This window comes from Silene latifolia, chromosome 11 (assembly GCF_048544455.1).
Source record: "Silene latifolia isolate original U9 population chromosome 11, ASM4854445v1, whole genome shotgun sequence".
NCBI lineage: Eukaryota > Viridiplantae > Streptophyta > Magnoliopsida > Caryophyllales > Caryophyllaceae > Silene > Silene latifolia.
Genome location: NC_133536.1, coordinates 3,894,513 through 3,966,601, shown reverse-complemented (window position 1 = coordinate 3,966,601; position 72,089 = coordinate 3,894,513). Strand labels below are relative to the sequence as shown.

The 72,089-nt window shown below is 40.0% G+C and overlaps 3 protein-coding genes and 2 long non-coding RNA genes across 9 annotated transcripts; 2 read left to right on the top strand and 3 right to left on the bottom strand.

Moving 5' to 3' along the window:
* Window positions 1-8,160: 8,160 nt before the first annotated feature.
* Window positions 8,161-8,997, bottom strand: LOC141612605 (antiviral protein alpha-like). Its single transcript, XM_074431417.1, has one exon. It carries the CDS (start codon window positions 8,995-8,997, stop codon window positions 8,161-8,163), a length of 837 nt encoding a protein of 278 aa, XP_074287518.1.
* Window positions 8,998-13,340: 4,343 nt separating this feature from the next.
* On the bottom strand, window positions 13,341-16,048 carry LOC141610689 (putative protease Do-like 14). 2 transcript variants are annotated; one of them, XM_074428906.1, is made up of 9 exons: window positions 15,832-16,048; window positions 15,240-15,472; window positions 14,843-15,138; window positions 14,672-14,735; window positions 14,452-14,573; window positions 14,256-14,376; window positions 14,003-14,095; window positions 13,794-13,915; window positions 13,341-13,705 (listed from the first exon to the last, which is right to left on the bottom strand). In XM_074428906.1, exons 1-9 carry the CDS (start codon window positions 15,947-15,949, stop codon window positions 13,621-13,623), a joined length of 1,254 nt encoding a protein of 417 aa, XP_074285007.1. In that variant the 5' UTR covers window positions 15,950-16,048; the 3' UTR covers window positions 13,341-13,620. The 2 variants fall into 2 exon arrangements, with proteins under 2 accessions (XP_074285007.1, XP_074285006.1); XM_074428905.1 differs by having other exon boundaries at window positions 13,788-13,915; window positions 15,832-16,045.
* Window positions 16,049-16,518: 470 nt separating this feature from the next.
* Window positions 16,519-65,443, bottom strand: LOC141610690 (putative protease Do-like 14). Of its 4 annotated transcripts, none has more exons than XM_074428908.1 (9): window positions 65,232-65,439; window positions 21,561-21,790; window positions 21,163-21,458; window positions 21,003-21,066; window positions 20,770-20,891; window positions 19,633-19,753; window positions 17,893-17,985; window positions 17,408-17,535; window positions 16,519-16,891 (listed from the first exon to the last, which is right to left on the bottom strand). In XM_074428908.1, the coding sequence occupies exons 1-9, from the start codon at window positions 65,347-65,349 to the stop codon at window positions 16,831-16,833; spliced, it is 1,233 nt and encodes a 410-aa protein (XP_074285009.1). In that variant the 5' UTR covers window positions 65,350-65,439; the 3' UTR covers window positions 16,519-16,830. The 4 variants fall into 4 exon arrangements, with proteins under 4 accessions (XP_074285009.1, XP_074285008.1, XP_074285010.1 ...); XM_074428907.1 differs by lacking the exon at window positions 65,232-65,439 and adding an exon at window positions 22,350-22,536; XM_074428909.1 differs by lacking the exons at window positions 16,519-16,891; window positions 17,408-17,535; window positions 17,893-17,985; ... (3 more) ...; window positions 21,163-21,458; window positions 21,561-21,790 and adding exons at window positions 58,541-58,944; window positions 59,461-59,588; window positions 59,948-60,040; ... (3 more) ...; window positions 63,291-63,586; window positions 63,690-63,919 and having other exon boundaries at window positions 65,232-65,443.
* Window positions 55,633-57,936, top strand: LOC141610686 (uncharacterized). Its single transcript, XR_012528379.1, has 3 exons — window positions 55,633-55,791; window positions 56,252-57,158; window positions 57,656-57,936. It is a non-coding gene; the product is annotated as an uncharacterized LOC141610686 (long non-coding RNA).
* A 3,745-nt stretch (window positions 65,444-69,188) lies between the features above and the next one.
* Window positions 69,189-70,715, top strand: LOC141612637 (uncharacterized). Its single transcript, XR_012529123.1, has 2 exons — window positions 69,189-69,336; window positions 69,697-70,715. It is a non-coding gene; the product is annotated as an uncharacterized LOC141612637 (long non-coding RNA).
* Window positions 70,716-72,089: the final 1,374 nt, after the last annotated feature.

Sequence of the window (72,089 nt, the reverse complement as noted above, 5' to 3'; positions counted from 1 at the left end):
CTATTTATAGGAATTCTTCACTCTACAATTTACAGTAAAATATCTTCTAACAAACTCCTAACTACCTCCCTGATTTTACGGAAGCACCTAACAGATTTCTAACAACCTAGAGAGCTGTCTAGACTAATCCAGAATCTTCTAGACTAATCTAGAAACATTTGTGATCATCTCAGTCCACTGAGTCACTCATCTGTTGCCTCTGCAGTCTTTGTTTTCGTCTGGCTTGACTGTCAGGAACTTGATCAACTGCTGTGCTTCCTTTGGAAGCACCATCTAACTCACACCCCCCCTTCAAGTTGGAGGTGCTGTGAAGAGGAACGAAATGCAAACCCAACTTGGAACAGAGGAAAAAATGTTGTTGTTGTCCAAGAGGTTTTGTCATAAGATCAGCCAATTGCATGCTTGAAGATACATGAGCAGTTGAAATAAAACCATCTTGAATGCGTTCACGAACAAAATGACAATCGATATTTAAGTGCTTGGTTCGCTCGTGGAAAACGGGATTGGCTGCAATGTGTTGGGCCGCCTTATTATCACAATTGAGCTGTATAGGTAGACAAGAAGGAACCTGGAAATCTGCTAATAGTGAATGTAACCAAACTAATTCGCCAGCAGTGTAAGACATGGCACGATATTCACTTTCAGCAGAGGATTTAGAAACCGTCTTCTGTTTCTTGGTTTTCCAACAAACCAAAGAATTTCCCAAGAAAACACAATGACCGGTGAGGGATCGACAGCTATACTGGCACGTTCCCCAGTCCGCATCACAATAAGCACGTAAAGTAAGGTCATTATCAGAAGGATAAAACAAAGCGGCATCAAGAGTTCCCTTCAAGTAACGAACCACATGAAGGGCTGCTTGCAAATGAGGACGTCGAGGAGTACTTAAGAACTGGCTTAAATGTTGTACACAATAGGAAAGATCAGGCCTTGTTAAATTGAGATAAAGCAATTTACCAACAAGTCTGCGGTAAATTTCAGGTTCTGTAAGCACTTCACCTACATCAGTAGAGAGCCTTAAACCTCGAGGAAGGGGAAACAATGCAGGATGAGAATCTTCCATACAAGTGTCTTTAATAATGTCCAAAGCATACTTGCGTTGATTAACCAAGAGTCCTTGAGAGGACCGAACTATTTCAAGACCTAAGAAGTAACGAATAAGGCCAAGATCCTTGATGGTAAAGGCACTGTCTAAAGAAGTCTTAAGATGCTGAATAAGGATAGGATCATTGCCCGTAATTAGTAAATCATCCACATATGCTAATACAACAACTATGGAGGTATGCACTGTTTTGGTAAAAAGTGAATAATCATTCTTTGAACGAACAAAACCTTCAGAAAGTAATAACTTGGTCAACTCAATATTCCATTGGCGTGATGCTTGTTTTAAGCCATAAAGAGATCGTTTAAGTTTGCAAAATTCCCCGGGTTTGGCTTTGGAATAACCAGCAGGAGGATGCATATAAATTTCTTCGTCAAGGAATCCATGAAGAAAGGCGTTATTGATATCAAGTTGGTGAATAGGCCATTGTCTAGATGCTGCAACGGAAAGAAGAATGCGAACAGTGCTGAACTTGGCAACGGGAGAAAAAGTAGATTTATAGTCCTTGCCTTCAATCTGTGTAAAACCTTTGGCTACTAAGCGTGCTTTGTACCTTTCAACAGAGCCATCAGGATGAAACTTAATTTTGAAGACCCATTTGGACCCAATTGGTTTAAAACCAGAGGGTAGAGTAGTTAATTCCCAAGTACCATTGCTGTCAAGTGCTTGGAGCTCCTTATCCATGGCAGCTATCCACCTGGGATCAGAACTGGCTTGGGCATATGTGGAAGGCTCAGCAGTATGGAGAACAGAATTAATAGATGCTTGATAGTGCTCAGGATAAGTAGCAGTATCAAAAACGTTAAATGAAGTAGAAGTACAATCATTTGCAGAAGAATTAAGAGTGGGACAGACATAATCCCGCAGGTTAGCAGGTGTATGCCTTACTCTAGTAGACTTCCTGGCAGGAACATTACCAGGTATAGAAGAAACATCTGAATTAGGAATGTCAGTTGGTTCAATAGGCTGAATAGGAGAATCAGTAATAGAAATAGGAGTGGCTGCAGGTATGGATGAATCTGAAGTAGTAGCAGAAATAGGGGAGAAACTCCTAGAGAATGGAGTAACAGCAGGAATAGAATCATCAAGATTAACAGAAAACTCTTCAGGAAATAAAGAAGAATCCTGAACTGATACAGGAGAATGCTTGAAAGGAAGAATATGCTCATGAAAAATAACATTCCTGCTGACAAATATACGACGAGTTGCTAAATCATAAACCTTGTAGGCCTTCTGTCCATAAGGATAGCCAATGAACAAGCATTTAATACCTTTTGCAGCAAATTTATCCTTAGGAATAGAGGTGTTTAAAGCATAACATAAACATCCCAATACTTTTAATTCATCATATGAAGGAGGTTTTCCTAAGAGAATTTCGAAAGGAGTTTTCCAATTGAGAACAACCGAGGGCAACTTGTTAATAATGTGAGTTGCAGCTAAGAGACATTCTCCCCAAAATTTCTTAGGAAAACCAGCAAATAACATCAAGGCTCTAGAGGTCTTAATTAGATGGCGATGTTTCCTTTCAACCCGTCCATTCTGTTGAGGGGTATAAGGAGCACTTCGCTGATGAATAATGCCTCTAGATAAGAACAATTGAGAACAAGTTTCCTGAAATATTTCAGTCCCATTATCACTCCTAATAACCTTCACCAATTTGCCAAACTGGGTAGAAACTTGAGTGAAGAAATTTGTAAGAATAGTAGCAACTTCAGTTTTGAATTTTAGTAAAAATGTCCAAGTAGTACGAGAATGATCATCAACAAGGGTCAAAAAATAGTGAGCGCCTGTAAGGGAGGCCGTCTTATAAGGCCCCCACAAATCAACATGAACTAAATCAAAAGTACTTAAAGCTCGAGAAGAACTACGAGGAAAAGGTAATGTATGCATTTTTGCAAGAATGCAAGTTTCACATTGATAATTCTGTAAACCATTACAACTGAGATCCTTAATGTGCTGCATTTTAGCAAGAGAAGTATGCCCTAAACGTGCATGATACAAATCAAGCTTAGCACAAGTTTTATTTGCGTGAGTATTACAAGGAAAAGACTGAAAAGAATTGACAACAGAATGATCATGATGCAGGAGACCAGATTGCAATTTATAGAGGCCAGCAGCTCTTTGACCAACTGCAACTGTTCTCTTAGAAGCATGGTCCTGAATAATGCAACGATCCACATAGAAATGAATTAGCAGATGTGAAGTAGATAATAATTTCCCGACTGAAAGCAGGTTATGCTTAAAATCAGGAACAAACAACACATCGTGCAGGATAATAGAAGTATTTAACTTGATATCTCCAGTATAATGCACCAATTTTGTTGATCCATCAGGAAGACCAACAATAATAGGTTTATGAAGACGTTTCAAAGAAGTAAAATAGGATTTGTGTGCTGTCATATGATCACTAGCACCAGAGTCGATTATCCATTCAGAATCATTGATAAAACAAGCACAAGCAATAGCATTGGTAACTAGTGCTGTACCTGCAAAATTTATTGAAGCTGTATTGACAGGTTCTGATGAACTGGTACTGGCACCTTGCTGTGCACCTTGCTGAGACTGAAGCATTTGCATGACCTGCTGAAAGACAACTTGAGCCAGATCAGAAGGCACCATAGGATGCTCTTTGTGCTCAGAATGAGAATGAGAAGAACTAGCTTGAATATTCTGTGGTTCAAGCTGTGAGGGGAAAGAACAAAGAGGATGTTCTTCATCATCACTGGTAGCATGAGCATTACCAGAAAACCGTGCAAGATACTTCGCCTTTTGCTCAGGATGCAAGATAAAACAAGTATCCCTGGTGTGTCCAGACTTATTGCACGCAGTACACCACCTCTGATTCTTAGGCTTTTTGGCCGTATTCTGCTGATTTGAATGACCTGCTTGCTGTACATAGCGTCCTCCTGGCTTATTACTGTATAAAGCACTGGTGTCATGGACTGAATTCATGATACTAGAAACCTTCTTCTGAGATTCAATCTGCTGTACAATTGAATATGCTTTGTTGATGGGCGGCATTGGCTCCATAGACAAAATCTGAGACTTCAAAGTGTCATAGGAGTCACTTAATCCCATCAAAAAAGTTAGAACTTTTTCCCTGGAAGCTAACTCCAGGACTTTCTTCATTAAGTTGCAGGTACATTTAGCAAGCACTCCACATGTACAATCAGGAAAATCCTCGATTTCTTCAATCTCATCCCAATATCTCTTGAGTCTGCAAAAATACTCTGCAACTGAACTATTTTCTTGCGTGATATTCCTCAAGTCTTTCTTGAGTTGAAAAAGAAGAGGACCATTTGTTTCTCCATATCTCTCAGAAACTTCATCCCAAAGCTGTTTTGCAGTCTTACATGTCATGAAGCTTTCTCTGAACTCAGGCTCCATTGAATTGACGAGCCAACAACGCACCATAGAATCACATCTCCACCAAAGACTGTAGGTAGAAGAAGTAATTGCTGGCATGGATGTCAATCCAGTGAGAAAACCGTCTTTGTTCTTCGTTGCTAAGGCTAAAAGCATGCTTTTCTTCCAATGGCGAAAATTTCTGCCATTAAAGAGTATTCCAGTAAGCTTTAATCCTGAATAATCAGAATTTGGCAAGAAGAGTGGATTATCATAAGGATTGCTCAAATCAACAGTATTATCATTGCTATCAGTTGCTGATGTCGCCATTTGATGATTTTAATGTGATTTTGAATGTAGAGTAAACAACGTTTTTTGTGATTTTCTAAGAATTTGAAAATTTTGGAATTGAAAGAAGATGAAATTGAAAATTTAGGTGAAGAAAATAAAATTGCGGAAGTGTGATGTGTATACAGAGTCAGGTAAAGACCTGCTCTGATACCATGTTAAAAGTATGGACACCATTGAAATGAGCTTGAAGATCCATTGATGAAGATAAAACTGATTGATGATGATAGTTTGTTGTGAGAGAAAGACGAAATTAAATTGTAGTTGTATTAACTTAATCAAATGAATCTGAGTACAAGCTATTTATAGGAATTCTTCACTCTACAATTTACAGTAAAATATCTTCTAACAAACTCCTAACTACCTCCCTGATTTTACGGAAGCACCTAACAGATTTCTAACAACCTAGAGAGCTGTCTAGACTAATCCAGAATCTTCTAGACTAATCTAGAAACATTTGTGATCATCTCAGTCCACTGAGTCACTCATCTGTTGCCTCTGCAGTCTTTGTTTTCGTCTGGCTTGACTGTCAGGAACTTGATCAACTGCTGTGCTTCCTTTGGAAGCACCATCTAACTCACAATAAAGAATGAATGATGAATAAATAATAGATAAAGTCATGAGAGTTGTTGATTTTTTAGGAGAGAAAAATTAATAAAAAAATGAATGAAACTTACCAAAAAAGGAAAGAGGGAAGATAATCAAACTTGTGTGAAAAAGCAAAGAGGGAAGATAATAGGAAATTGGAGGGAGTATATACCTTCCGTCATTCTTATCATTTCTTTGCATTTAGGTCGTATTTGATAATCGGCGGATTACTTTTAACGTAAGCAGCTTATAAAAGCTTATTGTAAATGATATAAGATGACGACATATTTGACCAGCATATTATAGTCAGTTGAATTTATTAGAGTGTTTGATAATCAGCAGATCGATTAACATTAATCGATCATTCTCTTTATTTGTAAAATTACGTAAATTTTTATTTTTTAGAATATATCAACAAATATGTTGGTAAAGCAACATGTTGTAAATAGCATATTGACCTCAAAATATGTTCTTTCATTATGTAAATTACCAAACAACCAAAATGACATACTCAGTATTAATTAGTCAGTCAAACATGTCAAAAATCTTGATTATGCATTTATGCCGAAAATCTGGGGAAAAAGATCATACATTGGATGTATTACCTCGGATTTTATTTGTTTTTTAGCATTTGTGTTTTTTTTTAAGCTTATTACCTCAAACTTTATTTGTTTTTAAGCATATGTGTATTTTTTCTAGAGCTTATTCAAGTTTATAAGTTAGATTTTAATTTTTTTTTTCATTTAGGCTCAAATTTAACTAAGCTTATATGTAATACTTTTGAGTTTTATTACAAAAAAATTAAGCTTAATGTTTAAATGAATGAACTCAGAAACTTTATAGTAAACTCATAATTTTTAAAACAAAACTCATAAATTTTATTTTAATGCTCAAAAATTATACAACTGGTGGTAGACGGGTAGTACATCAAATGTATAATCTACTTACCGCAAAAATCTTCCAACATGTCGTTTATCAAACAATACTGTACACGAAATTTGATACAAAGACAAAAGAGATGAGACGGATATGTTATAAGAAACCCAAATTTGTCAGCTGACATGCAAAATTTCGATTATTATTTATTTATTTTATGTACCTAGCAACAACTTCACATCTATTAACAAATATAAAAAACCGTTTTACATGCAATTATTGCAAATATAACTTCACAAATCACAAGACATTTTGCGTTTCAAATAATAAAGACCAACTACGGCCCGAAGAACTGAAGAAGCATGGAAGGCTGTATATTAACCTTGGGCTTAGTTGCACATCAAGCCCAATTGTAATTAGTTGGGGCCTAGCCCATGATCAACTCATATAAATCAAGCACAAATAGTTTTATAAGACCTATTTTTGTGTAAAAATAACCCGATAACATTAGACCCAATAAAATTACTTAATAAAAATATAAAATAATATTTTTATTTTAATGATCTAATATTTTAAATAAAGCGATTTTACTTTATTGTAAAAGTGCATTTATTTTCTATATAGCCATATATTTGTGTAAAGCTAATTGGTATATACACTCATATAAGGGTAGTTAAGTGAAACAATCGATTTTAACAAGTCTGTGTGTAAAACGAATTGAGAGTATTGGGACAAGATGGGTTAGTTTATCAACCCTCAACATATATATGGATAGGCTATGGCCCAGGGGTGAGCAAATTTAGCTCCGGACCGAAAAAATGGACCGGATTGGATCATTTGGTCTGGATCAAACCCGGACCGAATTATTTTGGTCCGGTCCTCGGTCCTCATTTTCTCAAGGTTTGGTCTTCGGTCCGGTCCGGTCCAAGACCGGTTAATTTAGGTCCGGATCGAATGGACCAAATTTCATGCTTTTAATGACGCAACATTAAAATATTATGAATCAAATTAATATTATATCTTCAAAAGACATTATATATTAGTATTGTCAATGATTTTCATAAAAACAGTCGTCTAATAATTTAAATGCATTTTATATAGCGGAATTAAAATGTAATTATCGTATACGAAATAGTGAAAAAACTAATTTTAGGTCCATTTCGGTCCAAGACCGGACCGGGCCAAATATTTCGGGTTCGGTCTGGTCCAAGACCGAAAGTTTTAGGTCCGATCTTTGGTCCACTAAATTTTTGTTTTCGGTTCGGTCCTGTTTGGTCCGGTTCGGTCCGGTCTTGGACCGATTTTCAGCCCTATATGGCCCTATTTGGTACTTAGCAGATTGATCAAGCAGATTGTAAATAACAGATTAGATTGACAGATTTGACTAAAGTGTTTGGTAGTTAACGGATTTTGGTTAATAGATTGTTGTATCTATGTATAAAGGTTGACGGATTCATATTTCACAATCTACTAATGTGAATATGTTGGGTGGTGCAGCATATTGGAAAAGAGTAGATTTAGCTACAATTTACTCTTTCAATATGTCATTTACCAAACATTCAAAATATTAGATTGATGATTCAAACATGTTAAACGCCTTAAATATGCTGAAAATTTACCAATCCGCCGTTTACCAATCATCCCACTTATCGTAAAATAGAAATCTTTTACTTTTTCCAATACATTTATTCATACTATTTCACAAGTAAATATATACAAAGATACAATACAACCAAGTGATGTTAGTCCAGTGGTAGCCAGGTTAAAGCTTGCAGAAATACAAGAGTTGAGAGATCCCAGCTTACATGGTCCATGTGGTGGTGCGGGAATGCATGGGCCCGGGGGAATTCAACCACCTCGTCATCAAAAAAAAAAAAATAACTGTTGGCACTTAAGAAAGCTTAAGAGACTTGCACTCTAGGGGAACTGTGTTTAAGTATGCCCATATCAGCAGAAATCTCATCAACTCGTCTAACAATCCATTGATTATTATGTTCATCAAACAACTCCACCGGCTTCATCAACTCGCCACAGTGATCCGACCCTATAATAGCCTCCGAGAGTGGACCCCACTTGTTCTCCAACCTCGAAACCTTAGGATTCGGTAAAACAGACTCATACGGTTGAATAGACCGTATCTGTTTAGCAATGTACTTAAATCGCGCTGCTTCAGAAATCATCTGTACCGCAATGATTAAAAAACCCGCCTCATCTTTAGGTTTCGGCTTGTCTACGCCATACACAGACTTAGCCGCGGCTTTTAACCTAAATAGTCCTAAAGGAAGCGTATCTCGATCGACACCTTGTTTTTCCAATTGAGGATAATCCCCTGAAAACGGAATATGTCGCCGAATTTGCGCTTCTTCGAATAAGTCCGTCATAGCTATTTCCGGTATCCCTTTAAGTAAATTAGCGCGATATGATGTACCGTGTTTGTCAAGGTAACCAACTACGTAGACGTTAAGAACGTCTATTGCGAGTGTTACTTTGATTGTAGTAGTGATTTCGAGTTCTACTAACACGAACCGATCCTCTGCTCTTGCGGTTTTCCGTAGCACGGGTAAACCGCAAGTGACTTGGTCCCCTCTTAGGGCGGCTCGAAGGGCAACCACCAACGCTAAATAATTTTCCGTGGTTGGATCGTCAAGGTCTAAGGTTAAGGTAGGGTAGCTTGAAACTTGCATAAGACACCACCATATAGTCAAAGCCCGTATCGATATCCGTAATAAGGCCTTCATGTTTCGACCACCTTCAAAATAACACAAATGCTTGTTTAAGACTGTCTTTAACTTAACTTGCAGTCACAACCAATATTAGGATAAAATGTAACAAGAGGTATAAGAGGTTTTAAAATTAATCGGTTAATGTATTATACAACTGGTTGTATATATAACTTGTTTAATGTAGTTGAGCTTTGTTATAAAGTTATCGAGCTCTACTAACAAAATAATCGAGTTATGATATAAAGTTATCGAGCTTAACACAATAATTATTAAACTCAATAACTTCATAAAATAGCTCAACAACTTTTAAAATAGCTCAATACCATTGTGTAAGAGTTTAATAATTTTTTAGACGTTTGTACAATGCTACTATATTTGTGAAAATTAAAATGGTCTTAAGACAAACTGCCAAAATAATACCAAGATTGTTGTCACATGAAATGGGCTATTGTGATATTTTAAGGTTACCGTAAATGGTGAGTAAAACAAATCGGAGTATATATCGATTGTAAGTAACTCTCGCGATAAACCGTTTAAGAACTGTCGAAGGGTTGTTTTCAAATGGTTCATGATGAAAATCCGGTAAAAAATAGCTCAAACTAAATAATATAATTTCTAGCTAAAAAAATATAGTATTTAAGTAAAAGGGTATTGGCTGAAAGACGATTTTACAATAAATTTATAATGAAACCGTCCCTCAGCGGCACCTTAATAGCATACAACAAAATACGACATATATCAAGTTTACCTGTTGTGAGTGTGAAACTTGCTTGAGTAAAGATCTTTAAGAGGGAGAGTTGGAGAAGTATGCAAAGGGCCAGCAGCTATAAATAAGACAAATTTTTGATTAAGACAGAGATATTCGTCGTAAACTTTTAATACAGACAAATACATATTAAATCACATGATCATATGATAAGTTGTTTAAAAAATGCCAAAAAGTTATATCCTTGTTAGATTATGTGATACTCCGTAGTATTTAAGTCCGTTTTAAATATAAAACGAAAATTTCGTCCTAAACAAGACTTACTGATAAGGACTTTAAGCACAAAATCTCCCTAATAGGATAAGTAACAAATGGAGTGATGGGGGCTAAAAATGTCACCACTTTCAAGCTATTTAACCCATTTTAATTATAGATAGCAAGATTAGCTTTTTTTTTTTTTTTTGGTCTCACGAAGCGCGCACATAGTCGCATTACAATAAGGGGGAGGGGGATTCGAACCTGGGACCTATTGTCCACAATACCTCCGTCTTAACCGATTCGCCGCCTACCACTTGCGCAGTTGATATGCTTACAAAATGGATCGAGAAAGCAAAGTTAATCTAGTGCTCTTTAAAATACTACGGAATAAAGTCAATAAAGCTTTATTAAATCCCAAGTAGTATTTTATTTTTATTGTTATTAATTAATGGTGGAAAGCATAATTAGAGTTGTCCAACGGTACGGGCTAACTCGGCTCAGCATGGCCCACCTTGCACCTCTTGGACACTTTTTTCCGGTCTGGGGGCCAGCCTAGCCCAGCACAGGCCCCCTCCCTATCTGGGCCAGGCTAATGATAGGTTTCCGGCCCAGCCTGCAGTAAAAAGTAGACACTATGTGAGCCGGGGCCGAGCCAAACAATGGGGACCCAGCCCGGTCACAACTTCTAAACGTGTTTGTGCTGCAACCCTCCAACCCAGCCCGCTCCCAACCTAGCTCTATCCTAGCCCATGAGGAGCTCTAAGCATAATCGGTATATAATTACTTTCGGTATCACTATTTTACATTTAGGCTCTATTTGATAAAATTAACTGAAACTTGAAAAGGTAGATGATAAAGTTGCTGAAAATTTAAAGTAAAAGAGGTAGCTGATTTTTGAAAAAATGACGTAAAATGAAATAATTATTGAATATAATAAATTGTAGGGCAAAAAAGGAAGATAAGATAGAATCGGGTAGGTTATTTTTCAAATGCTACCTTATTACCTAACAAAAGAAGATATATGTCAAACATTAGCAAAAAAAACAAGGTAGCTTTTGGTCAATTCAAATAATTTACTTTGGCCAAATAAACCATCTAAATAATTTGGCAAACAAAAACTTAATTCACCTAGTAAACTGGTCAATCAAAGTCGGATGCGACTCATTTCTTTACATTAAGGTCGTGTTTGATAATCGGTAGATTACTTTTAGTATAAATAGTTTGTAAAAGCATGTGTAAATAAAGGGCATACTAGTTTTTAACCCGCGCAATTTTGCGCGGGGTTAATTTTAAAACATTGTTATTATAAAAATCGTTAAAAATATATGTAATGTACGTTATATATGTCATGTTTGGCCCGTTTATATAGAGGGATATTCCCCGTCTATAATGAGAATTTGTAATTTTATAAATGTCATGTTTATAATTTATATATTTAATTGATTATAGGATGTTTGGATTACTTTTTTCCAAGAATAAAATAGACAAATTTAAACCGCTAATTTCTGATGTACCTCTTATTATTAATATGTCTTGTACTCTAGATGGATACTCACTTCTTAAACATCATACTATCATTTAAACTGTGTTGTTAAATGATCGTGTTTACATTATATCACCAATCACCCGTCTTGTTTGTTTACTCGAATCAACTATAATTATCAGAGTTGAACTGAATTTTTTATCTTTAATATTTTTATTTATTAGTAAATTGATAGTTATATTTAGTATTTCATATTTAATAATGTTTATTAATAAAAATATGATTTTTATCAATTGTTGTAATATTATTTACTTTAACCAATTGTTGTAATTTGTTGTAATTATATTTAATTTTGTCAATTGTTGTAATTAAACTTTGGACTGTATATTATTTTGTATTGCATAATTTCATAATCGTATTATTTAGGTACAAATTTTTTGTTTATAAAAACTAAGGTGAGCAAATAATAAATAACATAAATCACAAAGAAATTAATTGAGATGTGAAGTAGTGGGGTCCACCATCATTGCTTTTTTGGAAAAAAAAAAATTAAAAAGTACTTCTCCGACCTGCATCAGCCGAAAGTACGATTCTAAAATGAATAACCATACCAAAGGTAACATACTATAAATGACATATTTTTGGACAATATAATCCTTATACCCTCCTCATATTTACACAAATGCCATCATGTGGCCCACCCACTAACTCCTTATTTAACTCATCTACACCAATTTAATAATACCCACTACCCATGTGGCCCACTCCCCAATCTTTCCATCTTTGCCCTTCCTTTTTACCTCTTTTCTTAAATAACTCATTTTTCACCATGTTACCTTTCGTCTGGGTCGGAGGGAGTATATAATTGTGTATGATGAGGTGGATGCATGAGGATGCTTTAAATGTTTTGGTATTTATAAAGATAAGAATATAATGGCAAATTTAACTAGCATATTTTAGTTCACTGATTTTGTTAGGGTGTTTCGTAATCAGAGTATTAAAATTAATCGATCGTTCTCTTTATTTGTAAAATAATGTAATTTTTCTTGTAGAATATATCAACAAATATGCTTATAAAGATGTTGTTGTAAAAAAAATTCTCTCTCAAAAAACTCTCTCTAAAAAACAATAACCTCCATCAAATTATACAGAAGCTCCCATCGATTATCAATCGATCGATGGTAACTGGTAAGCCCCAAAATTGTTTCAAATTTTAATCAATAGCATGCATATCTATCTTTTATTCAATAAAAGTCTCCCTTTTGGAGAGAATCGTTTTTCCGTCCCTTATTTCGGGGGTTTTCCATTTATTCGTGGGTTTAGTTTCATCAGTAATATAGTCAAGAGTAGTTCGTTGATGGTTTGCAGCGTGTTTTTTCAAAGGGTAAAAGTGATTCGTCAACGATCTTTGGAACCAGTTAGAGATAAGTTTTATCTCATAAATCAAACGAATGATCCCCTCAAAAGCTACATGAAGATAGCGATAATAGGACGAGCCGAATTGTCAGATGTTGTTTTGAGATCCCTAGTTTATAAGAAAATTATTTTTCTTTGGTTTTCATTAGATTTGTTTTCGATTATACTTATTCTTTGTAAGTGTCGTATGACTTTCTATTAATGAATTGTTCTTTTCTCTCAAAAAAAAAAAAGTTGTTGTAAACAACATATATTGGTCTTAAATATGATATTTCATATGAAATTTACCAAACAATTAAAATGAAACACTTCGTATTCGTAATTGCTAAATCACGGGCACAATTTTACTAAATCCCGCGCACTTTACTTATTTTTTTCCCTCCACACCCTTCATCGTTATTAAAGATAAAGAAAAAAAAATTAAAATAGATTTTGAGAAAAGTCTTTGGTAAGTCTGGAGACAAGACTCACTCAAGACTGCCAATAATCTATCGGTAGTCTTGAATTTAGGAAATCTAAAACTCAACTTTGAAGGGACATTATCCAATGAGTGGATCTCACGTGTCATTTCATTTTGTAAAAAAAAAAAAGAAGTAAAGGGAGAAAGTAAAGTCTCTGATGAGTCTCACGAATAATGTCCTAACTCCTAACCTAAATCCCAGGACTGACCGCGGCCGAAAGACGTTAGATGTTACTCATAGATATAGGTAACCAGGGCGAGACAAGCCACCAAAATTAATTCTTCAAAAGAACAAACTACTCTTAAACCCCAAGATTATTGGGGAATAAGCTTTCTCAACCATTCAGCATCACGCACAGGCTCAAACGGGTTATGTATAGTCCAAGGAGTTACCGCCCACCTGGAAAAAACACCCACAAAATATCAGGGAGTGAATGGCAGTACACAGTATAATTTCAGGTGCTTGAAAAGAAAGAACTTACTGATACATTTTATTCGGGGGAGTCTGTTCGACCTTCAGACTTAGCGACAGATTTTCAGCATTACTCGCTCTCAAAACATCAAGCTCAACATATTCTATTCCAACATTGTTCCATACTATCTCAAATAACTGGAAAGAAATAAAGCAGTTAGTTAGTGATGTTAACATCATCAACGACACGTCATTTAATTCAACAAAAGAGGCGGGGAAATATACCTCTAACGAACTGCGGACTAATTTGCCATTACATTTTATTATGACATCTTCAGGGCATATCCCGGAACAATACGTTGGTGAATCCTCCGCAACCTGTTTAAGAGACAAACAAGGGATGATTAAATATAAAAAGAATATCAGCCTAAGCACAACCTACGATTATCATTGATTATAATTAGTTGGATTCCAAACCGGAGGCATCCAAGGAAAATAAGTTGTCGACTGTTGATGTTGCAATACGAGAAGAACATACCTCTGTGACAACAGCACCTCCAGTAACATTTGGGAACACAGCCAAAAACTCACTCAAATACTTAGAACCAGACGAATGAAGATTGGCAATTTTCACACCAAGGCAAGGCCGATGATATTGCCTACGCCAAAAAAAATGAGCAACAGATGTAAAAACAATTGTCATGTTGATACTTGGAAATGGAATAGCAACTTACCGGCAACTTTTAAAATTCTTCCACCAAATTGAAACTAAGTTAATCGGTAAGAAAGAGAATTTGTAGAAGACGAGTCCAATAACTTCTCCTGAATAGTTGATGACAAATGCCCCTTTCTTCTCCTATTAAAAGAAAATATTTTAGTTACATTAGGGATCTTAGAAACAAAATTATGTATAAGCAAGAGTAAAAAAAGGGGGAGAAATTAAAGGGCAATAACTGGATGGTTGTTGTTCCAGACACAATAAAGCTCGCTGCATTCCTCTTTCCTGAGCGGCCTTGGACTTAACAAAGAGACATATATAAACTTATTTAGTGAATAGCAACAGAAAACAGAAAACTGAAAACGGAAGAGGCCAGCATAGAAGCAATAGGGAGAGAGGAGTAGTACCTGAAAACACCGGAACCAAGAATAGGAGCATTAAGGAGTCTCATAGAGCGGGCAATAGTGATTAAGGGAGTCCCAGGAGAAATTTTAAACTTAGTAGAATGAGGACGCAATCGAGGTGGTTGGTGGTAGTACTGAATGGGGGTGAGATTTATTGGAACGAAATCATCCAAATCCCTAAGAGTGGCAGTTGGCAATTGGCAGGGGGTTTGAATCCGAATGGCAGCAAGATTGTAGTGGAAATCACAAGCAATAACTCGACCTTGATGTATTTGACCATCCCATAAATACACATCAACCTTCACCGCGAAACAAACAAACAAACTTTAATTCTCGCTGAATTGGGTTTGGCAGGGTTGTACAATGATAACGATAATGAACAAAAACATAAGTTACTAGCCTGAATATCACTAGGTTCGACACCATTAGTACGAACGAACAGAGTAGCTGGACAAATAATGATACTAGTGAAATTAGTAACTGTCATTTCATCATCACCATCACCATCGTCATCAACTCGGTGAGATTCATAGATAATACCAGTACCCCAAAATACAAGTTCACCTCGCCTTTTGATATCATTTCCGGTCAATCTCCAGATTTGGCCGAGTTGAGTGAAATGAGCCATATCATCTAAACACATACATACATACAGTGTACTTGTTGAGTGTAATGAGCCATATCATCTCAACACATACATACATACAGTGTACTTATTTATATAGTTGGCAGTTACTTCCTCCGTTCCATTTGATCGTTTACGTTTGCTTTTTAGGCACTATTCATATGTGCGGAAATCTTTAATACGTGTATAAAGCAAACGTAAAAAAATCAAATGGAACGGAGCAAATATTAGCTATAATTATATAAATACATGAAATAACATCAATTTTAATATAATAGGAACACAATAAACAATCTCCAGGTTCGGCCGCGTATAGCTGATATTAATAATTCAATAATTCTAGTGTAAGACGGTGTTGAGTACATACCAGGAAGATGATGAGAAAGGATACCGGCAAGCGAAGGAGAAGCTTTAGAAGCAGCAAACTTTATACTCTCATCCACAACTACTTCTTCTTCTCTATGAATCCTCCTTAATCTACTCATTTTTTTTTTCTTTTTTTTTTTTTTTTACTTCTCTCTCTGTGGAAATGGAATTCGCTCGGCGGCACTCGGCAGCTTAATGCATATGTCATACATCTACTCCATATTTAGCGGGTCGGATCTCAATCGTAATAATTATAGGCCCAATAGATTCTTTAGATTTTACTCATCGGTTCCATTTTTTTTTTCAGCTCTATTTATTTACGTAATTGCTAAATCCTACGCACACCTTACTTAATCCTACACAATATTATCAACTTTTTCCTTTTTTGCCCTTCTCATTTCATAGGCCAGCAGCGACAAAACCCCGATGAATTAATTTGACGGTAAAGCCATTGTTGAGTTGCTCAGACAATTGCCATTGAAGTTGGTCAACTTTTTTATGCTTATGCCAAAGTTCCTTTTGTAGGAAATCGTATATTTTAGTTTAAAGTTTTAGTCATAAAAACTTAAGAATCTTATGCATGCAAAATAAAATACAAGAGTGAAGGAAAACCAGTTCCTTACGTTGGATATTTCGGCTATTAGGGCACTAGTAAGGTCTCCTACCTTAGTTCTTGAGCTTTTCCAAATGGATGAACAAGATTCAATATAGAATCTCTCCCCAAGGATTGTACCAAGAAAACCTCCTTAATACAAATATTAATTTAAATACAAACCAAGTGTTCTAACCTAAATCCCGGGGCGGACTGCAGCCGAAAGACGTTACACATAATATAAACCAGCAACTAAAAATTCTTGGAATTCATTACATACATTAAGCAAGATGTTACTCATAGATATAACTTATAAGTAACCCGGGCGAGACAAGCCACCAAAATTAATTCTTCAAAAGAACAAACTACTCTTGAACCCCAAGATTATTGCAGAATAGGCTTTCTGAATCATTCAGCATCACGCACAGGCTCAAACGGGTTATGTATAGTCCAAGAAGTTAGCGCCCACCTGGAAAAAACACCCACAAAATTAGAGATCAGGAGCAGCACACCATGGTATACTACTGCATGCATATACCCTGAAATATTTAGTCATCGTTTGACTGCCACTAGAAATGTTGGGGAATTCGAAAATCCCCTGAATTGGAAAAAAGATGTTTGGTTACCCAAAATCCTACTTCAATTCTTAGTGGAGGAGTTTGGTTAGGGGTAGTTTGAAATTCATGTGTCCATTCAATTCTTACATGTCAACCAAACGTCTTTTTAGTAATTCACATGAATTACCCAATTCACTTGTTGAAATTAACAGGAGGTTAATTCCTTTTTAGTAATTCACATGAATTACTCAATTCACTTATTGAAATTAACAGGAGGTTAATTCCGCCATGACAACCAAATGACACCTTAGTAAAAGACTTTTTTTCAGAGCCGAAATGGCAGTACACAGTAAAATTTCCAAAATATCAGGGAGCGGGGTGAACGTGAGGGTGAGATACATTCAGCTGCTTGAAAAGAAAGAACTTACTGATACATTTTATCCGAGGAAGTCTGTTCGACCTTCAGACTTGGCGTCAGATTTTCACCATTACTCGCTCTCAAAACATCAAGCTCAACATACTCTATTCCAACATTGTTCCATAGTATCTCAAATAACTGGAAAGAAATAAAGCAGTTAGTTAAGTGATGTTAACATCATCAACGTATGCAATCATGCAAGTATGATTATCTCGGTACGATGGAACGAATTACCTAGTTGTCACCGAGCACACATCAAATGAAGACAATTTTCTACCAACAAAGAGTACAATGAATAGATGAAAAAACACGTTACTGAGATGCATTGAATAAAAAATGCAAAACTACCAAGCAAATATCACAATCCCTGACAATCAAGGGCTTGTGAAATTTTATCTTAAGCACAAGCTGACATATTTGTTAGGCTGATACAAACAGAGTCAAGAGGCTGATATCATTATCATTTAGTTCAACAAAAAGAGGGGGGAAATATACCTCCAACGAACTGCGGACTAATTTGCCATTACATTTTATTATGACATCTTCAGGGCATATCCCGGAACGATACGCTGGTGAATCCTCTGCAACCTGTTTCAGAGACAATACAAGGGACGATTAAATATAAGAAGAATATCAGCCTAAGCACAACCTAAGATTATCATCGATTATAATTAGTTGGATTCCAAACCGGAGGATGTTATGTATGTGGTGTGCAGCACTTCTATATTCATTATATAATGGGGTTTTATGAAGATGGCTGTTATGTCTTCTATATTCCACATGCAGGAAAGTAGGTTTCATCCATTTGAGCCAAGGAATCCCTCATTAAATAGTTTGCTTGGTAATTGATTTTTTTCTGATTGAGCCAAATATTCAATATTCTCAAAGTCATTTAGAGCCCTTCTCATCTCCTTAATGTGAATAGTGGAGATCATTCTTCTCTAAAAGCATATGCTTGGAAAAAAGATAAGATCACAAATGACTCCTGGAATATGCTTCCTGGCGGTCAAAAGTTTACATTTTTTTAAATACACGAAGACCAATGTAAGAACCAAAACCCTCCGTTTATCCCTCCATTTGTCCTGTTATTTTCATGTGCTATTGTACCCTGTCTTCCATATTCCCTCCTCTCTCTCTCTCAAAACCTCCATTTTTACAAACTCCACAATAAATCAACAGCTCCTCTCAAACTATAAAATGATAAAACATCAGGCACACTAATTTCCTCAACAGCCTAGAACTATAATTAACTTCGATTTCCATATCAAGGTTTTTACCTTTACTATACGTCTATACCCATCTTTTTCCTCTCCATCAAACCCTCATTAGTTTAACCTCCATTATGAGTTTAAATTTAGTTAATTATGTTCACTGTTGTGAGGGAAGGGGGTCAGCTAGAAGTGCCCAGTGACCTCACTGTCAATTTGTGACCTCAAAAGTTGGCGTTGTCGGAAGTTTCAATATTTGGCTCTGGCTGGTGAGAGGCATTCTCATGTTGTACTTGGTGTAAATCGTAGGACAGTTGAGTATAATCAGGTGCGTAGGTGGTAAGGGAGAGTGGTGGCTAGGTGAAATCACGGGAGGTGAGGTCGATGTTGAATGGGCTGGGGTCAATAGTGGATGCCGATGAACATGGGATGTGACTTGTGAGTGATGGCTAAAAGCTCTTACATCAAAGGAAAACGTAAACTATTGAGAGTATTTCATTTATTTTTCACTAAGGACAAAACATAGTCACCTCCATAGGAATTTATCCTCTCTTCTTGAGAAAAGCAGTTGTGCAAAAATAATACGAGCCAGGCACTAGCACACTGAACCCAATAATACAAAAAAAAAAAAAGACTTTTTCGAAGGAAAACAGATCTCAATGACAGTTGTAGGAGTCCAACATCGTCCAAGGACTGGTCCATTGCTTCTACAGAACATCATTCATAAGCCATAAGAAAGAAAAATGCCGGAACGGAATAGCAAGTGTGAGTCAAACTCATTGTCTATCCAATTGAGGAGCACCATAATAAAGCAAATGCCTGAAGCTTGTTTTTTTTTTTTTCTCAATCAACTCCCCAACCACACCCACGAAAAAGGCACATTGCGAAAAGAAAAATGAATAGGGCAAACATATATGGATGGCATGAGAGAACTTTCAAGCCACAAATTCCAGTAATTCAATATTGATAGTGCATCCAAGGAAAATAAGTTCTCGACTGTTGATGTTGCAATACCAGAAGAACATACCTCTGTGACAACAACACCTCCAGTGACATCGGGGAACGCAGCCAAAAACTCACTCAAATACTTAGAACCAGACAAATGAAGATTGGCAATTTTCACACCAAGGTAAGGCCGATGATATTGCCTACGCCAAAAAAAATGAGCACCAGATGTAAAAATATGTAAGAGAGAGAAAAAGACAACTTATCTTAAGCCCCTCACAAAGAGAGAGAAAAAGTTGTCTTTTGTAGCAAAAGACAACTTTTCTTAAGCCCTTCACAAAGATGAAACTTAAGAAAGGAATGATTACTTAGAATATCAATCACAAAGGTTTTGTTTAGAAAGAAAAATTAGAAACAATTCATCACTCGGAAACTTCTGATTTGATAAGCATTGAGCCTTTGATAACAGACAAAAACATGTCCATTTAACGGGGGTTGACGCTAACTTTAAGCTCATAGCAGTATAGTACCACAAGCTGAACTGTCTACTCTCGCCGGCTAGAGGGAGAGCAGGGGAGTTATTGTCGTCAAGACCTCAACCAAAGACTATCACACCCTCTTTTTTCTCCTACTACCGATGTTGACCCATATAAGTTGAAGACCACCTCAAAAAGATTATTGCATGGAGAGTGCACAACTCTAAACTCGCAACAACAAACACCAAAAATTAGTACAATTAGCACAAAAACAAAATCGGATTACTCAATATATAAACACCTCAATTTCTAAAAATTAGTCGTCCATAAGTCCATAGCTACTCCATCTATCGAATTGAATTTGAATCGGATCATTCCATAGTAGGTTGTCCCGAAATAGTAGAAACCTTCCTAACTTAGAGCATGTTTGGCCTAATTTATTGAAAATGAGTTTTTGCTTTTCAAGCTTAACTTTTCAAAAGCGTTTTGCAAGCGTCAAAAACACCAAATTGCTACTTATATACTTTAAAGGGCAAAATAATGGATTGTGAGTTTCAAAGAAACTATTTTTAACTTTTGGAAAAAAACGATTGTTAATTGTTTGGCCAATTTGTGTTTTTTCACCCAAAAGCAAGTTAAAAAAAATCTAGGCCAAACACATACTTAGTGAAGTACATTCCAATTGTAGCTTTTATCTAAAAACAATTGCCATGTTGATACTTGGAAATGGAATAGCAACTCACCGGCAACTTTTAAAATTCTTCCACCAAGTAGAAACTAAGTTAATCGGTAAGAAAGAAAATTTGAAGAACACGAGTCCAATAACTTCTCCTGAATAGTTGATGACAAATCCCCCTTTCTTCTCCTATTAAAAGAAAATATTTTAGTTACATAAAGCACTATATATGAGTGGAATGGACAATTAGCTAGAACAACAATGTACTTAGAAACAAAAGGGGGGAGAAAGGGCAATAACTGGATGGTCGCTGTACATGACACAATAAAGCTCGCTGTAATCCTCTTTCTTGAGCGTTCTTGGACTGAACAAAGAAACATATATGAACTTAGTGAATAGAAACAGAAAGCAGAAAACTGAAAACGAAAGAGGGTTAGAGGCAATAGGGAGAGATTAGTACCTGAAAACACCGGGACTAACAATAGGAGCATTAAGGAGTCTCATAGAGCGGGCAATAGTGATTAAGGGAGTCCCAGGAGAAATTTTAAACTTAGTAGAATAAGGACGCAATAGAGGTGGTTTGTGGTGGTACTGAATGGGGGTGAGATTTATCGGAACGAAATCATCCAAATCCTTAAGAGTTGCAGTTGGCAATTGGCAGGGGGTTTGAATCCGAATGGCAGCAAGATTGTAGTGGAAATCACAAGCAATAACTCGACCTTGACATATTTGACCATCCCATAGATAAACATCAACCTTCACAAACAAAGAAACAACTTTAAATCTCAGTGAATTGGGTTTGGCATGGTTGTACAATGATAACATAAGTCGATAATGAACAAAACATAAGTTACTTGCCTGAATATCACTAGGTTCGACACCATTAGTACGAACGAACAGAGTAGCTGGACAAATAATGATACTAGTGAAATTATTAACTGTCGTTTCATCATCATCTTCATCATCATGATCTCGATGACATTCATAAATAATACCAGTACCCCAAAATACAAGTTCACCTCGCCTTTTGATTTCATCTCCGCTCATTCTCCAGATTTCGCGGCGGTGAGTGTAATGAGCCATATCATCTGAACACATACATACATACAGTGTACTTGTTAACTGTAATGACTAATGAGCCATATCATCTCAACACATACATACATACAGTGTACTTGTTGACTGTAATGAGCCATATCATCTCAACACATACATACATACAGTGTACTTGTTAACTGTAATGACTAATGAGCCATATCATCTCAACACATAGTGTACTTGTTAACTGTAATGAGCCATATCATCTCAACACATACATACATACAGTGTACTTGTTAACTGCAATGAGCCATATCATCTCAACACATACATACAGTGTACTTATTTATAGTTGGCAGTTAATTCCTCCGTTCCATTTGATTGTTTAGGTCTGTTTTTTAAGACCTATTCATATGTGCGGAAATCTTTAATACGTGTATAAAGCAAACGTAAAGAATCAAATGAAACGGAGGAAATATTAGCAATTATTCTATGAAATTACATCAATTTAATATAATAGGAACACAATAAACAATCTCCAGGTTCGGCTGCGTATAGCTAATAATAATAATTCAATAATTCTAGTGTGAGACGGTGTTGAGTACATACCAGGTAGATGATGAGAAAGGATACCGGCAAGCGAAGGAGAAGCTTTAGAAGCCGCAAACTTTATACTCTCATCCACAACTACTTCTTCTTCTCTATGAATCCTCCTTAATCTACTCATTTTTTTTTTTTTTTTTTTTTACTTCTCTCTCTGTGGAGATGGAATTCGCTCGGCGGCACTCGGCAGCTTAATGCACATTAGGACTAAGCAGAAAATCCGATTATCCAAACTGATCCGATATCCGATCTGAATCCGATCCGAAATTTTGGATATCCGATCCGAAAGTTAAGTTTGGTTTGGATATCTGATCCGAAATCTTTGGTTTTGGTTTGGATATGGATATTAGAATTAAAACATTTGGATATCCGATCTGATCCGAAACTATAGTTTTCTAGTATAATTTCGAGAAAATAAATTTTTACTTGATACAACAACTTAATTAATGTTTAAAATATTAGAGAAATACTTAGGTGGTACTTCAATTTTATAGCGAGAACATTGGGATAAGAATACAAAAGAAAATTATCATGTAAAACTATGAATATAATCTTGTTTCAAACTTAATTTTAAAGTAAATTCAAAAGTATGGATACCCGATGGATATCTGCATCCGATCCGATTATTTTGGATACCCGAACATTGTATATCCGAGACATTTGGTTTGGATATTGGATATCTAACTTCAGGATTTCTAATATGGATATCCGATCCGAACTAGCACTTTGGATCAAATACCCGATCCGTACTCTGCCCTACACAACATATACCTATACCATATGTCATACATCTGCTCCATATTTAACGGGTCGGATCTCAACCGTAATAATTTTAGGCCCAATAGATTCTTTAGATATTACTTCATCGGTTCCATTTTTTTTAGCTCTATTTATTTACGTAATTGCTAAATCATACGCATACGACACACCTTACTTGGGCCTTGTTCTTTCTGACTTTTTAGAGCTGAACTGAACTGAATGGAGCTGAGCTCAACTGAACTGAATAGAGCTGAACTGAACTAAGCTGATTAGAGCTGAATTGAATTGAAATAATATTAATATTAATATTATTAATATTAATATTAATACTAAATATAATAATAATAATTATTATTATTATTAATATTATTAATAATAATAATAATAATTATTATTATTATTAATTATTATTATTATTATTATTAATTGTTCCGGGTGTAATTCCAGAGCAATTATTTGTCACCACCCGTGCTTGTAGAATGACGTCTTTGGTTGAATCCTCCTTTCGGTCTCCTGAAACAGTGAACAAACTTAGGGCTCGGCTTTGGACCGAGCGAACTCACTCCGACGCTCAAGTCAGTAAACTTAAAGAGATAAGTTGTTGTTACTTGGCTAAGTATATATTGTAGAGAGATAAGGAAGATATTACCAGATGAATAGTGATTCTTAGGTTAAATTGTGGATCCTTTCCTCAATGAGGGTTGAGGAGTATTTATAGACTTTCACCTTTTGTCACGTAGTGGCCAAGTGGCCAAGTGGCTAACAGGCGGAAAGACCGTTCTACCCTCGGCCGATGGACCCATGGCAGGCCGGCCGAGGGGTCTTTGATATGAGTACGCGGATATGTGCCCCGGCTGGCTGGTTGCCTGACCGGGACCCGGGTGACAGGCCGACGTAGCTGAGTCGACTAGGCTGTCCAAGGTGTTGACTTGCTGTGGATATCTTTGACCTTGCTCAATATGTTGACTCGATCAGCGGGTGCAGAATATGCCCCATCAATTTGCCCCCAGCGTAGTCTATGCCGTGGTATGGGCTCCGATGTATGTTGAGCGTATATTCTGCGCAAGTGAAAATTTTCTTTCCCGGCTTCTTCTACCTCGGCTTGGTTCTGCTTAGGCCGTACCATATCCCCCTTCCACATGGATGTGTAAAGGGCATCCGATGTGGAAAAGAAAGTGACTTTGGCCGAGACCAGGGTTGAGAGTGCCGGTTGTTTTTGATTGCCCTCGGCCGGTGCTACCTAGCTTGGTTAATCATGTGGCCGGCGGAGAACAGATACTTAGGAATTTGTTGAGGAAGATGAATAGGCAAAGAGATTTGAAGGGGCGTGTTGAAGACGCCTGGTCACTGTTGCGTTGATTGACGTTTAACTGTTGCAACTAGGGATGGCAATGGGTAGGGTCTGGGTAGGGTCCGCCTAGACCCGGACCCGACCCGAGATTTTCCCTTTAGACCCGTACCCGACCCAGACCCGTAAGGGTCTAAAATTTGAGGACCCATACCCGGACCCTATGGGTAAGGGTAGGGTCTAGGTCTACCCGCGGTCCGAGTTTCGACCACTTTAGTAACAAGATTAACGATTATAGGGTCTATAATATTAAAAAAAAAATCATACTACTTTAACATTATGAGTTTATTAATGCCAAGTTAATTGTGGTTGTCGGTCGGCTATTAGAGAGGTGGTTGCCAATCGCGTATCGCGTCTTTGTGGTGGTGGTTTTCTTGTGTCAGTGGTGGAATGGTGGTATTGTCAGAAGAGTTTGGTTGAGTTTTATCACTTTATGGGATGGGGGAAGAGAAAGAGACTTTAGTTGGGTTTCTACAGTCTGCTAGTATGAATTCAGAAAAGTTGTAATTTTGATTTTTTTTCTTTAATAAAGGGTCTAAGGGTCGGGTATGGGTCTCATAACTTTGACCCGGACCCGGACCCGAAATATTTTCTTAAGACCCATACCCGACCCATACCCATTGGGTCTGAAAAAATGAGACCCATACCCGACCCATTAGGGTCCGACCCTCAGGGTCTGGGTCGGGTCCCCGACCCACTGCCATCCCTAGTTGCAACGATTGACATTCCGTGGTTGCATGTCCGACACGTGTCTGTTCGCTGATTGGCTGACGTTTCATGGGCTGTGCCCTGATTGGTCCTTCTTCATGGGCTTTCCCCTATAAATAGGGCAGTTAGTCCCTGAAATTGGCCACCAATTTCATTTTCTCTAAAATTTTCTTCTCTCTAAACTTTCAAGGGCTTCTTTCTCTTCTAATCTTCAGAGTCGTTACTTCGGCTAGTGCTTTTCTTCGAGGTAAACAAACAAATTTTTCTCAATCTCTTATTTTGTTAAGTAATTGTTGCTACCATGTCTGCTGCTGATGTCGGACCTAGTAAACCTGCGCCGGGGGGTTCCCCGTCGCGTCTTGATGAGGAGGAGATACTAGACGCCATCCCGATAAGGTCTGGGGGCCCTAGGTCTCCTTCTCCCGAAGTTGATCCAAGAGCTTTGGAGGATTGGGAGGATGATGATGATGTTGATGACGACGGTGATGATGACGGTGATGATGCTGAAAGGGTTCATCCTAATGAGGGGAGGCAGTACGTCATGGATCACGGCGACGCCTGTAAGGTCTGTCCTGACCGTGCTTGGACCCATAAGTTCGCCAGTTGTTCCGGCGAGACATTTTTCGAGGGCCATTTCTACTTTGGCAGGGGATACAAAATTTTTATCCCTGAGGAGGGTCAGGCCGTTTGTTGCCCTCCACCGGGTTGCACCGGCGTATACATCCGGCACTTGGAGTACGGGCTCCGGTTTCCGCTGAATGAATATGTCATGGCCATCATTAGAGCCATGAACGTCGCCGTGGCCCAACTGCACCCGTTGGCTATTAGGACCATAGTCGGTTTTGTCTGGCTCTGTCTCTTCAAGGGGGAGGTCCCAACGGTTAATTTAATTCGTCGGCTTCACCACCTTCGGCCGTCGTTTGCCGGTCGCGTTGGATGGTACAGCGTGCAAATGGAGCCGGGTTACGTCTCCGTTGATAAGCTTTCTTCCTGCAAAGACTGGAAAGATCGGTGGGTGTACGTTGAGGTGCCGGATGACTATCCGCCGCCCTTGGTCCTTCCAAAGACCAAGTTAATTTGCGGTGCGAGACTAAGGCGGAGCATGACAAATGGGTCACCTGGAAAAAGCTTAAGATGGACGCCAAAGAAGGTCCCTCTTAATGCGGATGAGAAGCGGGCGATGAGGCTTTTTGAGGCGGACAAGAGTGGGGTGCCGAAAAGATGGATTCCTTCAACGCAGATCATTCTTCAGGATGAGCTGCTCTGCCATGTTGGCCTCATACCGGCCCTAGCACAGGGTGAGTGGGGTCGGTGTGAGGCCCATCACTGCTCTCAATGTTTCTGTTCTTTTGAATTTTGGTTCATTCCTCGCTTAACTCTTGCTTTGTTTCTTTTGCAGATCATTTTGGCTCGGATCTATCCGAGGATATTCTTAAGAGAATGGGGCTTGCCAAGGACAAGACCGTTGTTGATTTGCATCCTAAGGCTCTAGCCCGTGATCGCAGAACGTCGCCGAATGACCTTATGGATCAGCAGCTGAAAGGCATGAATGTGGAGGCGGCCCAGGCGAAGGTTGCTAGTAACATGCCGCGCCGAACGCGGAAAACAAAGTCTTCGGCGGCGACGGCGTCGACATCAGTTCCACCTCCCATCCCTTCAGTCCAGAAGGAGACGGTGGTGATCGTTGACATTACCGACGGGGGGGACTCCGATGCGGAGGGATCTCTCCTTGTCCGTAAGAGGAAAGAGCCTGCTCCTGCCGCTAATGTTTCTGCTGCTACTGCTGATACTGCTGCCGGCAAGGAAATGCGTCCCCCGACCAAGAAGGCCAAGCATGGTACAGATCTATCCTGTGGCTCGGACATAGCTGGTTCATTAGGCGTTCCTGATGACAGGCTCTCCTGTATGTCCATGTATGTTGACACGGATGCTTTAATTGAGTTTTTTGTAGATCAACCGCTGTCGTCAACCGGTCACACTATTGAACGGCGTGCCGAGAAGAAAACTGCGCAGGCAGTGGTCAAGACGCCACCGTTGTCACCTCCTTCCCGAAGCCTACCCCCCTCCAGATTAAGTCGGAGGGCCTAAGTTTGATCAGGTTACTGGCGAAGTGGGTTGATTCGGCCGGTGCTCTTATTGTGGAGCAAGAGAAGACCATTGCTGACGCTGCCCCACAGCTCGAGCGGCTAAGGCTTGAACTCGACGCAGCGAACAAGGAGACCAAGAGGGCCAAAGCTGAGGCTGAAGAGGCAGTCCGTGCTGAGAGAAAACTCAGGGAGGACGCTGAAAAAGAGGTCCTTGCTGAGAGAGCCAAGGTCGAGGCTGCGGCGGCTGAAATTGCTAAGCTGCTGGAGGGGCGTGACCTTGTTCAGAAGCACGCCGACCTTTATTTTAAGCAGAGGGACGAATGGAGGGGCATGTTTCAGGCCCAGGGGAAGGTGGTTCAGAACAAGGATGCTATCATCGCCCAGAGGGAGGAGGACATTGAGACGCTCCAAACCGTTACCCTCCCTAACATGTGCGCCCAATACCGGGACCCTGGCCGAAGAAGCTGTCAGGGAAGTGATTGGGGAGCTCTTCCCTCTTGATGGCTCCTTTCCGTGGGACAAATTTGACGAGCTGTTTGACGACAAGCTCGAAGCTAAGGAGAAAGCCGCGGAGGAGAAGGCCAGGGAGGAGGTAAGGGTGAAGAAGGAGGAAGAGGCGGCCGAGGAGAAGGCATCCCTTGCTGAGAAGACTAAGGCGGCCAAGGAGGAAGCCGAGAGGATGAAGGCAGCTGAGGCTGCTGAGGCTGAGGCTGCTAAGAAAGCTTCTGGGTCGCCCATCAAAGATGATGCTGCTACCGCTGCTGATGGTAAGCAGCAACAGGCATAGGGAGACGGGCGGTCGTCACCAGGCTCACCCGGCGTCTCGGATAGCTTCAGCTGTTCGGGAGCCCATTATTAAGCCTTTCCTCCCTGCCATCTTTTGGCGCTTCAAATGATATGTCTGTAACCTTTTGCTTTTCTTTTCCTTGTTTTTTGTAAACTTTGGTAGGTTGTGTTTTGGCTTATCCCTATGGGGACGGCCGTCGTCTGTATTCTTCTCATTTGTAACCTGTTATCATTTTTAATAAGAGTTTGCCTTATTTGCCCTCGGCGTGGCCGGGGTTTTGATCACAGTTCTTCACTTGTCCTCTTGCGTTATTAATTGAGTGCCTTCGTTTTTACCTTCGGCCTTGCCGAGGTAGTTAGAATGCATATCTCAACTGTGTTTAACGTCTTTTAAACATGTTGACATGTTGGTCGCTTCCTCTTTCACTCTCGGTCAAGCCGAGGCGTCCGATTTGCGCTTCCCAACCGCCGCTGTGAACATGTTACTGTATCTGTAGACATATTGACCGCTTCCTCTGCCAGGCCTTCGGTTGGCGAGGCGGCTAGAATTGCGTCTCAACTGCACTGAGTATACGTTTCTTCTAGCGTATCGGTCGTTGTGTCCCCGTCACTCCCGGCTTTGGCCGGGGCAATCGGGGTTACGGCTCGACAGCGTTCAGATCTGTAGACATATTGATCGCTTCTCTGCCTTAGGGCCTTTGGTTGGCCGAGGCGGCTAGATTTGCGTCTCAATCATCGAGTATACGTTTCTTCCAGCGATCGGTCGTTGTGTCCCCGTCCTCCCGGCTTTGGCGGGGCAATCGGGTTACGGCTCGACAAGCGTTCGTATCAGAGACATATTGATCGCTTCCTCTCTTAGGGCCTTTGGTTGGCCGAGGCGGCTAGATTTGCGTCTCAACATGCACCGAGTATACGTTTCTTCTAGCGTATCGGTCGTTGTGTCCCCGTCACTCCGGCTTTGGCCGGGGCAATCGGGGTTACGGCTCGACTGCGTTCGTCTCAACTGTACTGAGTATACGTTTCTTCTTCTTGGGGTGACTGCCGTGGCGTCTGCCTCTTGGAGTGACTGCCGCGGTGTCTACCTCTTGGGGTGACTGCCGTGGCGTCTACTTCTTGGGGTGACTGCCGTGGCGTCTGCTTCTTGGGGTGACTGCCGTGGCGTCTGCTTCTTGATGGTGATTGCCGTGGAGTCTAACTCTTGGAGTGACTGCCGCGGCGTCTACCTCTTCGGGTGACTGCCGTGTCGTCTACTTCTTGGGGTGACTGCCGTGGCGTCTGCTTCTTGGTGGTGACTGCCGTGGCGTCTACCTCTTGGAGTGACTGTCGCGGCGTCTACCTCTTGGGGTGACTGCCGTGGCGTCTACTTCTTGGGGTGACTGTCGTGGCGTCTGCTTCTTGATGGTGACAATGGGGGGAAGTGAACACTTTGATGGAAAACTTGCACGATTCTTCATTAGATATAAATATGTGTCGGGGTGCCCACAGTTGTCTTGGGCACCTCCGCCGCTATACAAAGTTTTTCCGATATTGTCAGTGTCCTAATGGCTCATCAAAGGCACACCCTCCATGTCTGTCAGCCGGTGTGTACCCAGCCTTATTTCTTCAACCACTTTGTAGGGACCTTCCCAGTTAGCCGTCAGTTGCATCCATGAGGTCGCCCTCCTGTTGTAAGGATGGGCTTTTCCCCTTCTCTGACTTCTTTGCCACTTTGAGGGATTGCATGTTGCATCCTCTGGCAGATATCTGGACGTTGACCACCTCGTCCTTCTCGTCCTTGGAGACGAGCTTATGTGCTTCCCCGGTCCGAGACATACATCGGTGTCGGGCCAGGATGGACATCATGCGTCGGCCTCGCTCGAGTGACTCGGCCTATGAGAACGTTGTAGGCGGACGAGCCGTCAATGACCACGAACTCGGCTAGGACATTTTTAGCCGCATTCCCTTCGCCGAACATCACGGCAGTCGATTGACCCTGGGGAACCAGGCCGGCCTTAAAAGTCAGACAGCTGGATGGTGCGGGGGCTCAAGTCCCGACTTTCGCATCGAGGTTGAGGAAGCACTCCCTGAATATGATGTTCGTGTAGGCGCCTGTGTCAATCAGGCACCTCTTGACCAGGTGGTTTGATATGTCCAAGTGGACTACAAGTGGGTCGCTGTGAGGGGCGATGACTCCCTCGTAGTCCTTCTTCCCAATAGTCATGTCGGGGATGTTGGAAGCGGGGGCCGCTGTTTTGGGCACAAAGTTGATGGCCTGGTACAGCTCGTTCAGGTGCCGTTTGTGCCCATGAGCGGACCCGCCGTTCTCGTTGCCCCCGATGACAACATGGATCACTCCTATCCGTTCAAAGACGGACTTCTTATTTGAACCGCCGGCATCAGTCTTTTGGCCTTTGGCAACATACTTGCCGAGGCTCCCCTTCCGGATCAGCTCTTCAATTGCATTCTTCAGATGCCGGCAGTTGTCAGTAAGGTGGCCGGTGTGGCCGTGGTACTCACAGTACTGGCTCGTGTCACCGTCCCCCTTCGGCTTAGGGGGCCTTTCCCACTTCTGGCCCTCGTTCTTGCTCAAGGCGAAGACCTCGGCGGCAGATACGACCACGGGGGTGTGATCATTGTACCGCTTCTGGTAGTACAGTCCCGAACTCCTCCCGGCGCCCGCCGAGTTCTGTTTCCTGGCAGACTTGTCAGACCGTGACCTATTATCGTCACGGCGTCTTTCATCCGGGTTGTCCTCCCGGTGGCTCTTCTTCTCTGAGTGGCCAGCCTCGCTGTGGCCTACCCAGGTCTTGTGATAGTCCTCCACCTTGATGGCTTGGTCGGCCATCTTCCTAGCGGCGTCTAATCCCAGGCCTCCGTACTTGATGAGCTCGTTTTTCAAGTCTCCCCCTGGGAGGCCTTTCATCAGCGCGAAGGCTGCCAGCTCGGGATTAATCTCTCGAATCTGCTGAACCTTGGCGTCGAACCTCTTCACATAGCTTCGTAGAGACTCGCCCCCCTCCTGTCTGATAGTTAGGAGATCCGATGTCTCCACGGTCCTCCTCTTATTGCAAGAGTCTTGGGCTAAAAGGCGTCCCTTAGGTCGGCGTAACAGTATACCGAGCCGTCGGGCAGCCCCTTGTACCAACTTTGAGCCATCCCATGCAAGGTCGTTGGGAAGACTCGGCACCAGACTTCATCGGGTTGTTCCCACACCGACATGTACGACTCGAAAGCTTCGGCGTGGTCGGTGGGGTCGCTATCCCCTTTGTATGTGAGCGCCGGCAACTTCAGCTTGGTTGGCACGGCGGTTTCAAGGACATAGGCACCGAGGGGCTGTCTGACCACGTGTCGAACGACACGCGGCGATCGGCTCCTCGCATTCTTAGTCCGGCTCCTCTCCTCGTAGCGGGAAGGACTTCTTCTCCGACTCGGGCTTCTTCTCCGGCTCTGCTAAGTCAGACTCCTCTGGCTTCTTTGGGGTAGGCCTCGTTGGTGCCGCGGCGACGCTGTCCTCCCATGAGTGCGGGAAGGACTTAGGTCTACCACGACTACTCTGGGCTCCTCCGGCGTCTTGGCAGGGTCAGCTTCCCCTAGTGCTCCGTTCAAGTTTCTCGGAGTCACATTTTGGGCCCTGGTCTCCTGGACGGGTTCCGCCGCTCTTGTCGGTGTGACAGTGTGAGTCGGCGTACTACCAATTAGGTCCGGGGAGTAGTTTCGGTTTTCTTTGCATCAACCACATGTCCCATGATGGTGACTTGGTCGGCGGGCGCGGCAGCGGCGATCAGTATTATTGGCATCCCGTATTCCGGTTGGATTACTCGGCCGGTGGAGGGCTGCGCAACTCCAGAATTGTGGACGGTATCATCTTGGCAGAATTCGGTTTCGTCGGTCACGAATACCTCTTGTTGTTTCGACATCTTCTTAGCCTTTTTGGGTGGGTTTTGTTTTTGTTTGGGAATGAATGTGACTAGCTTCTAGTATCTTTCCCCACAGACGGCGCCAATTGTTCCGGGTGTAATTCCAGAGCAGTTATTTGTCACCACCCGTGCTTGTAGAATGACGTCTTTGGTTGAATCCTCCTTTCGGTCTCCTGAAACAGTGAACAAACTGAGGGCTCGGCTTTGGACCGAGCGAACTCACTCCGACGCTCAAGTCAGTAAACTTAAAGCGATAAGTTGTTGTTACTTGGCTAAGTATATATTGTAGAGAGATAAGGAAGATATTACCAGATGAATAGTGATTCTTAGGTTAAATTGTGGATCCTTTCCTCAATGAGGGTTGAGGAGTATTTATAGACTTTCACCTTTTGTCACGTAGTGGCCAAGTGGCCAAGTGGCTAACAGGCGGAAAGACCGTTCTACCCTCGGCCGATGGACCCATGGCAGGCCGGCCGAGGGGTCTTGGATATGAGTACGCGGATATGTGCCCCGGCTGGCTGGTTGCCTGACCGGGACCCAGGTGACAGGCCGACGTAGCTGAGTCGACTAGGCTGTCCAAGGTGTTGACTTGCTGTGGATATCTTTGACATTGCTCAATATGTTGACTCGGTCAGCGGGTGCAGAATATGCCCCATCAATAATATTATTAATATTAATATTAATATTATTATTATTATTATTATATTTAGTATTAATATTAATATTAATAATAATATTAATATTAATATTAATATTAATATTAATATTAATAATATTAGTAATATTAATATTAATATTAATATTATTATTATTATTAGAAGAAGAACATTATTAATAATAATAATAATAATATTAATATTAGTAATTATACTAATTTGAATGATTAACTAGGTAACCACCATGAACCATGGAGCGCCGGTTTGTTAGATTGATGTTCAAAGTCTAGCCGTTTATCATCCTAATTTGACTGATTAGGTAGCCATCACGAAGCACCAACAATCCTAATTTTATTAATTAGATAAATAAAAATTGACAGACTCTAATTTCATCTTTAACAAATAAATAAAGTTTGGTTGATTAATTAAAACTCAGCAAATATTATTTTTTTTTTTTGTGAAATGTGAAAATTATATTAATAATTAGAAGTTTACATTACAAATTCACCAAGTGCAAGTGCATTGATACCAACAGAAAAATAAACTAGCTAGTTACATCCATGGCATCCAATGCAAATGTTGAAATTTAGACGTCCATTTCCATGCTTGTCCTCTACTCTTTACCACTGCAACAACATTTTGAACCGCATACTTTGGATGAACCATTCTGTTGTCCACTCTGCAAATGTTGCGGGCAGTCCATATTTGATAAATCATAGCCATGATAGTAGTGATAACTATCTGTTTTTTCATCAAGGAACGACACCTCCACCTTATGCACCGCCGATTCGAATATCGATATCGGTAGATTGATATCCAACCAATCGCCCGGCTGACCTCCAACAAGCACTAAATCTGCACCTATAGAGCAAGTGATTATGATCCTCCAAATGATCTAAGCACATATCACAATACCCATCTGAGATGATGTTAAATCTGAGCAACCTATCCTTTGTTAAAAGACGGCATTGGATAGCCAGCCAACCTATGATAGAGTGCTTGGGGAGGTTGAGCCTGTTCGGATAACAGATACCATGGTACAGTACACTGATTACCCTGCAGCCAAGTATACCCAACAGAAACAGTATAAACCCCAGCATTAGTACTCCATTTGCCGTGACAATACCCAGGTTTAAGTATATCTTTGACTTGGCAAATTTTCCTCCAAGTCCAACTGGAACTAACCGTAGGAGAATAATCCAACCAATTTTGTCCTTTGATGTACATGTGATTAACCCAACGAATCCATAAATGATCAGTTTTCTCAGCTAACCACCATACATACTTGCCCAACATTGCCAGATTCCAGTTTTTCCCATTAACAATGCCAAGTCCTCCATACTTTTTAGCAGTACAGACTCTATCCCAAGCTACTGGTGGTGTCTTGTGGAACTCATCAGACCCACACCAAAGGTAGTTCCTGCATATGTGGTTAATCCTGTCCATCACAGTAGCAGGTATGATAAAAATACGAGTCCAAAAGCTATGTAGTTGAGACAAAACAGCCTGAACTAGCACAAGTCTGCCCAGCAAATATTATTAACAATTGATAACAAGTAAATTAATTTATTAATTGATAAATTAGAATCCATCTTTTAAGTTGTAAGTCATTTGAACAATTAAATTAAGTTTTAGGGGAAAATATTGATTTAAGAGTTGACTTGGTTCAGTTTTAGGTGAAAACGGTACAAAATAGAACGTTATGAAAAAGTGTATGTGAAATAGTAAAGTTCGCGTATGAAAAAATTATTAAGTTATTAATAATAGTAATATTAAAATTAACAATGTTATTAATAATATTATTATTAATTAATATTCATATTCATATTAATAATAGTAATACTATTAATTATATTAATATGAATATTATTGATTTTGATGAGACATATTTCTCACGCTCCCACCGACTCTCACACCGCAAATTGACATGGTGCTGGAAGGACCGGGGCAGTGGATAATCCTACGGAACCTCGACGTATACCCACCGCGCCTTCCAGTCCTTGCAGGAAGTAAGCTTAGAGACGGTAACGTAACCCGGCTCTGTCTGCACGCTGTACCACCCCGTGCCACCGGGGGTTGACGGCCGAAGATGATGAAGCCGGCGGAACAAGTTAACCGTTGGGGCCTCCTTTTTAAACTGGCATAGCCACACAAAGCCAACAATCGTCCTAATGGCCAACGGATGCAGCTGTGCCACAGCGACGTTCATTGCTTTAATTATGGCAACAACGTATGCATTTAGAGGAAACCGGAGCCCATACTCCAGGTGTCTGATGTATACGCCGATACAACCCGGGGGAGGACATTAGACGGCCTGACCCTCCTTAGGAATAACAATCTTATACTCCCTGCCGAAGGAGAAATGATGTTCAAAAAGTTCAGAACCAGAACAACTGGCGAACTTGTTTGCCCAAGCACGATCAGGACTGATCTTACAAGCGTCGCCGTGATCCAAGAGATGCGGCCTCTCCTCATCGGAATGAGTCCTTTCAACATCATCACCGTCATCATCAACATCATCATCATCATCCGAGAAATCCTCCAAATACTGATCGTCAACCTCAGGAGAAGGAGACCTAGGGCCCCCGGACCTTATCGGGATGGCGGCCAATGCCTCCTCTTCATCAAGGCGCGACGGGAACCCCGGCGTTGAAGCACTAGGTCCCGGCATCGCAGAAGACATGACAACGAATATTTAACAAGAAAAAAGATTGAAGAATTTGTTTGATTACCTTGGAAGGAAATGTTACACCGAGTAACGCTTCGAGAAATTAGAAAGAGAAAGGAACTCTGCGAAAGAAAAACTAAACGACAGAAAATTTTTTGAGAAAATGAAATTTGGAAGGCCAAAATGAGGGGGTAACTGCCCTATTTATAGAGCAAAGCCCACTCAATCCGACCAATCAGAGCAAAGCCCATGAGGCGTCAACCAATCAACGCCGAGCCACGTGTCAAGCATGCAGCCATGGAATGTCAATCGAAAAACAGTTACAAAACTTCTTCAACACGCTCCTTGACAGAATGCCAATCGACGTATCTTCTTCAAACACGATCCTTGGTATCTACTTGCCAAACGCCCATTGTTCAACCAAGCTTGGCAAAGCACGGTGGGGCAATCAAAAGCACACGGCACTCACAACCTCGGTCTCGGCCAGCGCCATTTTCTTTTCCACATTTGATGCCCTTTACACATCCATGTGGAGGGGGATACGGTACGGCCTAAGCAGAACTAAGCCGAGGAAGAAGAGGCCGGGGCAGAAATTTTTACTTGCGCAGAATACGCTCAACACTCATCGAAGGTCCATACCACGGCATAGACTACCCTGGGGGCAAATTGATGGGGCATATTCTGCACCCGCTGACCGAGTCAACATATTGAGCAAGGTCAAAGATAAAGACATCAAGTCAACGTATTAGGCAGCCTAACCGACGCAGCCTGTCGGCCTGTCACTTGGGTCTCGGCTGGGCAACTAGCCAGCCGGGAGGCACATCCGCGTACTCATATTCAAGACCCCTCGGCATGGAGTCAACAGGGCCCGCCGGCCTGCCATGGGTCCCTCGGCCGAGGGTAGAACAGTTTTTCCACCTGCTAGCCACTTGGCCACTACGTGACAAAAGGTGAAAGTCTATAAATACTTGTGGACAGCGGGCCGCCCACGGGGGCGCTTGGTTGAGAAACGAGGGACAAGAGTTTGCATTTTGTAAGGAGTCGCCACCAATTTTTATGGGAAATTGGAACCGTTCGAATACCTCATGTCATGTCAAGACACAAAGTAGTGACATGAACACTAAGCAATCGTTACCCTTAGCATTCTATGTCTAGAATGACTCTCGTGGATGCCAATGAACACGGGTGCTCACGGTGATCTGGAGTAAGGGGTGAGGGTACGTATTAGGAAGCTCTTTTGATCGAACACCTAATCCCGCCCGCCTCGATAGCGGCCTCTACTAATGATTAGGGAGTTTATTCGTACTTGATATATCGTCGGCTATATGCATGCAATGCAACATCCAAGTTTTGATCCTAACATGTGAAGAATTTAACTAAGTCGGTTGACACGTAATTAGCAAGCAATTGGGTCGAAGTTGGATTTAATGTTGCTTGACATGTGAAAGCATACAAGCAATAAAAGAAATACAATAATTATAAATTACAACAATGGAAATTACATCAATTACAAAGGATAAGGCGATTTATGTCGAAAATACCTTTAAAACGGATTATTTGAGAAAAAGAATAAAAGAAATAAAAGAAAATAAAACACGTACAGAAAGTGATAATACGAATATTAGTGAATTAATACGTAAACCAAATAAACTACGTCAAGGCGCGTAAAAGGAGTTCAGGTGACGTAACTCATCCTCGAACAGCGCAAGAGTAATCGCGCCCTCTGGAAGAGGCGCAGCAGTTGCTGCGTCTGTTCCAAGGGTGAATTCTGGCTGTGAAGCCGGAACTGCAAACCGTTAATGTGAATTGTTAATTTTATGGACTAATTACGACAATTGACTCGGATGAAAGTGATTAGCAGATTATTTACATATGATTGAGGTCATAAAAACGGCAAAACATGAATGAGACGGAAATAAACGGATTGATTATGTGAAGGGTCGATGTTAATGCATAATTAATAAGACAAACTAACTAAACTAATTAATTACTAAACATGACGAATATGGCGAATATATGACAAAAATATGAAAATATATCAAAGGTAAATTCCAGAAACTCAATATGATGAAATTGAACTTCTAAAACTCGAATTGAATATTAATGACGAAAACCCGCGAATATTGGATTATAAGGGATTTGAGTCGGATTTATGACAATTAAAACATGTGAATTATGGATGAATAATATACATATGAATTATTAAACTATCATGATGAACGAAATAACAGACGAACAAAACAAAAGAAATATTTTTGATACGAATTACAGAGGACGGAGGAGGAAGAAAAGAAGCTGAATCGGCGGCCTCACGAAGAGGCGCAGCAGTGCGCGCTCCTTCGAAGAGGCGCAGTAGATTCTTGCGTCTTTCTCGACGTCTGTCTACCAGAAATCCGCAAAAAAGATTTTAAAGACGGCTTTAGAAATCGGTTTTAATTAGATGTTTTCGACATAAACCTTACAACGATGATACGATAAAATAAATAACAATAAATAAAAGAGGAATTATTACACCCTCAGACTTACATGTTGACGGAACGAGATGAACTAAGAAGATCGATTAGTGAATGCTCGACGCGAACGTAAGGAAAGAGTGCCCTCGTAAGAGGAAAACGATTTAACAAGTTGATTAATTAGATTGATTGAGTGTAGTGGTCAAATTGGTCGGTCATGCAACGGAGAGGCTGGTACCCGGAAGGATCCGAGCTTACGTGGTCGAAGGTTCAAGCACGTAGGCGCCAATTAGTAAGAACAAAGTCTAGAATGCAAAGGGAGAAGAGAAGGGCGGACACTCGCGTGAGAAATATGAGGAACGAAAGCTCCTATTTATACTAATCACACGGAGGTATAGGGTTTCGGAGACTCTTTGGAAGTGAATCTCGGAAAGATATAAAAAAGATACGTAAATCATGCAAAGAAGGGCCTGGGAAGAGGCGCAGCAGTCACTACGTCTCTTGGAAGAGGCGCAGCACCTGCTGCGTCTATTCCTAGGAGGTTTCCTCCTGTTTAAGAAAGATTTCCGTGTTTAAGTTATGGTAGGACGGAATTAATTCGATTATCTCTAATATCTTATGTAAATATTACGAGATATTATTTGCCAAAAGATAAAATTTGAGAAATATGGAATAGAAATATCCGGAACATTCCAGAACATTCTGACTCGGGATTTAACAGCTATCAGAAAATGGAGACGGTTTTTGACCCGGACTCCCAATGCACTCTAATTATCGCCAAAACGACCGTATCGGGACGTAGATGACAACTAAGAGGTTGACATTAATATTTGAGCAATCACTTGACGATAATCTTACGAATTGTCACAAATCGTTCCGCGGATCAAACATGCGGCCCAATCATCACCGGGTGGTTTGCGAGAGGTGCAGAAACGAGGTGTCTACAATACTCCTCAACCCTCATTGAGGAAAGGATCCGAAAAATAACCTAAACTCACTATTAATCTGGTATAAACTCCCTTATCTCTCTACAATATACTTTGCCAAGTATCACACAACTTAATCCCTTTAAGTTTACTGACTTGAGCGTCGGAGTGAGTACGCTCGGTACCAAGCCGAGCCCTCAGTTTGTTCATTGTTTCAGGAGAGGCCGAAAGGAAAAGTCAAGCAAAGTCATCATTCAACAAAGCTTACGTGGTAATAACACTGCTCCGTAATCACACCCGGAACAGATTTTAATAACCATAATATTCATAATAATAACAATAATGAGGATGATTAATTAATAATAAATTAATGATGATGATGATGATGATGATGATAATAATAATAATAATAATAATAATAATAATAATAATAATAATAATATTAATATTAATATTAATATTAATAAATATATAATATTAATAAAAACTATTAAGTTTAAGATTAGCAAAATAGAAATTGGCTGAATTTAGTGGAGCCGAATCAAGTGAGCCGAAATGAAATGAAGCTGAATGGAGCTGAATCGAATGAATAGAGCCGAGCCGAGCGAATCGAATCGAATAGAGCTGAATCAATCAAGTGAGTGAAAATAAGTCAGAAAAAACAGGGCCTTAATCCTACACAATATTATCAACTTTTTCCTTTTTTACCCTTCTCATTCCACACACCAAAAAAAAAAAAAAAAAAAAAATTCAAACCTCATCCCCAAACACCCCTTCTTCCTCCTTTCTCACCCCAATCCACCATGGTCAGTCGCCATAGGCCAGCAGCGATAAAACCCCGGTTAATTAATTTGACAGTAAAGCCATTGTTGAGTTGCTCAGACAATCGCCATTGAAGTTGGTCAACTTTTTTATGCTTATGCCAAAGTTCATTTTCCCTTATTCCTTTCAATTCTTCCGACCTATTGTGGTTCTTCATTGATTATTCTTTCTTTTATAAATTGTATGTTGTTACTGTGTAATTAAAACACACAAATTTTGCCATATAATGTTTCGATTAAAAAATTGCACTGTTAATTCAATGTCGATTTTGAGATCCTTAATGGAGAATTAAGGATAAATGATGCATGTGCGGGACAGTGGGCAAGTGGTCGGTTGTCGACGACGTCAATGGGGGAACTCTGGTCGACGTCGGTCGGTGGCGCCTGACTGAGAGTATCATAAAGAGTCGGATCAAAAGAGTGTTCTTGGCACTACTCATTTGTTTAATAAGGGTCTTTAAGTATGTTTAGGATAATAATTGATTCTCAATTGTCGGGGCTATGAATGTGGTGTATTTAGACTCTCGGGATTGACAAAGTGAACAAGATCATGTCCGAGTTATATCACAAGTCAAAGGATGGCAAGAAGAACCTTGGAGGCAAGAAGACAAGCATCAAGGCGGATTTTGCAAAGAAGAGATCAGGCATTTTGGCAGACTGTCATTTGCCACAGCAGTCTGCCACTGCAGTCTGCCATTCAGACGGCAGTCTGCCAGTGTGTTGGACTCGTGTTTATTACTTAGCTTTTTGGCGTAAATAATGGCGCATCTCCGTGTTTACCCTAGAATTTCGTGCAACACTATATATACTCCAAAATTTCAGAACAAAAGGGTCACGTTGTTAGGCAATAATCTCAAAATTTGAATGTTAAGAAAACTTGGTATTTTAGGAAGAAAGTTGTAATCTTTTGACATTGAATGTTAATCTTTCTTCATTTTGTGGGTTGTAACAAGATTATGGAAGGTTAAACCCTTCATTGCTTGGTGTAATCCATCCAAAGTTTCCAACTTTGGTATTGTAAGACTTTTTAATCTCTCTTAATTTGTCTATTGTTCTTTCCTTGTGCTTACTTTCTTATGTTCAATGAGTTTATGTTTGGGCTGGTCATCCATGCTTATTATTTGTTCAACTATTGCATATTCTAGAGAAATGGTTTAATCTATCTAGAATTAATTGGAGCAAGCTTGTTGTATGTTGATTTGGTTTAAAGGATTCATGCAATAAGTAGGAAATTTCATGTCTTTTCTCATTTTTATGGTTTAATCTTGTGAGAATTGATTCTAACTTCTTATCTTGGTATAATTCTTAATGCTCGTGTTTAATTTTCATTCATGATTTAATTAATTGTTGGTTAAACTTGAAGGATATACATGGATGGTTTAATTTGTGTAGATAATAAGAAGAGAGTTACAAAAGAGTCAAGCTTTACCTTTGTTGGTTACATAAGGAGAGAATTGCACCAAGTATGTCTCATATTTGATCTTCGCATATCAAGTGTTTGTTGTATTGCTACAATAGAAAAGTTTACATTTTTAGCTGTTATGCTTGTTTCGAATCAAATCCCCTTCTCCATTTATGCCATACCACTTGTTTACCATTGTTGATAACCATTGTTTGTCTATAATCTTGCCATTAGAGTCTTAATTAGTAGTAGAGTCTTGCTTAGTGGTCAATAGTTTACAATTCAAGTTTTTAGTTTAAAAGTCATTTTCTTGTGATCGACCCTTACTTGCACTATATTGCTTTACCCATTAGAGTAATCTAGAGTATAGTTTCGCTTATAAATTGATAATTTGGTAGTTTAATTCTAGTATTTAGCGACCTAGTATTTATCTTATCACTGACCATGGTGTGGTACTGTGGTGGCAGGGGTTAGGATTCACTACTATAGATACAGGCTATAACAACGGTCAAAAACCGTTGTTATATAAAAAAGCGGACGTTGTTAAAGCGTCCGTTGTAAAAGGTTATAACAACGGTTGGTTTTCTTAAGAAAACCGTTGTTAAAAATATTAACAACGGTTTTAAGTATAAAAACCCGTTGTGGAAAGTGTGACTCAATTTTGGGGGGAAAGTTATAACAACGGGTTTTAATATACAAAACCGTTGTTATAACTAAAGACAACGGGTTGTTTGTAAATAACCGTTGTTGTTTGTTCTTAAAAAAAAAAAAATTAAATTAAATATTACTAGATGCATGCATAATTACGGCCCGTTAGAATTCCGATGCATGCATTATTACTGACATCACTGTACATATGAACGGATAATATGGAATGAGAAGGGTTAGTAATAAGATTTGAAGCAGCATTATTGAGAGATATGATGATGATTATGGCACAACTTCCTAACATATATATTAATTAAAAAGCAACTCAACCCACACATTGCTTAGTATAAATACATTGCATTATCTCAACTAAAATTTCCATTATCTCAATATATTCATCTCCAAACCCTAATCGCTAAAAACAAACTCTACTTAATCTTTCAAAACAAACTCCAAAAACTCCAACAAAATGAATGATTTCATCCTTAAGACTCTTACCATGATCGAGAACAACAACAACTTCATCCGGCTGGCTCCTCCATATTGAGGAAAGTTTCAGAGCTACCTTGGATTCTCGATCCGCATCGAAGCACGCCAAAGAAGATGGCTTGACGGAGCAGCAGAGCGATTGCAGCTATATGACGATATAGCAACTGCTGAACGGAACCTCCAAATAGCCAAGGAGGAGAGGACGGATACGATAGAGCAGAATAAGATCCTCTATGAAAATATAAGAATTGCATTTTTATATATGTAATTTTTTTTTTAATTTATGTATTTATAAATATATATATATATATATATTAATTATGTTTATCTTGCTTCTTCATTGTTTTACTAACTAATTATGCGAACAATACTTAAACAAATAACATAATGGTCGATAAAAACACATACATGCAAAAGAAATAAATAGAAAAAGAAAATAATGACGATGAAACTAAATAAAGGACGGCGAGATTTACCGATAAATACGAACGTAATAGACGATGAAATCAACAAAGTGACGGCGAGAAGATAAAGCGACGATGAGAAAGTGAGAAAGAGAGAAAGAGAGTGTGTGTTTTGTGTTTGTTTGTCTCCTGTGTTTGTGTTTGTGTTTGTGTATTAAGGGTGTGTTTTGTGGTCAGAAAGTGCATTTCATTTGTGTGGTTTATAGTATGGAAGGTATTGACAACGGTTATTAAACAACAACCGTTGTGAAATATGTTTTAACAACGGTTGTAAAAAACACCCGTTGTTAAATAAGTTTTAACAACGGGTTTCAAAAATAACCGTTGTGATTACTTTTCACTAACTTTGCGCCAATTTTGCGCCAAATTATTAACAACGGTTGTGCATGTGTGACCCGTTGTTAAAACTAATAACAACGGTTTTTATAACCATACCCGTTGTAATTGATTTTAGTAAAATTCGCGCCATACATTCTACAACGTCAGCCAATCAGCGAACAGACAATCAGCGAACAGACACGTGTCAGACATGCAACCACGGAATGTCAATCGTTGCAACAGTTGAACGTCAATCAATACAACAGTGACCAAGCGTCTTCAACACGCCCGTTCACATCTCTTCGCCTATTCATCTTCCTCAACAAATTCCTAGGTATCTGCTCTCCGCCGGCCACATTATCAACCAAGCTAGGAAGCACGGCCGGGGCAATCAAAAACAACCGGCACTCTCAACCCTGGTCTCGGCCAGCGTCACTTTCTTTTCCACATCGGATGCCCTTTACACATCCATGTGGAGGGGGGATATGGTACGGCCTAACAAGAACCAGGCCGATACAGTAGAAGAAGCCGATGCAGAAAAACTTTCAGAAATTACTTGCGCAGAATATACGCTCGACATACATCGGAGCCCATACCACGGCATAGACTACGCTGGGGGCAAATTGATGGGGCATATTCTGCACCGCTGACCAAGTCAACATATTGAGCAAGGTCAAGGGTATCCACAGCAAAGTCAACGACTTAGACAAGAACCAGGCCGATACAGTAGAAGAAGCCGATGCAACCCATCGGCCTGACACCTGGGTCTCGGCCTGGTTACCAGCCAGCCGGGGCACATATCCGCGTACTCATATCCAAGGACCCTCGGCCGGCCTGCCATAGGTCCATCGGCCGAGGGTAGGACGGTCTTTCCACCTGCTAGCCACTTGGCCACTACGTGACAAAAGGTGAAAGTCTATAAATACTCCTCAACCTTCATTGAGGAAAGGATCGAGAATTTAACCTAATAACCACTATTCATCTGGTAATATCTTCCTTATCTCTCTACAATACACGTTTAGCCAAGTATCAACAACTTACCTCTCTAAGTTAACTGACTTGAGCGTCGGAGTGAGTACGCTCGGCCAAAGCCGAGCCCTCAGTTTGTTCATCGTTTCAGGAGACCGAAAGGAGGATTCAAGCAAAGACATCATTCTATGAGCCACGAGTGGTAACAAATATCTGCTCTGGAATTGCACCCGGAACAATTGGCGCCGTCTGTGGGGAAAGACACTAGAAGCTAGTCACATTCATTCCCAAACAAAAAAACATAAACACAAAAAAAAACCCACCCCAAAAGCTAAGAAGATGTCGAAACAACAAGAGGTAGTCGAGACCGACGAAACCGCATTCTACCAAGATGATACCTTTCACAATTCTGGAGTCGTGCAGCCCTCCACCGGCGGAGTAATCCAACCGGAATTCGGAATGCCGATAATACCAAACACGCCGCTGCCCGCCAACCAGGTCACCATCATGGGACATGTGGTTGACACAGAAAAACTGAAGATGCTCCTGGACCTGGTGGGAGTACGCCACCACATCGTCACGCCGACAAGAGCGGCGGAAACCGTCCAGGAGACCAGGGCCCGAAACGTGACTCCGAGAAATTTGAACGGAGCACTAGGAGAAGCCGACCCTGCCAAGACGCCGGAGGAGCCCAGAGTGCTAGTGGTGGACCTGAGCCCTCCCCGTACTCACGAAAGGAAAGCGTCGCCGCAGCACCGACGGGGCCCGCCTCAGAGAAGCCAGAGAAGTCCGACTCAGCAGAGTCGGAGAAGAAGCCCGAGTCGAAGAAGGAGTCCTTCCCGCTACGAGGAGAGGAGCCGGACTAGGAATGCGAGGAGCCGATCGCCGCGTGTCATTCGACACGTGGTCAGACAGCCCCTCAGTGCTTATGTCCTTGACACCGCCGTGCCAACTAAGCTGAAGTTGCCGGCGTTCACATACAAAGGAGATAGTGATCCAACCGACCACGCCGAGGCTTTCGAGTCTTACATGTCGGTATGGGAGCAGCCCGATGAGGTCTGGTGCCGAGTCTTCCCAACAACTCTGCATGGGATGGCTCAAAATTGGTACAAGGGGCTTCCCGATGGTTCGGTATCTTGTTTCGCCGACCTAAAGGACGCCTTCGAGCCCAAGACTCTTGCAACAAGAGGAGGGCCGTGGAGACGCCGGACCTCCTAACTATCAAACAGGAGGAGGGCGAGTCTCTACGAAGCTATGTAAAGAGGTTCGACGGCAAGGTTCAAGCAGATTCGGAGATCAACCCCGAATCGGCGCTTTCAGATCGATGAAAGGCCTCCCAAGGGGAGACTTAAAAGACGAGCTCATCAAGCACGGGGTTTGGGCCTAGATGCCGCTAGGAAGATGGCCGACCAGGCCATCAAGGTGGAAGACTATCACAAGACTGGTAGGCCCGAGCCGAGGCCGAGCCCTCGAAAAGAAGAGCCGCCGGGATGACAACCCGGATGAAAGACGCCGTGACAATAACGGGTCACGGTCCGATGAGAGACGCCGTGACAATAATAGGTCACGGCCTCGACTGATCCGCCAGAAACAGGACTCGACGGGCGCCGGGGGGAGTTCGGGAACGTTCTACCAAAGGCATTACCATGATAAAACTCCTTTGGTCGTATCGGCCGCCGAGGTTTTCGCCCTGAGCAAAAAGGAGGGCCAGACATGGGAAAGGCCCCCCAAGCCGAAGGGGGACGGTGACACGGGCCAGTACTGTGAGTACCACGGCCACACCGGTCACCTCACTGACAACTGCCGGCATCTGAAGAATGCCATTGAAGAGCTGATCCGGAAGGGTAGCCTCGGCAAGTATGTTGCCAAAGGCCAAAAAAATGACGCCAGCGGTTCAGATAAGAAATCCGTTTTTCAACGGATAAGAGTGATCCATGTAGTCATCGGGGGCAACGAGAACGGTGGGTCAGCTCATGGGCACAAACGGCACCTGAACGAGCTGTATCAGGCCATCAACTTTGTGCCCAACACAGCGGTCCCCGCTCCCAACATCCTCGACATGACTATTGGGAAGAAGGACTACGAGGGAGTCATCGCCCCTCACAGCGACCCACTTGTAGTCAACTTGGACATATCCAACCACCTGGTGAAGAGGTGTCTGATTGACACAGGCGCCTACACGAACATCATGTTCAGGGAGTGCTTCCACACCTCGGCCTACCGAAAATCAAGGACTTGAGCCCCCGCACCAACCCACGTACGCCTTCTCCGGCTGGCCCGGTACCCCGGGTTCAATCGATCGCCGGTGATGCTCGGCGAGGGGAATGCGGCTAAGAACGTCCTAGCTGAGTTCGTAGTCATTGACGGCTCGTCCGCCTACAACGTTCTCATAGGCCGAGTCACTCTGAGCAAGGCCGACGCAGTAATGTCCATCCGGGCCCTGACACTAATGTATGTCTCGGACCGGGGGGAAGCGCATAAGCTCGTCTCCAAGGACGAGAAGGACGAGGTGGTCAACGTCCGTATATCCGCGAGGATGCAACATGCAATCCTCAAAGTGGCAAAGCAAATCAGAGAGGGGGAAAAGCTCATCCTTACAACGGGAGGGCGACCTCATGGATGCGACCGACACGACAGGAAGGAGCGCTCTAATGAGGCATTAGGAAACTGGTAGACCTTGTATAGCGGCGGAGGTGTCCAAAACAGATGTGGGCACCCCGACGCATGTTTATATCCAATGTAAAATCGACCAAGTCTTTCATCAAAATGTTCATTTTCAGGCTAGTCACTAGCAGGAAGAAGATGCCGGCTCACACTGTCATACCGACAAGAGCAGCAGTCTCTATCAAGAAACCGACGCCGGCTCACACTGTCATACCGACAAGAGCGGCAGCCGTTATGAAGAGGCAGACGTCGGCTCACACTGTCATACCGACAAGAGCGGCAATCACCCTCAGGAAGCAGACACCGCGACAGTCACGGCCAGCGAAGTTTATTCCCGCAAAAGAGGCAAGGAAGTCCGAAAGAGGAAAAAGCCCGTCCTTACAGCAGGAAGGCGACCTCATGGATGCAACTAGTGGCTGACTGGGGAGGGGTACCTGTGATGAGCCATTAGGGCATTGGCAATCTCGTAGAAATTTATGTAGCTGCGGAGGTGCCCAAAATAGCTGTGGACACCCCAACGCATGTTTTTACCTAATGAAAAACCATCCAAGCCTTCCATCAAAGCAAAATTTTCGCATCAGTTATCTATCAAGATACCGACGCCGGCTCACACTGTCATACCGACAAGAGCTAGCCTCTCAAAGAAGACATCAGCGCCGTCGCAGTCACCCCAAGTAGTAGACGCCACGGCAGTCACCCCAAGAGGTAGACTCCGTCGCAGTCACTCCAAGTGGTAGACGCCACGTAACACGCTATCAAGATACCGACGCCGGCTCACACTGTCATACCGACAAGAGCGGCGGTCTCCATGAAGAAATATAGCGCCGTCGCAGTCACCCCAAGTAGTAGACGTAACGGCAGTCACCCCCAGAGGTGTGACGCCGTCGCAGTCACTCCAAGTGGTAGACGCCACGTAACACGCTATCAAGAAACAGACGCCGGCTCACACTGTCATACCGACAAGAGCGGCGGTCTCCATGAAGAAATATAGCGTCGTCGCAGTCACCCCAAGTAGTAGACGTAACGGCAGTCACCCCCAGAGGTGTGACGCCGTCGCAGTCACTCCAAGTGGTAGACGCCACGTAACACGCTATCAAGAAACCGACGCCGGCTCACACTGCCATACCGACAAGAGCGGCAGCCGTTATGAAGAGGCAGACGTCGGCTCACACTGTCATACCGACAAGAGCGGCAATCACCCTCAGGAAGCAGACACCGCGACAGTCACGGCCAGCGAAGTTTATTCCCGCAAAAGCAATCAAAATGCCTTAGAAACGTTGAACACAGTTGAGATACGCACTCTAAACTGCCTCGGCCAAGCCGAGGCGAAAACAAAAAGAGACGCTCAATTAATAACGTAAGAGGACAACTCAAACAAAAACGAGAAAAGACCTCGGCCAAGCCAGAGGCAAAGTAAAAACGCTAAGCACAGTTGATATGCTCAACTATTAGCGCAAGGAAAAGAAATAAGGTAAAGACCTCGGCCATACCGAAGGCAAAAGAAACGAACTCTTATTAAAAATGATAACAAGTTACAGGTGAAGAGAATACAGACGACGGCCGTCCCCATAGGGATAAGCCAAAACACAACCTACCAAAGTTGTACAAAATACAAAGAAAGAAAAGCAAAAAATTACAAATATGTCATTTGGAGCGCCAAAAGACGGCAGGAAGGAAGGGCTTAATAATTGGCTCCCGAACAGCTGAAGCTATCCGAGACGCCGGGTGAGCCTGGTGACAACCGCCCGTCTCCCTATGCCTGTTGCTGCTTGCCGTCAGCAGCGATAGCCGCATCTTCTTCGATAGGCAACCCAGCAGTCTTCCTAGCAGCCTCAGTTTCAGCAGCCTCAGTCTTAGCCTCGGCAGCATCAGCTGCCCTCATTTTCTCGGCTTCCTCCTTGGCCGCCTTAGCCTTCTCAGCAAGAACTGCTTTCTCCACGGCCGCCTCCTTCGCTATCTTCACCCTCACCGCCTCCTTGGCCTTCTCCGCCACTGCCTTCTCCTTAGCTTCGAGCTTGTCATCAAGCAGCTCGTCAAATTTGCCCCACGGAAAGGAACCATCAAGAGGGAAGAGCTCCCCAATCACTTCCCTGGCAGCTTCTTCGGCCAAATCCCGGAATTCGGCGCACAGTTTAGGGAGCATGATGGTTTGGAGCATCTCAATGTCCTCCTCCTTTTGCCTAATGATGACCTCTTTGCTCCGAATCACCTCCCCCTGGGCCTTGAACAGATCCCTGGATTCGTTCCTCTGCTGGAGATAGAGGTCGGCGTGCCTCTGAACAAGGTTACACTTCTCCAGCAGCTTCGCAGCTTCGGCCTTGGCTCTCTCAGCAAGGACCTCCTTTTCAGCGTCCTCCCTGAGTTTTCTCTCAGCCAAGAGCGCCTTCTCGGCATCTCCCCTAAGCTTCTGCTCATTAAGGAGATCCAGCTTCGCCGACACGGCCACCTGCTTGATGGCATTACGCTCAAAAACAGATTGAGCCACGGCCTTCTCCTGCTCTATAATACGAGCACCGGTCAGCTCGTTCCACTTCGCCAGCTCCTTGATCAGCTTCGTGCCTTCCTCTATAAGCTGGGAGACGGAAGCCTTCTGGGATGAAGAGACGGTGGTGACGTTTTGATCACCAGCCTGCAGCTGGGAAAGGGAAGCCTTCTGGGATGAAGAGACAATGGTGACGTTTTGATCACCAGTCTGCACGGGGTTCTCCTCCACTTGCTGCCCAATAAGAGCCACGGCCGACAGCGGCTGGTCTGCAAAAATTTAATGAAAGCATCAGTGCCAACACCTAATGAACCGGCTAAAACTGAGCCATAGGATGACTCCGTACCATGCTTGGCCTTCTTGGCCGAAGGACGCGTTTCCTTGCCAGCGGTAGAGGCTGTCTCCTTCCTCTTACGGACAAGAGGAGATTCTTCCGCATCGGAGTCCCCCCCATCAGGAATATCAACGATCTCCACCGTCTCCTTCTTAAGGGGGGGGATGGGAGGTGGAACCGGTGTCGACGCCGTCGCCGCCAAAGACTTTGTTTTCCGCGTCCGGCGCGCTATGCCGCTAACAACCTTCGCCTGGGCCTCCTCCATGCTCAAGCCCTTCAGCTGTTGTTCCATGAGATCATTTGGCGACGTCCTGCGGTCATGGGCTAGAGCCTTGGGATGCAAGTTAGCAACGGTTTTATCTTTGTGCAGCCCCATTCTCCGGAGGATATCCTCAGACAGGTCCGGTCCAAAGTGGTCTACGAAAGAAACAAAGCAAGAGTTAAGTAGAAGAAATAAATCGAAGTTCGAGAAACAGGAACATTGAGAACGATGATGGGCCTCACACCGACCCCACTCACCCTGTGCTAGGGCCGGTATGAGGCCGACATGGCAGAGCGGCTCATCCTGAAGAATGATCTGCGTTGGGGGAATCCATCTTTTCGGCACCCCACTCTTGTCCACCTCAAAAAGCCTCATCGCCAACTTCTCATCCTCCTTAAGAGGGACCTTGCTGGCATCCATCTTAAGCTTTTTCCGGGAGACCCATCTGTCATGCTCCGCTTTAGTCTCACACCGCAAATTAACTTGGTGCTGGAAGGAGCGGGGCAGCGGATAGTCATCCGGCACCTTAACGTACACCCACCGATCTTGCCAGTCCTTGCAAGAAGTAAGTTTGTCAACAGAGACATAACCCTGCTTCATTTGCACATTGTACCATCCGACGCGGCCAGAGATTGATGGCCGGAGATGATGAAGCCGGCGGAATAAATTTACCGTTGGGGCCTCTCCCTTGAAGAGACAAAGCCAGACAAAGCCGACTATGGTCCTCATAGCCAACGGGTGCAGTTGGGCAACGGCAACGTTCATGGCTCTAATGATGGCCATAACGTACCCATTCAGCGGAAACCGGAGCCCGTACTCCAAATGCCGCATGTATACGCCGGTGTAGCCCGGTGGAGGGCAACAGACGGCCTGACCCTCCTCAGGAATAACAATTTTGTATCCCCTACCAAAGAAAAAATGGCCCTCGAAAAGCTTCTCGCCGGAACAACTGGCGAGCTTATGGGTCCAAGCACGGTCAAGACGGACCTTACAGGCGTCACCGTGATCCATAACGTACTGCCTCCCCTCATTAGGACGAGACCTTTCCACATCATCACCGAAATCATCACCGAAATCACCGACATCATCATCATCCTCCCATTCCTCCAGAATTTGAGGATCAACTTCAGGAGAAGAAGACCTAGGGCCCCCCGACGCAGGTTTACTAGGTCCAGCATCAGCAGAAGACATGTTCGCAACAATTACTAACAAAATAAAAGAAAATTTGTTTGTTTACCTTGAAGAAAAACACTCGCCGGATCAAAGACTCTGAAGATTAGAAGAAAAGGAAGCCCTTGAAAGTTTAGAAAGATGAAGATTTTGGAGAAAATTTGAGAAAATGAAATTGGTGGCCAAAATCACTAATAATCGCCCTATTTATAGGGAAAAGCCCATGAAGAAGGACCAATCAGGGCACAGCCCATGAAACGTCAGCCAATCAGCGAACAGACACGTGTCAGACATGCAACCACGGAATGTCAATCGTTGCAACAGTTGAACGTCAATCAATACAACAGTGACCAAGCGTCTTCAACACGCCCGTTCACATCTCTTCGCCTATTCATCTTCCTCAACAAATTCCTAGGTATCTGCTCTCCGCCGGCCACATTATCAACCAAGCTAGGAAGCACCTACGGGGCAATCAAAAACAACCTAAGACTCTCAACCCCGGTCTCGGCCAGCGTCACTTTCTTTTCCACATCGGATGCCCTTTACACATCCATGTGGAGGGGGGATATGGTACGGCCTAACAAGAACCAGGCCGATACAGTAGAAGAAGCCGATGCAGAAAAATTTTCAGAAATTACTTGCTCAGAATATACGCTCGACATACATCGGAGCCCATACCACTAAGCATAGACTACGCTGGGGGCAAATTGATGGGGCATATTTCGCACCACGACCAAGTCAACATATCGAGCAAGGTCAAGGGTATCCACAAAGAAAGTCAACGACTTAGACAAGAACCAGCCGACACATAGAGAAGAAGCCGATGCAACCCATCTACCGACACTGGTCTCTACCAGTTACCACCATGGGCACATATCCGCGTACTCATATCCAAGGACCCTCGGTCGGCCTGCCATAGGTCCATCGGCCGAGGGTAGGACGGTCTTTCCACCTTCTAGCCACTTGGCCACTACGTGACAAAAGGTGAAAGTCTATAAATACTCCTCAACCTTCATTGAGGAAAGGATCGAGAATTTAACCTAATAACCACTATTCATCTGGTAATATCTTCCTTATCTCTCTACAATACACGTTTAGCCAAGTATCAACAACTTACCTCTCTAAGTTAACTGACTTGAGCGTCGGAGTGAGTACGCTCGGCCAAAGCCGAGCCCTCAGTTTGTTCATCGTTTCAGGAGACCGAGAGGAGGATTCAAGCAAAGACATCATTCTACGAGCCACGAGTGGTAACAAATATCTGCTCTGGAATTACACCCGGAACACCTATATATGGAAATAATAACAAGATAAACTCATTAATTATGGTAAAAATGAGTTTATTGTTGGATATCTCATAAGATTATCTTGTTATTAGTTCTACATATAACCCTTATTAGTAATCATCATTTTAGATTTTTTTTTTTTTTTTTTTTTAAAAAAGTACCTGCTGGACAAGTTATCAGTTAACCGAGTGTGTTACGAGAAGGGAAGATCAATAGTATGATTTATTCTGAAATTTAATAAAGTTAGGATTGTTATAAGAAGATCAGCAGTTTGGATTATTCTTGTTAAATAATCCAAGATTTTTTGATTCATTGTCTAGTGTTTATACAGTAATTTTTTCTCACCTTGTTATTTTATAGGGAGTATATAACTACGTATTACATTATTTTTTACGTTCATTTGTTCTATATATTATGCTACCGGATATTTGTTCTATATATTATGCTACCGAAATATTTTTTTTATAATTGGATTAGACTATAATCAATGCTGTAGTTTAGAAGTTTGATTTCAAATAGGTAGTGTCCCATTTGAATTGTATTTAAATGCACCAATTCTTATTTCAGATCAAGGTATCCGTCTTATTAATAAGACGGATACCATATTCTCTCACAAAATACCCATTTAGGGTGAGTGGAGAAGCACATGGGGGGTCCCACCTTTGTCCCCTCTACCCATTTCCTCTCACACAACGACCCGTCTTAAAATCCGACCCGTTTTAAGCAAGACTTACTTATTTAAATGTTGCTACTGTTTATATGGGCGTGGTCGCAAAAATACAGTGTCTATAACTTTTGTTTTTATTTTTAATAGTAGTGTTATAATTTGTCTCTTTACCTCTATATGTAGTTTAATTATCACTATCCTGAATTCTTATTGCTTGTTTCTTAGTAATTCTTATTGCCTTTCTGTAATATACTCCCTCCTATTCACAATAAACCCCCCATTTTATTTTGGCACAAATATTAAGGAAACACACTGCCCCACCATATAATTAAATTTGGACCACACAAATATACTACCCCACCATATAATTAAATTTGGACCACACAAATACTTACCAAAAAAGGAAATAAGAAAGTTATTGTGAATAGACGTAAAATGAAATAGGGAAATTTATTGTGAAAAAGAGGGAGTATTTGGTTGATCGTTAGATCCCTTATTTGTTGTTGCTATACACTTGCTTTTGTGTTTTGTGTTTTTGTTGTATTTCTTGATCTTTATTCATGTAAAGTAAGGTACACGCCAGACTAGAACGGGTAAAGCTCACCTAGTCCGGTAAGGCTGGCCCAACTTCTGAAAGTGATCCATTAAGTGTGATATGATACTCTGAGATACCCAAAACGAGATCGAAATAAACCAAACGATCCGACCAAAAAAAAGCCGACTTGGAGCCATCCGGCCTAAAATTGACCCGATTCCTATAAATAAAAAACTTACTAATTATTGACCCAAAAATAACCGACAAAATAAGCCATCCAAAACCCGATCAAAATGACTCATTTATCGGGTCTACACAAGAGAGTCTCTATATTTGATTTAGGAAGGATAAATATTCAATGTTACGAACAATGTGGTTAAAACTTAAAAGACTTTGATCACATATCATGTTACATTTGTACCATTTTTTTTTTTTTTTTGGCAGCGTTAAATAAAGATGCCCTAGCTAGACATAGCCTTACATGCAAGGCCATGTGCAATACTATTAACCGAAATAGGAATATAACTAAAAGAAATACAATGAAACAAAGTACTAAGAGAGATAATGTCCTCAAGGATTTCCTTAGTGAGGTGAGGTGCTCGCTCGATCCCTGCAAGTAAAGCAATTAGAGGAAGACAGTTCGATGAGACTTCCAAGTGCCATAGACCTTTATCTCTTGCCCAATATATCACTTCTCGTAGTCCTAATGCTTCCGCTTGCATTGCTGACTCTGCTTTGATTACCTTACTACTTTCAAAAAACTTATCACCAGTTTCCGTGAATGCGAACCATCCTATGCCAGCATTATCTCTAGATTTCCAACATGCATCTATCATAACTTTAAAACACGCACAATTGTACACAGTTCATTTTGGGGTGCATAGATGTTGAAGAAAAAAGAGACATGATCATTTGTGAATGTTGTTATTAATTGGCAATCTACCCTTTAAAAGTATTTTTAATTTAGTAGAAAGACAAACAAATAAATTAGACATTTATAAACGGAATAGATAACAAATAATCGGAATTGAGGGTGTACATTTCACCTTATAATATCAGGTCGTTATATTTTTAATATAGAAAGCTAAACGAATAAATGAGACACTCATAAATAAAATAGGTAAATAAATGGCCGAAACGGAGGGAATACATTTCACACTATTGTTCAAATAGTAACATTTTTATGGAACAAATGTGACCAATTTACATGGTCACATAAGGTCGTCTACACTAAGGCTTCAGACGAAATAGTAATTGATGGGGCATATTCTGCACCACTGACCAAGTCAACATATTGACCAAGGTCAAAGATATCCAAAGCAATTCGACACATCAGACAGCCTATCCGATGCAGCCCATCGGCCTGACACTTGGGTCTCCGCCGGGCAACCAGCCGGCCGGGGCACATACCCGCGTACTCATATCCAAGACCCCTCGGTCGGCCTGCCATAGGTCCACCGGCCGAGGGTAGAACGGTCTTTCCACCTGCTAGCCACTTGGCCACTTGGCCACTACGTGACAAAAGGTGGAGGTCTATAAATACTCCTCAACCCTCATTGAGGGGAGGATCCACAATTTAACCTAAGAATCACTATTCATCTGGTAATATCTTCCTTATCTCTCTACAATATACGCTTTGCCAAGGAACACAGCTTATCTCTCTAAGTTTACTGACTTGAGCGTCGGAGTGAGTACGCTTGGCCAAAGCCGAGCCCTTAGTTCGTTCACTGTTTCAGGAGAGGTCAAAGGAGAAAGTCAAGCAAAGACGTCATTCTACAAGCTACGAGTGGTAACAACACTTGCTCTGGAATTACACCCGGAACAGTAATATATTATTATCATAATATAAGACGATCCTATAAATTACCACATCCTATCTTATAGGACCGTCCTATCGGAAAATTAGCCCAATGATAATGATAAGTGACAAATAAACCAAAATAAAATGGACAAAGACGTTAGCAGTTACAGTTATACCTCGCAAACCAACCCGACCCGATTGATCTCACCCGAAAAGGTTTACCTGAGGCCCGAACCGCAACTCTCGACTTTGATTCGAAATCCGAACATGACCCGAACTTTGTTGACCTAGCTGAAATGACCCAATTTGAAAACGACCCGACGAAACACAACTTTAATTCAACAAAAAAGATATAAGTGGCTAATTTAAAACACATTTAAATTTGTTAATGTTAAAAATAAAGAATTAATCATCAAAACTAAGGTAAAAAATAGGTAATAATACTAAACATATTTTTTCTTGTCTAAATCGTTGACCTGAGCCCGAAAATAACCCGGCTCACATACCCAAAAAACACCTGAAACCTAAAACGATTCGACCCAACCCGAAATAACCCAATATAATATAAAGAGCCAAACTAACCTGACCCAAATTATCCTGAGCGAAACCCGACCCGATGAGGCGATGACCCGTGTCTTTTGGACACACCAACTAGTAGATTTTGAAAACAAAATCTGGTTTCTATTTTCTGCCTTCTAAAATCGACATTCTTTTTTTACTCAGTTCTACTCTTACATCTCTTCTTTACTCCTTCGACCAGTCGCCAGTCAACCTCACATCGCCTCCTCCGGCCGTCGCTATTTCTTGGTCGCAGTCAGCCTCCCTTGCCGACGACTTCTGCTCACTGACCAGGTACTTTTCACCTTTCCGGCTTTCCCTAATTTATTAATCTAGGTTTAATTAATCAATATAGGTTTAATTTCTCAAAATCAATCGTTATTATTATTGTTGTTGTTGTCGTTATTAAAGCTAAGGGTTTTCAATTTTGATATTGTTTGTTTGATTTGGGGTAATTTCGAAAATTAGGGTTTGGTTGATTTGGGGGTAATTTTCAGAATACTTTCCCACTGTCATTCATGCAGTTGCTGCAATACGGCTAATGTTCAGCTTGTTATAAAAAAAAATGGTCTTGCATATATATATATAGAGTATATATTAACTTGATCTTCAAATTTTTAGGTATTTTAATTTATCAATTTTTTTACCTGATTATTTCCATCTTTTCAGAATTTAATTAACATTAGGGTTTATTTTTAATTACTTTATAAAATCGAGTTATTTTCGTATTGAGATGGGTTTGTTTGGTTATTAGATGGCGCCAGAATCAGTCAGAGATAAGCTTTGGTCACTATCATGCACTCTACCTCGGGATTCGCGCGTTACGCACGTAGGTGGAGCATTGTGCTTAACTCAGAAGGGACTACTTGTGGCTACCATCTTTGGTGTATGCCGAAAAACGATTAAGAATTTCAACGGGGCTGTGGAGTACTTGGTGGCGGAGCCGGAGGATTTTCTTGTAACCGCAACTAATTCAAACGGCGTATCATACCAATTAAATCTGGTACACAAATTCACGGCTTTTGGCCTTTTATTTTATGAACCTCTTAAAAACAATCCGAGGGAGGAATTTAATTTCAGTTTTCTTAATCTTGATTCTCTGGTTAATCAAGAATTATCCCGTCGACTTGAGGTTTTCTCATTTCTTCACCATAATTCCCAATTATTCTCGACTCTCACTGCCAGTAGGAGTTATCCATTACCTCCTAATGAGTTGCCGCCTTTTCCTGACAACATTGACGAATTCATTGTTGAGCGTTTGAGTGGAGATGAAATGCTTGACCTATATAATGATTCTAGGAAATTTAACCCATCCTATCGAACTGTTGAGAATACCCTGGATTTATTTTTATGCTATCCACTTACTGATGATGATGTACCTGTCCCCGAGGAAGCCATTCTCCCTGAAGCCGGAAAATTGTATACGAAACTTCCACTTATACAATTCTCCGGCTTAGGAAGTGATACGTACAAAGGGTCGTCAGGTTGTTCAGTTTTTAGGATGGAAGACAATAGGTTCATTGGATTAATATTGTTTAATCTGGCTTCTGCTTGCTTTGTTCTACCTTCAAATGTACTTCAATATTGTTTTACGAAGTATAAGCAAATAATGAACAACGGTGACGGTGACGGTGACGGTGACGGTGACGATTGAAGTTATGGTAAGCTGACTTTTCTATTTTTATTTAACAATATTTTTATGAGTATAGTCAATGTTCATTTATTTGCACATACCAATTTGTTGATTTATAGATCATATACCCTATTTGCTTTGTGTTAAGATACCATCCATTTAGGTAAGTTCACCTGCATAAAGCCAAATAAAAACACAGAGGATTATCCATGTACTATACTTGTAACAAGGATCAAGTTACAAAGAGAAATGGATAAGAAAAACATACTCGAAAGTTTCTAATTATCTATATCATTATGCGTAAGGCCTAAAGGTCTGAAAATGGATCCTTTCATATAATGATGGTTACTTCTTCAGTTCGACGATTCATATGTGTACAATCTTAATTGTTATTGGTTATGGTTTGTTTTGCTGCCATTTGAATAGACAGAGATATTTTATATTAGTGTGAAGAGATGTTATTGTCATTCTAATATACAAACCCTTGCCGAGCTTATCATTCTAATTTTGAAAGTTGTTCTTCAGGTGGTGGCTGTTTAAGCGGGTGATAATCGGCAGGGCATGAAGACGACGGGGGCAGTTTACTATTATCTTATAATGTGTCCCAAAAGTAGGTGTGTCTTTTGTGTGAAGTTTAGTTGTCTCATTGGACGTTCGTGTTACTGTTTATGCCCGAGTATCAGTAGTCATTGTATTAGCGTGTTACGGTGGTGTATCGTTTGTAAGATGTAGTAATTGAAACAATTTATTAGAATTTGGAACAATCTTTCAGGATGTTATTGAAGGAAAAATTGACCATTGAGTTACTTCGTCCGATTCTTGGAAAACCACAGTTCCTGTTGCTCAAAATGTGAGATTTTGAAGGGGAAAGTTGTAAATTTTGGCATGAATTGCAGCAACTAATATCTCGAAGAACATTGCATAATCATACAATCAAAACCTATGCATAAGTTTCACATAGATAGATTGATATAGCGATGAGTTGTTCCCATGGATCAAAATGCTCTCTTCTCTGTTGCCGACATACTTCCCCTAATGCTTTCTCCCTTCTCCGCTGCCGACATACTTCCCGTTACTCTGTCGTCGTCAATCTTCATCTTTCTCAGCCTCAGCCGCCCATCGGTTGGTGAGGCGACTAAAGGGTGGAAACATTTGGGGGTTGGGGAGGGAGGTGGCCCATCGGGTATTTTGGGGGACATTTTTTTAGTTTATTTTTTAATACGTCACTCTTGCAGAGTGCGAGAAATGAAAGGAGTTTATAATTTATACATAAATTTCTACATGTGACGACTTAAATCAAAATTATAGACCACGGTGTATCGGTGTAAGATATTATCAGGTGACATTGTATTGATCTGTTTTTCTTTTATTACGATGAACTGTATTGATCTGTTAATACAAAAGCAGGCATTAAAGCAAAATCAGAATTTAATAGTTGTCCATGAAGAGAGCCTTGATAACAACACAGACCATTACTTAGATTAATGACATTATAAGTTATAACCGTCAAGACTAAAAAAATACTAACCAAGTGTTCTAACCTAATTCCCGGGGCGGACTGCAGCCGAAAGACGTTACACATAATATAAACCAGCAACTAAAAATTCTTGGAATTCATTACATACATTAAGCAAGATGTTACTCATAGATATAACTTATAAGTAACCCGGGCGAGACAAGCCACCAAAATTAATTCTTCAAAAGAACAAACTACTCTTGAACCCCAAGATTATTGCAGAATAGGCTTTCTGAATCATTCAGCATCACGCACAGGCTCAAACGGGTTATGTATAGTCCAAGAAGTTAGCGCCCACCTGGAAAAAACACCCACAAAATTAGAGATCAGGAGCAGCACACCATGGTATACTACTGCATGCATATACCCTGAAATATTTAGTCATCGTTTGACTGCCACTAGAAATGTTGGGGAATTCGAAAATCCCCTGAATTGGAAAAAAGATGTTTGGTTACCCAAAATCCTACTTCAATTCTTAGTGGAGGAGTTTGGTTAGGGGTAGTTTGAAATTCATGTGTCCATTCAATTCTTACATGTCAACCAAACGTCTTTTTAGTAATTCACATGAATTACCCAATTCACTTGTTGAAATTAACAGGAGGTTAATTCCTTTTTAGTAATTCACATGAATTACTCAATTCACTTATTGAAATTAACAGGAGGTTAATTCCGCCATGACAACCAAATGACACCTTAGTAAAAGACTTTTTTTCAGAGCCGAAATGGCAGTACACAGTAAAATTTCCAAAATATCAGGGAGCGGGGTGAACGTGAGGGTGAGATACATTCAGCTGCTTGAAAAGAAAGAACTTACTGATACATTTTATCCGAGGAAGTCTGTTCGACCTTCAGACTTGGCGTCAGATTTTCACCATTACTCGCTCTCAAAACATCAAGCTCAACATACTCTATTCCAACATTGTTCCATAGTATCTCAAATAACTGGAAAGAAATAAAGCAGTTAGTTAAGTGATGTTAACATCATCAACGTATGCAATCATGCAAGTATGATTATCTCGATGCACGATGGAACGAATTACCTAGTTGTCACCGAGCACACATCAAATGAAGACAATTTTCTACCAACAAAGAGTACAATGAATAGATGAAAAAACACGTTACTGAGATGCATTGAATAAAAAATGCAAAACTACCAAGCAAATATCACAATCCCTGACAATCAAGGGCTTGTGAAATTTTATCTTAAGCACAAGCTGACATATTTGTTAGGCTGATACAAACAGAGTCAAGAGGCTGATATCATTATCATTTAGTTCAACAAAAAGAGGGGGGAAATATACCTCCAACGAACTGCGGACTAATTTGCCATTACATTTTATTATGACATCTTCAGGGCATATCCCGGAACGATACGCTGGTGAATCCTCTGCAACCTGTTTCAGAGACAATACAAGGGACGATTAAATATAAGAAGAATATCAGCCTAAGCACAACCTAAGATTATCATCGATTATAATTAGTTGGATTCCAAACCGGAGGATGTTATGTATGTGGTGTGCAGCACTTCTATATTCATTATATAATGGGGTTTTATGAAGATGGCTGTTATGTCTTCTATATTCCACATGCAGGAAAGTAGGTTTCATCCATTTGAGCCAAGGAATCCCTCATTAAATAGTTTGCTTGGTAATTGATTTTTTTCTGATTGAGCCAAATATTCAATATTCTCAAAGTCATTTAGAGCCCTTCTCATCTCCTTAATGTGAATAGTGGAGATCATTCTTCTCTAAAAGCATATGCTTGGAAAAAAGATAAGATCACAAATGACTCCTGGAATATGCTTCCTGGCGGTCAAAAGTTTACATTTTTTTAAATACACGAAGACCAATGTAAGAACCAAAACCCTCCGTTTATCCCTCCATTTGTCCTGTTATTTTCATGTGCTATTGTACCCTGTCTTCCATATTCCCTCCTCTCTCTCTCTCAAAACCTCCATTTTTACAAACTCCACAATAAATCAACAGCTCCTCTCAAACTATAAAATGATAAAACATCAGGCACACTAATTTCCTCAACAGCCTAGAACTATAATTAACTTCGATTTCCATATCAAGGTTTTTACCTTTACTATACGTCTATACCCATCTTTTTCCTCTCCATCAAACCCTCATTAGTTTAACCTCCATTATGAGTTTAAATTTAGTTAATTATGTTCACTGTTGTGAGGGAAGGGGGTCAGCTAGAAGTGCCCAGTGACCTCACTGTCAATTTGTGACCTCAAAAGTTGGCGTTGTCGGAAGTTTCAATATTTGGCTCTGGCTGGTGAGAGGCATTCTCATGTTGTACTTGGTGTAAATCGTAGGACAGTTGAGTATAATCAGGTGCGTAGGTGGTAAGGGAGAGTGGTGGCTAGGTGAAATCACGGGAGGTGAGGTCGATGTTGAATGGGCTGGGGTCAATAGTGGATGCCGATGAACATGGGATGTGACTTGTGAGTGATGGCTAAAAGCTCTTACATCAAAGGAAAACGTAAACTATTGAGAGTATTTCATTTATTTTTCACTAAGGACAAAACATAGTCACCTCCATAGGAATTTATCCTCTCTTCTTGAGAAAAGCAGTTGTGCAAAAATAATACGAGCCAGGCACTAGCACACTGAACCCAATAATACAAAAAAAAAAAAAAGACTTTTTCGAAGGAAAACAGATCTCAATGACAGTTGTAGGAGTCCAACATCGTCCAAGGACTGGTCCATTGCTTCTACAGAACATCATTCATAAGCCATAAGAAAGAAAAATGCCGGAACGGAATAGCAAGTGTGAGTCAAACTCATTGTCTATCCAATTGAGGAGCACCATAATAAAGCAAATGCCTGAAGCTTGTTTTTTTTTTTTTCTCAATCAACTCCCCAACCACACCCACGAAAAAGGCACATTGCGAAAAGAAAAATGAATAGGGCAAACATATATGGATGGCATGAGAGAACTTTCAAGCCACAAATTCCAGTAATTCAATATTGATAGTGCATCCAAGGAAAATAAGTTCTCGACTGTTGATGTTGCAATACCAGAAGAACATACCTCTGTGACAACAGCACCTCCAGTGACATCGGGGAACGCAGCCAAAAACTCACTCAAATACTTAGAACCAGACAAATGAAGATTGGCAATTTTCACACCAAGGTAAGGCCGATGATATTGCCTACGCCAAAAAAAAAAAGAGCACCAGATGTAAAAATATGTATGAGAGAGAGAGCAACGGAACAAGGTCTCTCAACTGAACAAATTAAGTTATATTTTGGGAATTGATTATTATACTCCAATAGAAACTAAAGGGGTTAGAACTATATTTCGCCCAAAAAAAACGCATATTTTTGTAGCAAAAGACAACTTTTCTTAAGCCCCTCACAAAGATGAAACTTAAGAAAGGAATGATTACTTAGAAGATCAATCACAAAGGTTTTGTTTAGAAAGAAAAATTAAAAACAATTCATCACTCTGAAACTTCTGATTTGATAAGCATTGAGCCTTTGATAACAGACAAAAACATGTCCATTTAACGGGGGTTGACGCTAACTTTAAGCTCATAGCAGTATAGTACCACAAGCTGAACTGTCTACTCTCGCCGGCTAGAGGGAGAGCAGGGGAGTTATTGTCGTCAAGACCTCAACCAAAGACTATCACACCCTCTTTTTTCTCCTACTACCGATGTTGACCCATATAAGTTGAAGACCACCTCAAAAAGATTATTGCATGGAGAGTGCACAACTCTAAACTCGCAACAACAAACACCAAAAATTAGTACAATTAGCACAAAAACAAAATCGAATTACTCAAAATATAAACACCTCAATTTCTAAAAATTAGTCGTCCATAAGTCCATAGCTACTCCATCTATCGAATTGAATTTGAATCGGATCATTCCATAGTAGGTTGTCCCGAAATAGTAGAAACCTTCCTAACTTAGAGCATGTTTGGCCTAATTTATTGAAAATGAGTTTTTGCTTTTCAAGCTTAACTTTTCAAAAGCGTTTTGCAAGCGTCAAAAACACCAAATTGCTACTTATATACTTTAAAGGGCAAAATAATGGATTGTGAGTTTCTAAGAAACTACTTTTAACTTTTGGAAAAAAACGATTGTTAATTGTTTGGCCAATTTGTGTTTTTTCACCCAAAAGCAAGTTAAAAAAAATCTAGGCCAAACACATACTTAGTGAAGTACATTCCAATTGTAGCTTTTATTTAAAAACAATTGTCATGTTGATACTTGGAAATGGAATAGCGACTCACCGGCAACTTTTAAAATTCTTCCACCAAGTTGAAACTAAGTTAATTGGTAAGAAAGAAAATTTGAAGAACACGAGTCCAATAACTTCTCCTGAATAGTTGATGACAAATCCCCCTTTCTTCTCCTATTAAAAGAAAATATTTTAGTTACATAAAGCACTATATATGAGTGGAATGGACAATTAGCTAGAACAACAATGTACTTGGAAACAAAAGAGGGGAGAAAGGGCAATAACTGGATGGTCGCTGTACATGACACAATAAAGCTCGCTGTAATCCTCTTTCTTGAGCGTTCTTGGACTGAACAAAGAAACATATATGAACTTAGTGAATAGAAACAGAAAGCAGAAAACTGAAAATGGAAGAGGGTTAGAGGCAATAGGGAGAGATTAGTACCTGAAAACACCGGGACTAACAATAGGAGCATTAAGGAGTCTCATAGAGCGGGCAATAGTGATTAAGGGAGTCCCAGGAGAAATTTTAAACTTAGTAGAATGAGGACGCAATCGAGGTGGTTGGTGGTGGTACTGAATGGGGGTGAGATTTATTGGAACGAAATCATCCAAATCCCTAAGAGTTGCAGTTGGCAATTCGCAGGGGGTTTGAATCCGAATGGCAGCGAGATTGTAGTGGAAATCACAAGCAATAACTCGACCTTGACATATTTGACCATCCCATAAATAAACATCAACCTTCGCAACGAAACAAATAAACAACTTTAAATCTCAGTGAATTGGGTTTGGCAGGGTTGTACAATGATAACGATAAGTCGAGAACAAAACACAAGTTACTTGCCTGAATATCACTAGGTTCGACACCATTAGTACGAACGAACAGAGTAGCTGGACAAATAATGATACTAGTGAAATTATTAACTGTCATTTCATCATCATCTTCATCATCATGATCTCGATGACATTCATAAATAATACCAGTACCCCAAAATACAAGTTCACCTCGCCTTTTGATTTCATCTCCGCTCATCCTCCAGATTCGGCGGCGTTGAGTGTAATGAGCCATATCATCTGAACAGATACATAGATACAGTGTACTTGTTGAGTGTAATGAGCCATATCATCTGAACACATACATAGATACAGTGTACTTGTTGAGTGTAATGAGCTATATCATCTCAACACATACATACATACATACATACATACATACATACATACATACATACATACATACATACATACATACATACATACATACATACATACATACATACATACATACATACATACATACATACATACATACATACATACATACATACATACATACATACATACATACATACATACATACATACATACATACATACATACATACATACATACATACATACATACATACATACATACATACATACATACATACATACATACATACATACATACATACATACATACATACATACATACATACATACATACATACATACATACATACATACATACATACATACATACATACATACATACATACATACATACATACATACATACATACATACATACATACATACATACATACATACATACATACATACATACATACATACATACATACATACATACATACATACATACATACATACATACATACATACATACATACATACATACATACATACATACATACATACATACATACATACATACATACATACATACATACATACATACATACATACATACATACATACATACATACATACATACATACATACATACATACATACATACATACATACATACATACATACATACATACATACATACATACATACATACATACATACATACATACATACATACATACATACATACATACATACATACATACATACATACATACATACATACATACATACATACATACATACATACATACATACATACATACATACATACATACATACATACATACATACATACATACATACATACATACATACATACATACATACATACATACATACATACATACATACATACATACATACATACATACATACATACATACATACATACAGTGCTCCGTTCCATTTGATTGTTTAGGTCTGCTTTTTAAGCACTGTTCATATGTGCGGAAATCTTTAATACGTGTATAAAGCAAACGTAAATAATCAAATGAAAAGGAGGAAATATTAGCAATTATTCTATGAAATTACATCAATTTAATATACTAGCAACACAATAAACAATCTCCAGGTTCGGCCGCGTTTAGCTAATAATTAATTTGCTATGATTCTAAATAAATGAAAAATAATTAGCTATACGAATACGGTTTTAACAATAATTCTAGTGTAAGACGGTGTTGAGTACATACCAGGAAGATGATGAGAAAGGATACCGGCAAGCGAAGGAGAAGCTTTAGAAGCCGCAAACTTCATACTCTCATCCACCACAACAACTTCTTCTCTATGAACCCTCTTTACTCCATTCATTTTTTTTCTTTTTAATTTTTTTACTTCTCTCTCTGTGTGGAAATGGAATTCGGTCGGCGGCACTCGCCAGCTTAATGCACAACATATACGGAGTAATAAATACCTATGTCATACTTCTGCTCCATATTTAACGGGTTGGATCTTAATCGTAATAATTTTAAGCCCAATAGATTCTTTAGATATATACTTCTACACAAATTGTTGAGTGAGACGGTCTTTTAACATAAGACCAACCCATTAACCAAGAAGCCCAATAAAAGGAAAAAAAAAAAAAAAAAAACAATAACTTTCCTATAAGACCGTTTTATAGCATAAGACTGATCCAAAAGAAGAAAAGCTCAAAGTTAACATATACTCGTAATTATATTCATATTTCAGTTTTATTTTAATTACCCGATATCTTATAATGAATACTGACATATTTAAATATGCAAGTTATCAAGATAAAGTATTATGTTACCAAAAACAATTTTTTTACACATTTATTAATTTACTTAGACCTCGTTTGGTTAATGGATGAATTAAATTCATGTGTTAGTTTACAATTCACATGAATTTAATTACTACATCACAATTCACATGAATTGCAAAAAGTATGTTTGGTTGCTATGTGAGAATTTCTTTTTTCCCATGAATTAAACTCCCATGGGTTGTTTGGTTACATTATTTCAATTCACGTGATTTTGATCAATAAATTACAAATATACCCTTATTTAATATAAATTTCTATTTTTTTTAAGGGCAAATTAGTAAATTTAGTGGGGAATGGATGTGGGAGTTTTCAATGACCATGAGGGAGGTGAGTAATTAAACTCCCCCATTATGTAGGAGTTGTAAACTCCAAGGGAGTTTTAAATTCTACCATTTTACAAGATTTAGGCCTCGTTTGGTTGCCCGCCAAATTCATGGGAATTCTAAAATCCCATGAATTGTGGTTTTTGCAAGTTGTTTGGTTACCGCATTTTTTGTAAAATGGGGGAGTTTCCAACTCCTGCATGATGGGGGAATTTAACTACCTACCCCCCTCATGGTCATTGAAAACTCTTAGGAGAATAGAACTCGAACATGACAACCAAACAGATTCTTGCTATTCATGTGAATTGTGATGTTAGAACTAATCTCCCGTGCATTGCAAATTAACACATGCATTTGATTCCCGTATGAACCAAACGAGGCCTTAGAGTAACCAAACAAGCATTCAAAAACACAATTCATGTGATTCTAAAACTCTCATGAATTAGAAGAGTAACCAAACGAGGTCTTAGTTGGGCTTTCTGCCATTAGGCTAGTCTTTCGCTAAAAATGGTCCTATAGAACAATTTGTGTTTCGCAATATAATTTTTATTACTCATTATAGTACTTTTTGCACCAAATTTTCCATTTGTTTATCCTTCGCTAAAAAACATCAGATTTAATTATCTACTCCTCTCTGTTCTTCAGTCCTTAACCTCTTTCAACTTCCTTCAATTTTTTCAATTATAAATAATTATTCCAGCATGTATTAAATTATTAATTCATTATTACTAATGAATTGATTTTTTTGTTGAAATGATAGTGAAGTGGTTGAATACTCTTGGGCTTTTTTCTTTTCTTTTTTTTTCTTTTTTGTACTTTGCAAAGTTTTGGATAGATACTGGGCTCCAAAATTTTGGGGGCTCAGTTCATTTGTACAGGTTAAACCTGCTTATGTACGGCCCTGATTAAAGCAAATGTAAAATTATCTGCCGTCCTTAAAGGCACAATTCATATCGAATTATAGTTAGATCTAGGGAAAGTGGATTTCGGGTTTAGTCTATATTTAAAGGACTGATTTTAATTGTAATATTTATTGGATTTGAATGTGGATTATTTTGCCAATATTCATATATACCACGCTTTATAACATTATATAGTAATTTCATAACAATTGTACGTTGCAGAGTTGTATTATTTATTAGTGGTTAAGAGTTTAACATTTCTATAATAAGGATTAAATTATTGGTAGTATTGAGACAACATTCACTCAAAACTGTCAATAATATACACTAGTCTTAAGTCTTAACTCTTAACTCTTAACTCTTAACAAAGTTTTAAGTTGAGTATTGGAAAACTCGACTTAAGACTTTAGGTGGGTCTTAACCCCACTTTCAAAGAAAATTATCCAATTACTGGATTTCATGTGACATTTTTTTTTTTAAAGTTTGTAAAGAAAAAAAGTGAAATGGAAAAGTAGAGTTTGGGGTCAGTCTGACTGATAATGTATGAAGTGTGAGATGAGTTTATTTAATATAAAAATAATAAAAGTTAGTGAAAATCTCATGTAGTAAAGTCTTAAAATTTTGGTGAGTTTGACTGATAATTTACCCTAACAGTTTAATTAACAAATCGAAACTAACAAATAAAATCAAATGCAAACCATTAAAGAACTTTAGAGTTGATCAAAAAAATAAAAAAAGAATCGACGTAAAAAGAGTGTTTTTTTTCAAAAAATTAAAACCAACATTATACTAAGGGCATTAGCAATAGATGGACCTCTAACAGGTTTGTTCTCATGCCACATAAGTTATGATACAAACCTATCTACCTACAAACTTCATCCCAACAATAGATAAACCTTTTTAAGGTTCATAACGTGGCCCACACATATTATTCCTCCTCTCACACCCTCTTTCTACAAACCCATATACTACCTAGTAACCATTCCCAACAACAAACCTCAACACCCATGTCTAGCAATAGGAGGTTTGTTGACAAACTTGAAAAATAGAGGACATGTCATCGCACAAACCCGTTGACAAACCTCTATTACTATTGCCCTAATCGTGACAATATTACGTGGTCACACTACACTTTATTTTGAACTTGAAGGCATTGTCTTATTTGTGTATAAAGAGGAGCAAATCACCTCCACACCAGTACACCACACACTTTCATTGCCATTTTCATGTTTTTTCTTTTTTGGTGCGAATTGCCATTTTCATGTTTTGAAGTGATGAAATATGTACAAATAAACTTATCAATGACGTTATACTTTCACGTTAAAGAGTAGTTATTGAATACGTAGTAGTCTTTGGTCACATGACCTTTGACCGTCCTTGGACTTGTACTCTTGTTGTCATTGTATAGTGTAGACCGGTCAAATATAAAGTTATATAGAGTTATTGATCGTGTCCGTTTATAATGAGACGGATTATAAAAAGTTATATGGAGTTGTACTACTTTGTATTACATTGAGATAAAATGACAAATGTGTTGTTTTTTTGGTACTAAAGAGGGTCAAGCCCCTAAAATTAATTACGCGTTATTACATGGGGAATAACAACCCTAAATATGTTCTACTGAAGGATAGATCGCAAATCATTACACGGTACATCTAAATGCGTGAGAATGGTATTAGAATTAACTCCGCGATTGACCAATAAATCCGCTGCCCTGTTAGTTTCTCTATATGCGTGCTCCAGCTAGGTTACCCAATGAGTGTCTTTAAACAAGTCTTGACATCGTTTTAACAATAAATTTGAGGTTATTGGTAACTAATTGATCCTCTAAGATGATCTTAACACAAGTAGAGTTGTCTATATGAATCAAAAGCTTCGCAAAGAGCTTTAGCACTCCAGTCCGGCAAGAAGGACCAATAATTCGGCCTTCATAGATGAACATATACCACACGAGAAAAAAATAAGCAGATATGAAATTACCCGTCTCATCATGAAAAATTATTTTTAAAATATAAAGGATAATAATTGACCAAAACATTCAAAATGAAATACGAAAACAAATGATCGGGACAGAGAGTGTATTTGGCTTTGATTTTAAGTAGTCAAATACATTAGAAAATACTAGCCGACTAGGTTAGCTAGGTTACTACTACTCCGTACGAATGTACTACCATTTCCCAAATTTCAAGCATAAATAGGAGTGTTGTGGAATAGAAATACTTACCAAAACTCCAATAAAATTTCTCTCTCTCTTCCAAAAATAAAAGCAACTAATCCAACCGGTAACTTGGTAAATTTCCATCACTTTTTTTTTTTTTTTTTTTTTTTTTTTTTTTTTTTTTTTTATTTTTTTAACATTATTATGTGTATTCTACTTGGAAGTATATTTTAATTTTATCAATGATCTTATCGTTCCTCTTATTATTTTCCCTTGTTTAAACTTTAACTTTAAATTGATTGATTGTGCAGTAGACTTTTTGTATCAATACAACTTCTTAAGATAATAAGTATTTTCATACGAAGTACTCCGTATTAATTAAGTAGTCTTTTATATTTTTAAATGCGAGCTCTGATCTACTAGTTCTTTTAACTAAGGCAGTGTACGTGTATGAATGATTTGCGTCTAACTTGATTTTATATATGTGTTTAGCAGGCATATAATGGATTATTTTCTTAAAAAGACTTGGGTATTTCAGGCTTCAGCACAAGATAATAGGAACATGGTAACTGGTGGCGCCTTGTGCATTTCCCGTGACGGTTTAATTTTAACCGTGTCGCACAACTTAAAAGTTCTCAACACACAACTGAACGATTGCACATTTATGGCTAGAAAAAGTGATGATACGGATTTTAGGGAGCTCCAGTTTCTTCACGAGTCTACTAATTTCGACCTTGCGTTGCTTAGAGTGGCTAACTTAGAAGACGGTGAAGAATTTGATTTTTATCCTATTGAAGATGAAGATGGTGTTGAAGTGAAAATCAATGAAGACGTTATTGCATATGTTCACCAAAATAATCTTCTTTTCACTGAAAAATATGGGTATACTTGTTATCCTTTTCCTTCTAATGCTAGTAATAATTTTCCCGACTTATCCGACGAAACAACCTTGGAATTAGCTGGGTTACCTGATGAAAAAACAAGGACAGATCAACCGTATAGAACGCTCGATATTGTGGCGGGTCCGAAAGACGATGCATTTAACGATATGCATCCGAAACTTCCTTTTGTGCAAGTCGCGGAATTTGGTGATGAGGCGGGATCTTCTGGGTGCCCTTTCTTCAGGTTGGAGGATCAAAAATTGCTTGGTCTTTGTAGCATTTCCAAACACACTTTTCAGTATCTTCTTCCGTTTGACCTCCTTAAGGCTTATTATGTTCAGTTTGCTCAACCATAATCCAAGCTAGTATTGCTCGGTTTGATGATTAAGTATGGTGGCTATTTCCTACACTTGGTTTTTAGTACGTATTATTATTTTTTATATTATTATTGTATTTGGTTGGTATTTTCTTTATGTAAGGTTTTAAATTTCATTAAATCAAAGCAAGTAGAATGTTGCAGTTGTATTGATTGAATGTGAAATGTTGAGAGCTAGAAAATACAACTGCTTTCACAGCTAGAAATGTACTATGCTTAATTGAATATCAATGATAAATGGATTTTCTAGTAAACTTGTATCCACTATTAGAGTTGTGATTGGACCCGTTTCACAACTATATTAGTGTTAAATCGTCTTATACAAGACTAACTCAGATTTATAAACGTTTTTTCTTTCACACACCTTGAATATTTTGATTTTGTAATGTGAACCATTCCTTAGCCTAGCTTATCTGAAATTAAAACACGACTTTTCGCTTATTAGATAAACGGTATGATGACATGTTACACAGACTTGTCTATGAATTTGTATCAGTAACACTATCCACAATACTCATTTTTTGCACCCGTGTGGCCGTGTCCAACTTGTAATCGACTCTGAATAACATAGATTGCACACTGTGATCGGATGGCAAAATGAACAAATCCCCCTACTACTAAGAGAATAAAATTTCTCTTAGTTTTCCCTCCAAAAAGTATCTACTAAATTAGGAAATAAGTATCATAAAATTATCTTTTCAATGAATATGTTTTAATAATTATAACTCTAATCTTTTTATTAAATTCATAATTATTATTTTTTCATTAAAATTAAATAAAGTTAGTATTAAATTATAAATTAAAAGTTGTTAAATTTTTCAATAATGCAATAATTATTATTTTAGAGAATCACTTGACATCCCCTTTTTACTAAAAAAAAATAACAAATCTCAAACTTTTTCCGCCTAAGTTTACGGCCTACGTCGCTAAATACTACTTACAGTTCTCTAACTAACTACTCCCCTAATTCATTTTAATGATATTCTTATTTTGTACACAATAAAAGTAGCCATAAATATATGCTGTATAATTGAAAATAGAAAAATACCAATAGTTTAATTGTTAATTTTACTTACATTTTCATCTAGAAAAACCGTGCTATAGCACGGGAGCTACACTAGTTCACAACAACTAAATAAAAAGATGATTCGTCCGTGGGACTGTGCCCTGTGGGAGGGGTGTGCAACTGTGTAAGAAGAACAAGTTGTCAAGTATAGCGGTAAAAAGAGTAAATGAAGGATTAGAAAATAATTAAAGTGAAACTTTTATCCAATCTGTCTTCATTGAAGTTACTGCTAGTTAACTTAATTGGGAGACAAGCTTTTGATATTACCAGCAAATAATTCGGCGGTAAAAAAGAAAAGAGTTCAATTACGTTGGAAGGGGTGATAAATATGAGTAATACAAACATACAGATATAATTACTCCGTACATGAGTAAAAATAAAAGGGGAGTGCTAGGGCGACACCGGGTGTTACCGAAACTCGGTAACACCCTAATAAAAAAATAGAAAAAAATTAAAAACTGAAATTGTGGTTTAACTTTTGCGCCAAACTTAGATGGGTACACTCGTAATTTTAATTCGATTTTTCCACAAGACATTAATCTCATCAATTGACATGATGAAT

Coding starts and splice junctions, on each gene's coding strand:
- LOC141612605 (XM_074431417.1), bottom strand. CDS start 8,997: ATGAAGGCCTTATTACGGATATCGATACGGGCTTTGACTATATGGTGG.
- LOC141610689 (XM_074428905.1), bottom strand. CDS start 15,949: ATGAGTAGATTAAGGAGGATTCATAGAGAAGAAGAAGTAGTTGTGGAT. Junction 15,473..15,831: donor CCTTTCTCATCATCTTCCTG/GTATGTACTCAA, acceptor GTATGTGTTTAG/ATGATATGGCTCATTTCACT. Junction 15,139..15,239: donor TCGAACCTAGTGATATTCAG/GCTAGTAACTTA, acceptor TTCGCGGTGAAG/GTTGATGTGTATTTATGGGA.
- LOC141610690 (XM_074428909.1), bottom strand. CDS start 65,349: ATGAATGGAGTAAAGAGGGTTCATAGAGAAGAAGTTGTTGTGGTGGAT. Junction 63,920..65,231: donor CCTTTCTCATCATCTTCCTG/GTATGTACTCAA, acceptor GTATCTGTTCAG/ATGATATGGCTCATTACACT. Junction 60,041..61,688: donor GAGGTGCTGTTGTCACAGAG/GTATGTTCTTCT, acceptor TCTCTGAAACAG/GTTGCAGAGGATTCACCAGC.